Source organism: Vitis riparia, chromosome 12 (assembly GCF_004353265.1).
Source record: "Vitis riparia cultivar Riparia Gloire de Montpellier isolate 1030 chromosome 12, EGFV_Vit.rip_1.0, whole genome shotgun sequence".
Classification (NCBI taxonomy): Eukaryota; Viridiplantae; Streptophyta; class Magnoliopsida; order Vitales; family Vitaceae; genus Vitis; species Vitis riparia.
In genome coordinates this window covers 2,811,015-2,871,962 of record NC_048442.1, presented here as the reverse complement: position 1 = coordinate 2,871,962, position 60,948 = coordinate 2,811,015, and the positions used below count along the sequence as shown (strand labels likewise).

At 35.1% G+C, this 60,948-nt stretch overlaps 2 protein-coding genes across 3 annotated transcripts; both read right to left on the bottom strand.

The window, feature by feature from the left end:
- Nucleotides 1-2,031: 2,031 nt before the first annotated feature.
- Nucleotides 2,032-3,422, bottom strand: LOC117927267. Its single transcript, XM_034846724.1, has 2 exons — nt 3,326-3,422; nt 2,032-3,059 (listed from the first exon to the last, which is right to left on the bottom strand). The coding sequence occupies exons 1-2, from the start codon at nt 3,333-3,335 to the stop codon at nt 2,707-2,709; spliced, it is 363 nt and encodes a 120-aa protein (XP_034702615.1). The 5' UTR covers nt 3,336-3,422; the 3' UTR covers nt 2,032-2,706.
- Nucleotides 3,423-22,439: 19,017 nt separating this feature from the next.
- On the bottom strand, nt 22,440-23,561 carry LOC117927172. 2 transcript variants are annotated; one of them, XM_034846604.1, is made up of 2 exons: nt 23,476-23,561; nt 22,440-22,908 (listed from the first exon to the last, which is right to left on the bottom strand). In XM_034846604.1, exons 1-2 carry the CDS (start codon nt 23,519-23,521, stop codon nt 22,718-22,720), a joined length of 237 nt encoding a protein of 78 aa, XP_034702495.1. In that variant the 5' UTR covers nt 23,522-23,561; the 3' UTR covers nt 22,440-22,717. The 2 variants fall into 2 exon arrangements, with proteins under 2 accessions (XP_034702495.1, XP_034702494.1); XM_034846603.1 differs by having other exon boundaries at nt 22,440-22,911; nt 23,476-23,536.
- Between the last annotated feature and the right edge of the window lie 37,387 nt (nt 23,562-60,948).

Here is a 60,948-nt window from a genome sequence, read left to right as displayed (position 1 = left end):
CACAAGTATCAAAGTCAGTAAAATCTAGAGTACTAAGTAGCCCATCATTTACCAACCTTTTGATTCTATCTATGTAGATATGACCTAATCTCCGGTGCCACAATGTAGAGGAATCCTCATTTACAACACATCTCTTAATGCCAGTTTGGACATGTAATGGATTATAAGTGGTATCATTTTGTAAGAATATGCGATAAAGACCATAAGACAAAATACCATTCCCAACACAATCAGATTTATAAGTCAAACTGAAAGATATTTATGAAAAATGAAAGGAATATCCAAATGGTATAAGTCTAGAAACTGAAATCAAGTTTCATGATAAACTTGGCACATAAAAGGTCCTTTGCAACTCCAAAACAAAACCACCATCTAAATTTAAATAACATGTCCCTATTGCTTCCACATGCGAGCCCATCTTGTTTCCGGATAAGGTGAATTGCTCACTTCTCATTGACTTCATTAGGTTTTGCATACCCTGCAAGGAATTTGAAATGTGGATTGTAGATCTAGAATCAATCCAACATGTATTGGTTTTTACATTAACCATATTAGATTCATAACAAAAAAATGAGGTAGGGTTACCTTTCTTCTCAAGCCATTTCTGGAATTTCAGAATTTTCTTCTTCATGTATCATTTCTTTTTACAGAAGAAACAATTTTCGTCTTTCTTAACGTTAGATTTGGGAGGAATTTTTTGTTTCCCTTTCTGACTGGATTGAGATTTTCCTTTCTTTTGCGTCACCAGCATGGCATTTTCTCTTTGTTCCATCAATAACCTTCCTTCCTCTTGAACACACATGGTTATCAATTCATTGATAGATCGCTTATCCTTATGTGTGTTGTTAGAGATTTTGAAAGGTCCATACTGAGGCGGAAGAGTGTTAAGGATAAAGTACACTAAGAAGGATTCAAACATTTCTACCTCGAGCTTCTTTAATTGAGCCACTATGTCCCTCATTTCCATGATATGTTTGCATACACCTCTTATACCGGTGAGCTTCAAGGACGTGAACTTCATAATTAGGGTACTTGCCAAAGCTTTATCTGAAGGGACGAATTGCTCGTCAATAGCCTTCAGCAATTCACGGACATTCTCATGTTGCTCGATTAAACCATGTATACCAACACTAATTTTTGTCTTAATGTACATCACGCTGAGGCGATTAGATTTCTCCCAGCGTTCGTACAATAGAATTTCATCAAGTGTGCTGGTATTAGTGATCTTATGTGGTTCATCTTTCCTTATGGCATAGTCTATGTCCATGCATCCTAATTGAAGAAGAATTCTCTCATTCTATATCTTAAAGTTATCTCTCCTGAGTTCGGGAACCTCACAATGAATATTAGATATGCTAGGTAAAACTGCACAAAAAGATTACAAGCTTATTAATATTTGAAGCTTTAAATAAATTCATGTTTTACCAATTTAAAACATGCTTAAAAATTGAATCTAATTTTATTAAAATTTTTTTGTGGGCTAAATTTTTAATTAAATAAGATTCACTATCTTAATGATAGATTTTATCAAACTATTTTTACTGAATTTATAAATTTTGTTATGAATATAGTTTGATATTTTCTATCTATAAGCTTTATGATAAACCATTAAATTAATTATTCCTAACTCCTATGGGTAAATTAGGAAAAATTAATTTTAACATTTTATCCTAATTAATTATATAAACACAATGAAATCCCCGTGGGGTAAAATCATCATATTTATATAATTAATTACAATTAATGTCCATAATGTGATCCTTATTTACTTAATATATAATTTTATATAATTAAGGATGTTGTGACTATTCCTTAATTATTTAAAATTATATGGTTCACTAGACATTAAAACTATATGATACAACTTTAATAAATCAATCACAAATTTAGGCAACAATTCATGCATTTAAAGCTACAAATTTACACATACATACAAACATATAAATTAGAATAAAATAATTTAAGTTGCATGTATAAAAAACACATAATAATTTAAAAGGTTTTAGATTGTGATTGGGTGCCTAAGTCCATATAAAAACACAATCAGTTCCAAGCCCAATCAAAAAATAATTCAAATCGGGCCATAAGGGCTTAAATTGGCCCAATTTTCACATTTATTCCATGACCCAACATTTAATGCCTTTTATTTTTGCAAAATGGGCCATTGCCCATGCATCGAAACCTAATGGGCCCAATAGCCACTTATATAAAGGCCCAAAACCTTAGTGGAACCCAATCTCTCTCTATGTTCTTCACCATTTTAATATCACTTGCAGCCGAAACCCAAGATCCTATTTTTCCGCCACCCCGTGGACTGCTTCAACACCGGCGGCGACGTGCTCGCCGTCACCCACGTGGAATTCACCATCATCGGCTGTAGTCCAAGCTATGGAGCCTCACGGGTGCTTCCATGCGCGACGCCATCACCAACCAGGAAGAGCCTCATGCAGTGCTTTCCAGCCCCCTGCAACACGAGTAGCCAACCTCTATACACTCCGGCCAGATCATCATGGTTGGCCACGACGACATCAACGGCCACCACAAAAGGGACGAGGTGGTTCCGTCGGAGTGCAGCCCCCGACTCTTCATCCCCGACTAACGCCAGGCTTCACTGGCAGTCCGCCCACGAGCCCAATCTCGGAACATCTGCATACATAAACCCAACGAAAACAAAGAGGCAAATGCCATAATCTCCGCCCCGTGTTACTATAGACAACGTACAACGCTGAATACGCTATTGGGAAAACGTATCAAAGACTTTATACATTGTAGGCAACGTGTCATTGAAGCCTTTGGCGTGGCGTGTATGCTGGCATCGCAGCCAGCGCGAAGAGCATCGGCTATAGCGGGACGCTTCCTACATCGACAACGCCATGTTGGCATTTTCTTCACCGGCGTCAAAGGTGGACTTCGGGTGGGGAAGATCGACTCTGGGTTCATACCATTTTCCATGGGGTGAGGATGCTGGGTACGTGATGCCAATGCCGAATCTGGCAAGAGATGACGACTAGGTGGTAGATGCAGTGCATGACTACCTAGAAATGGCAGTAACCAAGGAGCTGAACCATTCCACCCAATTTCTAGTTAATAGTCTCCACCATAGTAATTGCACCACGCAACACGTTAACTCAATATTTAGTTCAGTATGACTGACTGTTGTCTGTTATTTATTTGGTCAGCAAGTAAGGTATTTAATTTATACAGTGATTTAAGAGATCAGAAATACCAAAGCAGAGGTAAGATTTGAGTTGCTCTGATACCAAATGTAAGAAATTTACATGCAATATGAATCAAATTTGAAAAAGACTTAGGATCATTTTCTTACCTCCAACCATTGTTTCTAAATTGTATACTCACTAGTTGTTGCAGATCTTGTGTTTTCCAAACTCTGACATCTTTTCGTTAGATGGTGTATTACAGAAGAAAAATAGTAGAGAGAGAGGCGAGTTTGGGACCAAGACTAATATATATCAACTGTGGCTTCCATCAAACCACGTTGTATTTGATTTGCCACCACTATGAGCAGTTTGTGGGACATGCTCCTTAACTGTAGGGAAGTGAGATCTGGGTGGAGGACATGGTCAAAGTGTTGGACCACTTCAAAGGATGTGAACATGTGTGTGAACGTGTATCAGATAACAACCTTGTCATTCATATATAGTTTTTTACAATTCTGAAAAGAGAGTGAAATCTTTCTCAACATTTTTGGAACACATAAACTAGTAATTTTCATCATCACTGGGCATGGAAGCTACACCACACATGCACATATATCAGCCTAGTCTAGATAATCAATTTGATTTTGGATTGTAGTGCTCTTCAGATCCGTTTACAAGATGAAGGGTGCACGGCTCGTCGGGAGCCAGACAACAGCTGCAAGTAGCATTAAGCTTCTCTTCCCTACAGAAAACGCAAGTCATATAATTGACAGGTAAGCAGTAAAGAGGGTAGACTTCGGTACCAAAGCTTTTCGTAGTCTATCCCAGCAAAACCATACCTGCTGATCATGAACCAATATCTAGGATCAACACATACTATATGCCACATTTCAATCACCTAAAACCCCAAGATCATATGTATCGAATACGAATTTAAGATAGATACTTTCTAATAAGAAATGTTAATGTTATATGAGTGTCACATGCACCATGGCTCTTCCTTGTTAACGAAGAAGATGAATGCTAAGTATATGAAGTACCGTAAACAAGGAGAAGAAGCAACGAAGAGAATTTCATGTTGCCAACTGCGTTTGCTATGGCTTGGAGGGAATGGAGTGGTATATTTATAGAGACATGCCATGCACCATGCACATGGGGCATTTTTCGTCAAAATTCAAATTCAAATTCAAATAACAGAAGAATAATATTAAAGAGGATGCAAGAGAAGTCAGTCATAGTTATGGTACTTTTACTCAAAAATCAGGTTGCTAGCCAAGCATCAACAGGTTCTGAAAGTTATTGATGGAAATCAAGGACCAAAATAAAGGTACTGCTCATGGTTAATTTGTGGTATTATGTAGCTTTATTTTATTGATAGTTCACTTTTACTATTGGGACTAGCTTGGTCATTTGAGGGACTTGACTTCAAGGGAAACTCATACCAAACGAAGAATGCAACGAGGCAAGTTTATTGGCATTGAAATGAGATTATCCCTTTTAAGTATTTGTATTTCTTGAAATCTACTGTATTGGTGAAGAATTGAGATGGCAACATGACGGGTTTGGGACGGATCATCCCCATCCCAACCCCGTCCCATTTATTTAAATCAATTCTCATCCCTATTAATAAAAAAATTTAAACGAGGTTGGGCAGCCACGGGTATGGGGATTCACCTTAATTTTTTTAAATTTCAATTTTTTTACTTTTAAAATATTAAATTTTATTAAAAATAAACACAATTTATAACTACCCCATTAACATACCTAGTGAAAAAGTTGTACTATGTCGATACGAGAAACAAAGGAAAAAAAGAAGGCTTTGACAAAGTGACTTAAAGTTAAACTCACATTAAGTGATGTGATTTTCTATGATAGTTTGGTTTGAAATGAATGAGGAAATTGATTAATCATACATAGCCCAATTTCTCCATAACCCAATTTCATGGTATAGCCATTTTACTGTCATCACATATTAAAGTTCGTACAATGTGCAAACTTTAAGGTTGGCTACTAAACTTTCTAATATTTACTCTTCCTACTAGGCTCATTTTGGATAAATAGGGTTTATTTAATTAACATCTTTTAAGCCTAATTAAAACATAATAACACATCTGTTCTTTTGCATGTACTTGGATAATCTTAAAAAAGCTAGCCAACTATCACTACCTTGAAAAGTTATCACCACTTTGATAATTTATGTCTTTCAATCAAGGTTAACAAATATTGAGAGCCATTAGTTGTCACCTTCCATAAAAGTCAACACTTATCTCCTTAAGTTTTGTCAAATCCTTAACATGAACCTATTGGTTACTATTGGTGTCGTTCCCAACTGGAGTCAGGTCCGTCTAGCTGCACTGGAGTTAGGCGGACTTCTTCCCTTGTTCACGCTTCTTGAGGAGTCCGTCCAACTTCACTCGAGTCAGATGAACTTCTTCCCTACACAAAAGGATGTCCAGACGAGTGGTTCAGACATGCCCCTCCGAAACTTAAGTCAGACAAGGATAACTCTAACTATTTTTGTGGGAAAGAATGAGAGTATGCGCGTGCGTACCTTGTTTGTGCTTTTTGAGGGGTTTATATAGAGTTGATGACACCGTTCTTTATCTTGTATTGATGATTGCGCGGACTATCAAGTTGTTATTGTGGCTCAGACTGTTGAACAATCATATCAAGTAAGGATGACTGATTGGTGCCATCTGCTGACTATTGTGCTGAAATCTAAGGACCATGTAGCTCAAATGTCAGGTGGTTAGTCCGACGCTCAGACATTAGTCGTCTAGGCTGACGCATGTCAGAAATCTTGAGGACTTCACTGGATGGATTTGCTCGTCTGATAGGTCCAGTCGGCTCGGTCCGTCAATTTCGTCTAGCATTGTGGAAGAAGGAAAGCTTCATACTTCATGTGCTAGACAAAGCTCATCTTGGTCCAAACGAAGGGATCCCAGATGGGTTGTAAGTTTGCCCTGGATGACCAAAGGGTCTTGAGTGGAAGGACATGTGGAGGGAAGCCCCCCACAGTTACCACCTTAATTTTTTTTTTTTTTTTTTTGTCCCATTTTGAAGATCCAATCGATAGGGTAATAAAATGGGGTATTTTTGGTGCAATACGGAAACATAAGCCTTTTGGTTTATTCTCGAGAATCCTTTCATGAAAATGCTTGTTTCTCTCTAGACAAAGAAAAAGGTAAAACACTTCCGTTTTCATATCTATTTTATTTATTTATTCATCTATTGGTGCAATAAATATAACTTCGACAAGTTAGGTTGGGTTGATGGCTAACTAAAACTCAACCCAAATTTAAAAATAATCAACCCGAGTTGAACCCTACTTAACCTCTAACTCGGGTTAATTAACTCAAGCCCAATCAACCTTATTTTTCTAGCTTGGGTTGTATTCAAGTTAATTAGGTTAGGTTCAATTTAGTTGAATTAACTTGGATTTGTCAAGTTGATTGTGTTGTATGATTCAAAATCCATTAATAATATTTTAATTTTTTTTCTATACACTTATATCAAAATTTAAATAATAAATGGGATAAAATTTCAAGATAATAATAAAATTGTTATTTATTATTTGAGAATACAATATTTTCAATTTGAGAATACAAAACTTGTTATTTACATCAATACTATTTTGCAAGGCTACAACTTGGTGGAGGAGTTGGGTTAGGTTGATAGCTAAGTAGAACACAACTCAAATTAAGAAACAATCAACCTAAGTCAAAACCAACTCAACCTCTAACTCAAGGTAATTAACTCAAGCCCAACCAACCTCATTTTTCTAGCTCAGGTTGTATTCAAGTTAATTAGGTTAGGTTTGGTTTGGTTGGATTAACTCGGGTTTGTCAAGTTGATCACCTTGTATGATTCAAAATCCATCCATAATATTTTAAAATTTTTCTATATATTTATACCAAAATTTAAATAATAATTGCGATAAAATTTCAAGATAATAATAAAATTATAAAAATTAATTTATGTCTTTCTATAAATTAAAAAAAAGTAATATATAATTACAATTTGATATTTTCACTAAAATATGTATAAAAAATTATTTATTTGATAATATTATATGTTATAAATATTATAAAATTATTAAATCAGGTTCTAGTTAGACTTGGGTCTTTAAACTTTGGTGTGAGTCCAATTCAAAATTAATTCAGGTTGTTACAACTTAACCCAAGCATAACTCAATCATTAAAAATGATTTCCAAAACTTGTCCAAATCTTGGGTTAGATTGAGCTAATTCGTCCAAGTTGTAGCCCTATTATTTTGTCATAAAACTTCTATTAATTTTTATTTTTATGAAGGATCTCATCACTAGGCAATTCTCGCTCTGGTAACCATATGAAGACTTCCCTTGCTAATTGGTATGATCATCTTGAATATCTATCATCAAAAGTACTAAAATTTCTAGTATTTTAGTATTATCTACTGATTAATAATTCTTTGTTTTCCTTTTTCAATTCTTGTCTATGTAATAAGAGTCATTAGCTTCCCTTTGGTATCTCCACTCTTAAAAGTCATGGTCCTTTGGACCTTCTTCATACTGATGTGTGGGGACTATCTCCTGTTGTTCCAATGAATGGATTTTCTTATAATTTCATTTTTGTGGACTACTTTACAAAATATACTTGACTATTTCCTATGTCAAAAAAATTAATTAGAGGTGTTTCCCATTTTCTCAAAGTTCAAAATTATGATGGAAAAATATTTCAAAACTCCATTACCACAATCTATTTTGATGGTGAAGGTGAGTATCATGGACTTAAATCTTTTGTTGAGTCTCATGGAATTCAACATCTTTTTTCACCCCAACACACTTCGCAATATGTTGCCTCTCCTAAACATCAACATAGACATGTTGAAACCAGACTCACTTTATTACACAAAGCTTCCCTTCCCTTTTCTTTTTGGTCCCATGCATTCCAAGTTGTTGTTTACTTAATCAATCAAATATCCACTCCTATTCCTTACAAATCACCCTTTGAGTTGCTCTTCCAAACCACCCCTAATTATTCAAAATTGTTAGTGTTTGATTGTTTGTGCTATCCTTGGTTACATCGTTATGCTTACCACAAACTTGAACAAGAAATAAATAATCCATAAATGAGAAATATTCCTTATTTGTTTTTTGAAATTTGAACATATTAATATTTTATTTATATATAATTAATTATTTCATTAATTTTAAAATGTAGTAACACATAATTATTGAAACTTTGATTAATCAATTAATTTTGTGTACTACTTATTAATTATAATTCATGAAGGAATAAATATACATAAAGGAAAATGAATTTAAACTTACTACATTTTTCATCCTTGCATTTATTATTATAAAAAAATTTAACTTAATTTTCATAAATTGTACAATATCAATGAAAATAACATATTAGCAAAAAAAATTGATTGTATAATAAAGACAATTGATACTCTCTTCATGTCTGTCTTTAGAATGAGTTTGGTATACGAGATTAGGAATAAACATAAATTCGATAAAAAATGAAGAAGAACCACAACACCACTTGAAAGAGTATCATCAAAACCTTAGTAGAAGAGCTGAACTTTGGTTTCTATGATAATGAATTTTTTTTATTTATATCGCTATTTCTAAAAGCAATCCAAATATAGTAGTAAATGAGAAATGAAAGAAAAATTCTCATTTTCATGATCTATTTTAGGATCGATCCAAAACATGACCTTAGTAGCTATACTTGGTAATAATAATGTCATTTATTTCACCCCTTTGAATAAATTTGTTCATAAATTAATTAAGAATAGACAAATGAACAATCCTATAAAGACTTTAATTTGTTATTAAAATAATATATTATGCAAAATAATAAATATTTTGAATATGATCGTGAATACGGATGCATAAATGTAATATATTAGAAATAATATTAAAACAACATCAATGCACGTGTTTGTCTAGATCCATTAATAAGAATTTAAAAGATTATCAATGAGTTGGTCAAGATTTTTAAACTACGATTAACACGTGATATACTTGATTGATGGATAAAAATATACAACATGGGAATGTCAATAATTAAACAAAAGAACGTAAACATAAAAGTAAAAGTAAATCCCATGTTTAAATTTAATTTATTATTGAATTTGCCTAACATTTATATTTCAATAACGTTTTAGTATCTTAAATTCAAGTGTATTATTTGAGTTGTAAACTTATTTTTCGAGCTATATAAGTAAAGGGTGTTTTAGAGAAAATTACTTACAAATAATTAATCCAGTCCAAGCATGGGTTGTAAGTCCAATCCAAGCATGACCAACGTGGTATTGCTTCTATCATTTGTGGTGACTCTCTCACATATCCCAATTCTCTTCGCAGATTCCCTACAAGACTACAGAGAGCAGGGGATTGTGGATTGGTTTAATCCGAAAGTTACAGTCCAAATTAAGAACAGCATGGATGGAAGAGAGCATATTACTTTTCATTGCAAATCCATTGACAAAAATCTTGGAACGCATACTTTAGGCCCTGGCCAATTTTTTGAGTGGAAATTTAGACCTTCTATCTTTGGGGCTGCTACACGGTTCTTTTGTAATATTAGATGGCGACGATACTCAGTGGATTTTGACGCATGGGTTTCTTCGTCGGAGTCGTCGCCTTGCAAAATGTGTCTCTGGGATGTAACCAAAGATTTGATTATTGGGCCAGATCGTTACGTCCACTGGAAATAAAATTGAAGTAGTTGTACTGCTATCAACTACGTACCTGTAATAACCAACCACACAACTGGTTGATTGGCCAGGCATTTTCATCACATCAGTATCATGGTTTTTTCTCATTATTATAGAATTAATTAAGCTATGTTTGATTCCCGAAATATTTGAAAAAATATGTGAGAAAAAGAAGATAGAGACGAAAATTGAAAAGAAGAGAAAAGCTAAGAAAAATAAAAAAATACATCAAAAGTCAATAAATTATTTTTATATCATCTTCAAATTTATTTCATTTATTTTCACCTATTACATAAATATTAAATAATTTTAAAATGTATACATTTTTTTTTTTTTACAAATTTAATTATATATATATATATTTTTTCTATTTTCTATAACGAAACCAATCGTGAAAAATTATTTTCCTTATCTTTTTTTTTTCTTTAATACTTTCAATGAGCCAAACATAGTGTTACCATTATTGAAAGAGACTATTTTACTAGAGTTTTAGAAATTAATATGATAAGATATCCACTGAGGTGAATACGAATCTTGATTTTACAAGTTTAGAACACGGGGTTTATGTCTTGATCTAGGAATTTGATATATTGTGGGTTTGGAAGCATTAGAGTGTTGGATCATGTTTGTTTGGATAGAAATATTGCTTATTTGATTCTCATTTTATGGTTATATGGTGGTTCATGTTGACAATGATTTTTAAAAATAGTTCTTAAAAATATTTCTTTAAAAAAAAGAAAAGAAAAATTCCTCCTTAGGAAATCCTTTTTGTTCCTCTATGAAGTTACTTTTATAAAACCATCTCAATATATCATATTAGAGTTGGTTGAGCCTAATTTGGGTTCTTACTATGTTAAATAACTTGGGGTTCACTTATTGTGGATTGAAAGGTATTACCAAATTCTCCTTAAGTAGCAACATTATAGGATATAATGCCCATCCACTTTCCAAAAATTTATATATGAAATTATCAAACATAAAATCTAATATTTTCCTTTAAAGAAGAATAGAAGAAGAAACCTAGGGAAATCAAAGAGAAATGATTTTATTTAGATTTTTCCTTTTTCCAAAAATTTATATATGAATATATCAAACATAAAATCTAATATTTTTCCTTAAAGAAGAAGAAGAAGAAAAAAAAAAGAAGAAAAAGAAAAGGAAACCCAACAGAAATGAAGAGAAATGATTTTTTTTTTTTAGATTTTTCCTCTTTTTTTTTTTTTTTCAAATATGAATAAACATAAATATCCTTATTTGCATTAGGATGTGACCAAAATGTCCTTGGTTGCCACCAAAATTGTAAACATTTAAGTTATGTCCACCAAAATACCAAATATTCTTGAGTTGGGGAAAGATGAAGAAATTATGCTTCAGTTTTGTTTTTATGAAAATCAAGTCGTAAACATCTTTACAAAGTTAATCAAGGTGAAAATTGTTCAAGTTGAAGGAGATGATATGCTGAAATTTGAAGACCTTGGTTAAGGGAGAGGGTGTAGGACTCCTAATTAAACCAAGATCATGTTTCTTTAGTATATTATAATTATTTCACTAATATTAGGAGTTTGATTGTTATTATAATTAGGTTTTTTTTCGTGTGGACAAATTGTTCATGTGCTAGAAAGTTTTTTTTTTCTTTCCTCTTGTTGCTCACATCATAAAATTAAGGGTTATTTGATAAAAAGTAACATTGAAAATGCAAATTCGAAAGAATCACCATCTTTTAAAAACCTCTTTTGGACAAAATTAGTCTTCAATAATTTCTTAATGACTATCTCATATCAAACATTTTTGGTTAAAAAGTGGGGGTAAAAATGTCAAAAAGGTTATATTTGCAATTTTTAATACACGAAAGTTACTTTTTCAAATGTGGATATGTGTTATCTCACCCCTTTTAATAAAATGTTAATTTCTAAAATTAAATATTTAGTTAACTTAAAAAAATGTTGTATAATATATTGATATATATCAAGATATTTTAAAATGAGGATATACTAGAATAAGAAATATATAATCATTAAATAAGAAACATTCCTCATTTGTTTTTTGAAATTTTAGCGTACTAATTTTTCATTTATATCTAATTAATTACTTCATTAATTCTAAAATTTAGTAACACATAATTGCTAAACTTTGATTAATCAATTAATTTTGTGTACTACTTGTTAATTGTAATTCATGTAGGAATAAATATACATCAAGGCAAAAGCATTTAAACTTCATTTTTTGTCCTGACAATTATTATTATAAAAAAATTTAACTTTTTATAAATTGAAAAATATCAATAAAAATAGCATAATGGCAACAAATCAATGTGTATCATAGAGGCACTAAATATTGCCATCATGTCAATCTTTAGGATGAGTTTGGTACATGGGAATATGAATGAACTTAAATTGGATAAAAATGAATAAGAATTATAGAGGCACCAAATATTGCCATCATGTCAATCTTTAAGACAAGTTTGGTACCTAGGAATAGGAATGAACTTAAATTAGATAAAAATGAAGAAGAATCATAATACCACATGAAAGAGTATCATCACCCTTTAGCAAAAGCATGGGACTTCAGTTTCTATAATAATAAATTTTTTATTTGTTTAGTAAATGAAAAATAAAATGAAATTCACATTTTCACTATCTATTTTAGGATCCAAAACATGACCTTAGTAGTTACACTTGGTGAATGAACAATCCTATAAATGAGTTTATACATCACCTGACTTCTCTTGTGAACTATATATAAAGACTTTGATATTAAAATAATATATTACGTTAAATAATAAATATTATGAATATGATCATGAATATGGATGCATAAAATGTAATATATTAAAAATAATATTAAAGTAGAAAAAGCACTTAAATAATTTACGTGTTTATCTTGATCCATCAATAAGAATTTAAAAGACTATCAATGAATTGGTTAAGATCTTTAAACCGCTACGATCACACTTGATACATGCACCCATAATGTGTGAATGTCAATAATTAAATGAACGAACATAAAAGTAAACCCCATGTTAAATTTGTGATTGCATTTGCTTCACATTAATCCTTGAATAACGTTTTAGTATCATAAATTTAAGTTACCATATGAGGTGTAAAGTTATTCTTTGAGTTATAAGTAAGGCTTCATTTGTAAGTAAAAAGTGTTGTAGAGAAAAATTACATAGAAACAATTAATCGAATCCAAACATGGTTGGTAAATCCAATCCAAGCATGACCAACGTGGTATTGCTTGTATCATTTGTGATGACTCTATCACATATTCCAATCCTTTTCGCAGACTCTCCACAAGGCTACCAAGAGCAAGGGTTCCTTAAGGGGTTGCTCGATTGGATTATTCCAATACAAATTGTCCAAATTAGAAACAACGTGGGTCGAGGAGAACATATTACCATTCATTGCAAATCCGAAGACGATGATCTTGGGACTCATGTTCTAAGCTTTGGCCAATCTTTTCAGTGGAAATTTAGAAAATCTTATTGGAATACACGATTCTTTTGTTCTGTTATGTGGCGCGAACACTACCTGGATTTTAATGCTTTTGTAGTTAATGAAATAGAGAAGGGTAAACGGAAAACTTCATTTTGCAGTACTACGTGTGTTTGGCTTGTAATGCGTCCATTCATTAAAAGTCCAGAAGGTAAACGTTTGCATTGGAAATAAAGTGAAAGTTGTTACTACTATATACTAGTTGAAAGTTTGTATGTAATAACCAACCACATAATTGGTCAATTCCCGAGGCATTTTCCTTTCATTGATATGTTTGGTTCATGAATGATACATGGTACTACCTTGCTTAAATTCATACCATTCTATCTATCATAGTATATCACATGCACTTTTTTCATTGTTATAAAATTAATTAATTGAAGTTTGTATGTAACAACCAACCACGCAACTGGTCGATTTGTGAGACATTTTTCTCGCATCAATATGTTTGGTTTGGGAATGATACATGGTGGTACCTTGCTTAAATTCATATCGTTCTATCTATGATAATATATCGCATGCACTTTTTCATTGTTAAAAATTAATTAATGAAAGTTTGCATGTAATAACCAACCATGCAACCGGTCAATTTGGGTGGCATTTTCCTTGTATCAATATGTTTGGTTCAGGAGTGATACATGGTGTTACCTTGCTTAAATTCATGCCATTTTGTCTATCATAATATATCACATGTGCTTTTATCATTGTTAAAAATTAATTAATGAAAGTTTACATGTAATAACCAACCACGCAATTGGTCGATTTGCTAGGCATTTTCCTCGCATCAATATGTTTGGTTTGTGAGTGATACATGTTGCTACATTACTTAAATTCATACCACTTTGTCTATTATAGTACATCACATTTTCATTGTTATATAATTAATTAATTAATTAATTAATTAATGTATGGAATTAAAAAATTATATATATGTATATGGTGGTACGATTATCGAAAGAGACTATTTTATGAAAGTTTTAGAAATTGAAGTGATAAGGTATCAAGTGAAGTGAAGACGGATCTTGACTTTAAAGATGATAGGTGTTTAAATAAAATTGTATTAATATTTCATTAGAGTCTTTGCACGGTAGTAATTCATGTTATTCAAAATACCAAGTATGCTTTTGGATACTTATCCTATTTTCTATTTTTAAAATAAAAAAATAGTGATAACTTTTATATAAGATCCAAGAACTGTTAGAGACTGACATTGAAAAAATAATGGTTTTAAAAACTAATTAAAAGAATTGAAGTATCAAAAGAATTTTCATACCTCAAAATTTTAAAGTGATTTTTAAAGACATAAAATAAATTGATATATATATATATATATTGTATAAAATGTTCTAATTTAATAATTTTTTTAAAAAAAAAGAAATGTATCCAAACAAACACTAAATATATAGTTTTTTTTTAGCTAATTAACAACATTGCTAAACTCTTCTCTAACTCTATATCAAATTAAATGCTTACAACCCATAGTTTATGTTTTTGATCTAGATACTAGATATATTGCAGATTTGGAAGCATTACAAATATTGGATCATGCTTTGTTGGATAGAAATATTGCTTATTTAATTCTCATTTTATAGTTATATGGTGGTTCTCGTTAACAAGAATTTAAAATATAGTTCTTTAAAATAGTTTTTAGAAACAAAATCCTATTTTAGAATTCAAATACAAATTTTTTCAAATTATTCTTTATATTTTCAATTATTTCACACAATATTACAAAAATCCAATTGAAATAACTTAACTTCTTTTTAAGAAATAATCTTTATATTTTCACCACAATGTGGGAACATAAAAATCATGAGGTCAGAGACCTCTAATCCTAAATCCTCGAAAGTACAACACACAATTTTACTTTTTGTTTCCCACATTCTAATACACCACACCTTGTGATTTTGTTAAAAATAAGTGCTTAGCAAGTCGAAACCTCATGAAAAATGGCTAGGACTCAGACTAAGACTCTCACCAAGTACTATAATTGTAGTCGCTTTGCTTGGGGGCAACTTCTTTTTGTACTCTAGCATCACTGCTCATTTTAAGCTTCCACAACACCAATGCTTCTTCATGTGCACTTACAAGATTATGCGGTTGGTGATGGTACAAACCCAATAGGTAAAGAATTGATGAATTTTTCTTTATTTGTAGATTGTAATCCATTAAGTTATGATAAAGTTACTCAAGACAATTGTTGGCTTAAAGTTATGAATGCAGAAATTCATGCAATTGTGAAAAATAATACATGGGAGCTTACTAATTAATCTCTTTAATTTTAACAAGCCAATTGGTGCCAAATGGGTGTATAAAACCAATCATAAGCCAAATGGAGAAGTTGATTGTTTCAAAGCAAGATTGGTGGCAAACAATTACAAGCAAATGGAGAAGTTGATCGCTTCAAAGCAAGATTGATGATAAAAGGTTACAAGCAAAAACCAAGTATTGATTATTTCAAAGTATTTATACTTGTTGCTAGAATTAACACTGTTTGCATACTTATCTCTCTTGCAACACAAAACAATTAGAAAAATTTTCAAATTGATATAAAATTTGAAAAATCTAAGGGAGGTAGTGTAGGAGTCCTAATTAAACCAAGATCGTATTTCCTTAGTATATGGGAATTCTTTTATTAACATTGGGAGTTTGATTGTTATTATAATTTGGTTTCTAATAATTATTTGTTTTCTTTTCCATAGTTTTTTTTCCTTTTTGTGTGGAAAAATTGTTCTTGTCTCATAAAGGTTTTTTGTTGTTTTTGTTATTGTTGTTGCTCACACGATAAAATTAAAGGTTATTAGATTGAAAGTCACATTGAAAATCCATATTCGAAAGAATAACCTCCATCTTTTAAAAACCTCTTTTAGACAAAACTAGTCTTCAATAATTTTTTAATCACAATCTCATATCAAGCACTTTTTGGATTAAAAAAAAAAACAGGGTAAAAATGTCAAATTTAGGCTATATGTATAATTTTTAATACATGAAAGCTATTTTCACAAATATAGGTGTTATCTCATCCCTTTTAATAAAATACTAATTTCTAAAATTAAATGAGAAATGTATAAATAAGGATATACTAGAATAAGAAAAAAGCAATAAAAAAATGTGAAACATTCCTCACTTGTTTTCTTATGAGATTTTAGCATATTAATTTTTCATTTATATTTAATTAATTACCTCATTAATTATAAAATTTAGTAACATGCAATTGCTAAAATTTAATTTGATTAATCAATAAATTTTGTATAGTACCACTGTCAACGGTAATTCATGTAGCAACGAATTGATGTGTATCATAAAGGCACCAAATGCTCTCATCATGCCAATCTTTAAGGTAAGTTTGGTACACGAGAATAGGAATGAACATAAATTTGATAAAAGTGAAGATGAATCACACAATGATTAAATGAATGGACATAAACCCGTGTTTTAATTTATTATTGGATTTGCTTCACACTAATCCTTAACTAACGGTTAAGGATTATACATCACCCATTGCTAAATGGTTATATTGTCAATCCTCTTTGCAAGTACTGAATTGTAAAGATTTTCATATTAAAATAATATATTATGCAAAATAATAAATATCACAAATATGATCATGAATATGGATGCATAAAATGTAATATATTAGAAATAATATTAATGTAGAAAAAGCACTTAAACAATATCAATGTGTTTACCTTGATCCATCAATAAGAAATTAAAAGGCTATCAATGAGTTGGTCAAGACCTTTTAAACCACTATGACTCATACTCGATGGATAAAAATATACAATATAGGAACATTAGTAATTAAATGAATGAATGTAGACGTAAAAGTACAAGTAAAAGTAAACCCCATGTTTTAATTTAGGGTTATTTGATTAAAAACCCAATTTGAAAATCTAGCCCTCCATAATTTTTTGACCACATTTGGACTAAAATGCCCACATTCTTTTTTTTTTTTTTTTTGTAAAAAATAACTATTTCTTTTAAAACCTACATGTAAATACTTGAAACTATCAAGGGTATTTATGTTAAACATGGATTACTCTTCAATAAAAAGCATAGAATAGGCTAAAATCACAAATACATGGATTATTCCATGCCTTTCAACCAATTAATTCTTTATTTTATTATTACATTTGCTTCACATTAATCCTTAAATAATATTTTAGTGTCATAAATTCAAGTGAAGTATATGAGTTGTAAACTTATTCATGGTGTTAAAGTAAAGGCTTTATATGTAAAGGGGTATTGTAGACAAAATTACATAGAAATAATCAATCAAATCCACACACATATGGGTGGTAAATCCAATCCAAGCATGAACAAGGTGGTATTGCTTGTATCATTTGTGGTGATTCTATCACATATTCCAATCCTTTTTGTAGACTCTCCACAAGGCTACAAAGAGCAAGGATTGATTTCGTGGATAGACAACCATAGTTTTTCAAATTTTACTGGCCGAGTTCAAAACGACTTGGGTGGAAGATAGCAGATTTTGTTGAATGCAGATCCTATGATGATGAACTTTTGAAACAAATTCTATGGTCTAGCCAATATTTTGAGATTAAATTTAGATAAATGTTTTTTTTACCTTGTCTATCTGTGTACAGTACTCCTATATATATATAAATATATAGGAAAATAATCTTTTTTGGTCAATCTCTTTTGTTTTTGTTTAGTTCCCTTTGTGTAAAAAATTCTTTCTATTTCTACATTTGTTTCTTCCTCACTTTCCCTTTTTTCTTCAGTTTTTGAGGTTTCTTTTAGTTTCTTAATAAAAATAGGTGATAGTAGTCTAACCAAATAGTAGATATAGGTAATAAATAAGGAAATACTAAAGAATATATATAATGTTACAATTATCGAAAAGACACTATTTTATAAGAGTTTTAGAAATTAAAATGACAAGACATTAAGTGAAGTGAGGCGAATCTTGATTTTAAAGATAATAGGTATTTAAATAAAATTACATTAATGTTTAGTGTTTAACCTTATTCAAAGTATTGAGTATGCTTTTGGATACATATCCTATTTTCTATTTATAAAATTAGAAAATCGTGGTAACTTTTATATTAGATATATTGGAGACTTACATTAAAAAAAATAACGGTGTCAAAAACTAACTAAAAGAATTAAGATATCAAAAGGTTTTTGATACTTCAAATTTTAAAATTTCTAAAAGTGATATTTAAAGACATAAGATAAATCAGTTTTTTTTTTTTTTTTTTTGGTACAAAATGTATCCAAATAGATACTAAATATATGGTTTCTTTGAGTTAACAACATTGGTAAACCATTCTCTAAATCTATATCAAATTAATGTTTAGAACCTAGAGTTTATGTTTTGGATCTAGGAACTTGATATATCATATATTTGGAAGCATCATGAATATCGAATGATGCTTTTTTGGATAGAAATATTGCTTATTTGATTCTCATTTTGTGGTTATATGGTAGTTCTCATTGACAATAATTTTTTTAAAATAGTTCTTAAAAATAGTTTTTTAGGTTGAGAATTCAAGTACAAATAAAAACAAAATTCAAAGTATTCTTTATATTTTCAAATATTTTACTTAATACCAAAAAAACAATTGAAATCACTCATCTTTGTTTAATAAATAATCTATGTATTTTCATAATAAACTCTAAAAACAACTATTTCCTATTAGAAACCCAAGTGGTTTAGAGCTACCTTAGTTGAACCACTGAATTTTTCATCCATATCTTAAGAATTTTTGTACTAAGCTATCTTTGTCCAAATGAGATCAAAATTATATGGTTAGATTCATTAGGGAGTCTAATATTACATAAAAATAATGTAGAGTATGATATTCTTCAAAAAAATATTCAAAAATTTGAGAAGCACAATTAGTCCAAATTGTCTCTATGAACCTTTCACCTATGTTTCCCAATATGTCTAGAATTTTCTCATGAGGAAAACATGATCCAAACCCAACTTCACATTCTTGGGAAATTCATTTTTTTTCTTTTCCATAAAGCTAACTCCATAAACCCAATTCAATATATTATGTTAGAGTTGGTTAATTAACCCTAATTTGGGTCCTTCCAATATTGAACAACTTGGGGTTCACCCATTGTGAGTTGAAAGGTATCACCCAATTCCCCTTGAGTATTCCCCTTGAGTAGCAACATCATAGGATATAATTAATCCTCCTACACTTCCCAAAAATATCAAACTTGAACTTTAATATTTTCCTTCACTTTTTTGGCAAAAAAGGTCCAAGAAGTAAGGAAAAATGGTTTAAAATGCTAATAATTTTCACATGTGCAAAAACCTAATTTCTAACAACACTTTTTAAAAGAAGAGGTGAAAGATGAAAAGAAAGTAGAAAAAGGAAAAATATCAAACAACATTGTTTACCTTTAATGTCTCTTTTAGTTAGGGATGTAAATCTCTACTCCATGTTTGTATCCAACTTCTACACGATTTTTTGTAAACAAATTTTTGAAGAAGAATGAAGAAGAAGAAGGAACCCTAGGGAAAAGAAGAGAAATGACCTTCTTTAGATTTTTTTCCCATTTTCTAGCTCTTTTTCAAATATGAATTGACATAAGTATCCTTATTTGCATGAAGATGTAACCAAAACATCCTTGGTTGCCACCAAAATTTCAAGCATACTCCCTTATATCTTGTAGTGCCCAATTCTTTGTCTCTAAGTATGACATGTGACAACCCTTAAGTATGACATGTGGAACTTATAATATATCCTCAAATTAATTATACTTAAACTAATAGTCTAATTAATATTTTTTTTAAATTTATTTTTTTGTCTCAAGGTAATTGCTCGAGTCTTGACCTATAATTCACTACATGCAAACCCCTTATGATATGGTGTTCATAATCTAACAAGATAGTGCTATCACCTATCAAAATTTCCTCTCTTCCTTGAGTTATAGATCTACCATTATTTGATCAATTGACGTACTCTAGCTTTGAGGAGCTTATGTCAAATCTCTATTAAGGAAATGCTATGGTCATAGTCTTTTATATCATGTTTTTTGGATCACTCCAAAGACACATTATCTCAGTATCATGATATATCATGGTGAATTTATTGAAAAATTTGTTGTCACCAACTTCCATCTACAATGACTCAATTCATAGGGATATATGACTACTTTAGAGTCTCATCCATAGGCCAAAACCTCCTATTGACTTTAGCACATGCTTAATATCCTCTCAAGGTTAAGAGTTTATAGAATATAGTAGTTTGGTGAATTGTTAAAATTGATAGCCTTGCATCATAAGTCACTTTAACCATACACACTAGTACGCTCACCATGGGAAACTCATCTAGATAGTCAAGACAAATCATCTCTCCAATTTGTAAGGAGTGTATTATTATCTCTACTGGATTGCCTAAATCTACTAATCGAATATGAATAACTCATTAACTTACAAGAAACCCATAACTTGTATATTTTGTACAACTTCTAATACACTTAAGTCATGCATTATATAAAAGATATCAATATGCATGTATACTCAGATAAACAATTAATGCAAATAGGATATTAAAGGGAATAATACACATAAATAAATAAATTTATTGATGAATCTAAAATAGTTACATCATGTCATGCTTTCCAAGACTCTGTTCTCAATCATGCTCACCTTATTGATACTAAGACTATTGATACTCTTAAGGTTAATGTTTAGTATTTTTCTTCTAATGGCAACTCCTTGTCAGACCCTACTTTATATCATACTATTGTTGATAGCTTGGTCTATTTTACCATTACATATATGAACATTACCTATGTTGTTCACATTGTTAGTCAGTTTGTTACTTCTCCTATTACAATTCATTGGGTTATTCTTCTTTGTATTTTATGATGTCTTTGAAGCAGTGTATTTCAAAGTATTTAATTTCTGTCCACTTCCTCTTTAGAGCTACGTGACTATTCTGATGCTAATTTGGCTAATGATCCTAAAGTTCGCAAGTCTACCATTGGATTTTATATATTTTTATGGGATTCTCTCATTTCTTGGAAGAGTAAGAAACAAACTATCATATCTCGATCTTCCATAAAAGCTGAGTATTATGCTATGACATCTACCACTAGTGAAAGAGTTTTGTTACATTGGTTACTTATTGATATGGGTGTTTCTCTTTATTATCCCACTCCAATGTATTGCAACAATAAGAGTGCTATTCAAATTGCTCACAACTCCATCTTTCATGAAAGGACCAAACATATTGAGATTGGTTATCACCTCACTCACCATTATCTTTAGTATACCACTCTCACTTTGCCTTTTGTTCCTTCTTCCTTGTAGATTCTAGATTTATTTACCAAGTCACACCTACTTCCGCGTATTTAGTTTTTAGTTGACAAACTCTCGATGCTTCTTGCAATCGCGTCATGGGTTTGTAGGGGGATGTTGGAGTTATTTATTTATTTATTATATTAACATTATTTTCTTTCTTTTTAGGAGTAAGGGTGAGTTTCTCTTTTTATTTTTTTATTTTCTTCCATTTGGTATATTTAAACTCTATTTGTGTTGTACCTATTTTTAAGAGAGTTCATAATAAGAATCCATATATATTCTTTTCTGAATCATTTTGGATTTCATGAAAGCAACATAACCAATATATTTTGATATATAAAATCATATTATGTAGGCAGATAGATAAACAAATATATACTTTTTATTAATATTGATTATGAGTGTATGTTAAAATTTATTGGACATCACCCCTTCAAAACAATTGAAAATCTGAGAGGATGAGAGTAGAGTTCTATATGTTAGGAGATGAGTGAAAATTTATGGTTCATTGTTGAGAATTTTTTTATCAAAATGTTTGTTTCTCTTATAAACAAAGAAAAAAGAAAGAAAGAAAGAAAGAAAGAAAGAAAGATATAGAGAACACTTGTGTTTTCATACCTATATTTATTTATGGCTTTAAAAAAGAAAAAAAAAAGTTGTTTGACTTGCATCATTTAAGAGAGAACACAGAACTTGTTATTCACAATTGTACTATATGAAAAGATTATGATATTTTTCCAAGACAATTTCAGCATCATACTTGTCCTAAGGCTTTGTATGATCCAATAGAAGAAATTTTCTCAAAGTCTTGAGTTCCAATTGATAGAGAACAATTTGTGACTACTCAGTTTTCTACAGCTAATATCACAAAAAACCGGCCTCAACCAAACTTTTCTTCATGAAAACAACCCAAAGCTGCAGATAGATTTGATGCTGTTTGTGACGAGGAATCACTCCATTTATTCGACATTTTTGAAACAGAGCAACTAGCTTTCATCATAGTTGATCACGGAAATACCACACATACATATTTATAGATCATAATCTAGATGATTAATTCTGAGTTTCAGTCGCATTGCACTTCAGATCCATCTACAAGATGAAGGGTGCACTGCTTTGGAGCCAGGCAGCAGTTGCATGGAGCCGTGAGCTTCTCTTCGCCTGATGAAACACAAGTCATATAATCCACATCCAAGCAGTAAAGCGGGCAAGCTTTGGCGCCAAAGCTTTTGGAAGTCTCCCCCAGCAGAACTACACCTGCTGATGCATCATGAATCAGCATATGTGATCAAAATCGATTATGCCATGGTACAAATCCAAAACCCTAAACCCTAAAACAGGTTGAATAAGAAGAATTAGTAATTCTATGAGGTACATAATCCTACATCTCAAATTTTATTAAAGCTTAACTTGTAGGATTTGGGCTCAATATACATACCCACACATGGAGATATTGGGGGGAAAGATACCAAATAATGGCAAAAGGGGAGAGGAGAAAACAAACAGGGAAAACAAATATACAAATTGCGGTGGCTAAAACCCATGACCTCCCACCAAACCAAATTCTAATATCATATTAAACAACCAATTTTCTTGAAAGTTTAAGGTTGTACGATTTGGGCTCAATATGTATATCATGTTTTGAAACAATACCATGCTGCAAAACCCGAAATCCCAAATCTTAAACCCCGAACCCGGTTGAATAAGATGAATTAGTAACTCAATAAGGTACATAATCCAGCATCACAACACTCATATCAACGATATTAAATGTTTTAATATAGTAGAAACAAATTAAGGAAGGTTATTAGGAGTACTACGTACCGCAAACAAGGAGAAGAACAAACACCGAGAATTTCATGTTGCCCATCGTATATGTTTACAAGGAACTGGGGAGATGGGGTTGATATATATAGAAGTATATGATGTGATCAAAAGCCGAAATTTAAAACAGAAATGTGAAAAGGGGGTGGTGCATGGCGCTTGTGAAGCTGAACTTAGTCAAATTTCTGGCCGGGTATCATAATCAGTAGGCTGCGAAAGTCATGTATTTGAGTGAATGGTCAAAAGTGAAATCGTTAGAATGGATTCAGTCAAGGTCATAGTTTGTGGCTAGTTTATCAGTAATGATAAAGATTGACCAATCAACCCAATAAAAAGATAGTGAGAAGCTTGAACTAGAAGGGAAAAAACATGCCAAAATGGAGACGTCAACCATGGGCTTCCCTTCCCTCAACCTTTTCCTAGTTGTTCAAGTTTAATTTCTTCACAAAAGCATGGATTGTTTATTGGCCACGGAAAAGTCCAAAGAAATATGTAGTTGTGGGTTCATATTGATTTTAATTTGGTCAGCATTAGATATTTCATTATTTGTACAACTAGCACTTTCCGAAAAATATGGTATAGCGGTTCCCAATTAGTCAAGTCAACAGCATCATTTTTTTTTTCTTCCACCCAATGACAAATCACTATTTAAATTGTATAGTCTATTAAAGGTCATTCATTAAATGAGACTTTTTTTAGTTGCTAACCAAAGGATTAGAAAATATTAAGAGCATGATATGCATATTAAACCTATAAGTTTAAACTTTTAGAAAAAATTGTAGTTCAACACGATATCAGAGTTTAGTTTGGTAGAAGGTTTCTCTACATTTTACATCCAAATTCTTCCTTCGTTGAATATGAATCCAAATTTTATCTATCTCTCTCCATGTGAGAGAGTGCCCTCATGGAAGGTATGTGGAAAGTTAAAAGAAAAAAAAAAATAAAGAGATTCTTAGTCATGCATATCTAATCATTGATTAAAAATGAATGATTAAAAAGAAAGACATTGATTGTATGTAGCTTGAGTCAAAGTCATAGTTGTTAGCACTAGCAAGCTTTATTTATAATATTTTATTATTATTGAGATTAGGCCTATCAATTTTTTTAGAGACGACAAATGATTGGATAAGTCAAAGAAGCAAATTTTTTAGATAAGTTCTTTATTAATCTAAAATTCAACAATCAAGATTTGCATTACACGTTTCATATTAATTTTCCAACTCACGATTCTTAATAAATGTACAATAGATATTAACAATTTGATCTCCTACTTTTTTTAGTGGAAGTATTCTCAATTAATTAAGTTAATTGCATAGTTTGTTTTCACATATCCAAAGTCAAAGTCAAAGTCATTATTTCAATGATATATAGTCAACTAATTAGATGTGATTCAACATATGTGTGTTCCATTTTTCTTTTTCTTTCTTACGATGATCAAAGACAATTTGACTATTTATGTCAGAGTCTAAGAAGCAAAGATAACAAATGGAGTTGCGTGTCTTCTTGACTTATGATTAAGATGAAAAGAAAGGATTGTGTATCAATTTGTTTACAACATCAACATTAAGTTCTTTTTTTAAAATACCAAAAATATAAAAGCGAAAGCCATGGATCATACCTCCAACCATAATATTTAGATTCACTAAAAATGTTTTAATAATAATAATAATAATAATAATAGAATAAGAATCCACAATCTGCAATATATATCACGTGGGACAATTTTCAATAGTCTATCCAAGGCCTATTATCCATGTAAAGATGGATAAAACCATAAACTCTCTTATAGACTAAAGACCTAGTATTTGCATTTTTTTTTTTTTTTTTTACTTTATAATATCTTCTTCCCATCAAAGATGATAAAAAAGGAGTTGGATGGGCAGTTATCTCTTCCTCTAGCATGCCCACAATATCATGGAAAATAATTGTTAGTGAGGAATCATTAAAATTTAAATTCTTTGATAATGGAGTCACACAAGTATTTTGATTTAAGTTCTTTTCTTTCTAAGAGGTGGAATAGAATAACTCGATTGAAGTATAATGATCATACGTCTATAATGCATTGTATGTCCTATAATAGGTCTCATTCTTCTACCCTTTCTCGAGAGTCGATGATTATTCATAGCTATTACCTTGACACCAAAGAAGAGTTTGATCCAATGCTTTATTTTTGTCTTAGCTGAACTTGACTTGATATTAAAAGTATATTGATTTTTCCCCAATAACCAAATACTTGTTTGTAAATATTGCATATTTAATTTCATTCATAAATCCATGCATGCCTAACATTCTCCCACTTGATCCATATATCATAATAAAAATTAATACATAATAAAAAAAAATTCTCTTAGATTAATACATGTAGTTGGTGGGGATGAACCTTCATTTAAGCTTGATAACATTTATTATTAAAATGTAATAAAGATCAATATATTAATGTAAGATTAATATATTCTCCCTCTAGCTTCATTTTCTACTCTATCCTATTCCAAATTAGGTTTAATAATAGATGTTGGTTCATTTTCTATTTAACACCTTAGGTAGTGACCAACCAAATTCAATGTCATTTCAAACTCTTTTGTTTTGTATTTTGAGAAAATATTGCATTCGTACTTTCAATGATTCAGATTCAAGGATTGAAAATGATATATATATATATTTTTTTTTAGTAAAAACCTATTCTAATACCAACTAGGGATGAATCTCAATGATAATTAACTACACATAGAGGGGGATGAATAGGTTTTTTTAAACAAATTCAAGAGATCCTCCAACACATAATATATTTCCTTAGAAATTCTGATTTGTCCCCATTGCAGTCATGCCATTTGATTATGGCTCAGATGGGTGTTATCAACAAAATTTATAAAACCTAAATCACCTCACACTAGGGTATCATAGCTAACATAGTATAGTGGCTTTAGGATCGTCCATAGGGATGGGTTTTCATTGCACAGTTGACTTAAATGAAGGAAATAAAATGGTGTTTTTTCTTATGAAAATTAACTTTTAAAGAAAATGGAATTGTGGTTGCTAAGATTAAATTTAAGTTAAGCAAAAACAATAAGTGAAATTAACTACAAAGAAAAGGTCTCTTGGAGCTTTAGGTCACTAGGATCGAGTTCCTTAGGCAAATGGGGAGATTCCTGATCTTCTCATCATGTTGGGGATAATAACATAAAGGATGGTTATCTCCCGAACCGGTTTTATATTTAGCAATTAAGATTTGATCCAAAGGGTTCATGAAAAATGGTAATTGCTTCCCATTAATGGCTTCAAACACTAAAAACCCTCACCTTGAACCACCTTCCAATGGCTCGTAAATGATAACTAATAGACATCCATGGATCTAGCAATAAGCATCCATAGAATCCGAAAAGCTTACCAAGTATTGGCCATTCAAGGTGATTTTAAGGGACTTAAGGCTAAACCTTGAAATAAAAACCATTGATGGTTAACAACTACTGTCATTTAAAGCAAGGATAACTCCCACCTTTGCATTCAGGTCCTTCACCTAACTTCCATCACTCCAAGAAACGTAAAACCTAGCCACTCATCCCCTGAGAAATCATCCTCAGAGGTTGTTTGGCTAGAAAGAAAAGTGAAGACAAAATGAGAATGAAAGGCAAAGCAAAAGCTCTGTATATTTCTTACTATGGGAATTTTACAAGTGTTTAATGAAAAACATCCATACATCTCCTTCTGTCTCTCTCCTTATATAAATGCTGCCTAAAAGATATATAAAAAGATATATAAGAAAATATCTAGGTTGGTTACAAGGAGAAACTAGGAAATTACACAAAATATCTGAAGATAAAAATCTAACGGAGTCGGTGCACAGGAAGATTTCACATGCCGTGTGAAATTTGGCATGGTGTGCGTCCTTTGGCTGTCTCAAGTGGTTTCGCATGGCGTGCGAAAATGCTAGTTGTTGGATTTTTTCCTTTGGTTTTCTTCCTTGCATCTCTGATCGGCTTGGCAAAGGGCTATGAAGTGCTCCAAAGCTTGGATTCTTCATGTATTTGAGCTTTAACTTGCATTGCCATGGATTTCACAAAATTCTCTCTCATTCTTGGCTTGTTTCAATGATAAAAAACACCAAAACTTGCCAAAAACTTATTAGTAACCCTTGCTAGGTTCCTTAATGTGCCAATTGAGTTAAAAGGTATTAACTACTACTCAAAAGTATTTAAAACAGTTAATTTCAAGCTATAAAAGAGTACTTTTTGAGTAGTAATCACTCCCCCCAATCGACATATTGCTAGTCCCTTAGCAATTAAGGAGAGATAAAGAAGAATAGACAATAAAATAATTTATAAAATCATGCTAATCACTCCAAAAAATTCTCAAGTGGCATGATATGGATAATACTCTCTCATGGAACATCAAAAAGGCAAAACCCAACCTTCAACAAGAGTCATCAAATATCTTGCTTAATGACAATTTATAAAGAGTAGACATTATGCAAATTTAAGCATCAAAAGAATTTCCACTTCCAAAGGTTCAATCCTTATTTTTCCACAAAAATCTAAGTGTTAAGCTTATTAGTTTCCGATTATAGTATGTCGGACTATTCTCTTCCCCCAACCTAGATCTTTCTCAAACTTTAGCAAACTGACCAACCTCCAATAGGCTAAGAACACACCTCTTTTATTTCACAATTTTTTTCATTATAGGAGTGCAATGCTAAAGGTATTGTTTTCTAAAGTGCCCATGTAATGGGGATCCATCGATGACTCCCAACCAATCAAGGTTTTAAGGCATCAAGCTTTAAGGATCTTTCGACCACTAACTCCTCAGATTTCACCCCAGACTTTTGAGATTGAAATTCAATACCCAAGCACCTACAATATGTTAAACTCCACCTATTCACCATTGTAACGAGCATTGAGGTCGGTGACTCCCAACCAATCAAGGTTTAGGGCATCGGGTTTTAAAGACTTTCGCCGTATACCCCTCGAACCTTGCTCGGATTTCAAGGCAAGCGAAACACTTTGTTCTTTCTCCATTTTTTTTTGAAGGCTCATTAGCCTTTTATAATGTGTCCCAACACTATTAAAACGAGGTCAAAGGTACCAAGTCAAAATTTTCCTAAGTTCAAGGAGTGAGATAGTTTTTCATCTTATAACTGGAACCTAATGTGCACAGTGTGTGATAAGATTAAAGTGGAAGAAATAAGGTTGAATTCCATAGGAGTTTCAATAATTCATCAACTTCAATAAGCATAATACAAACTTTAAGATTCAAGTAAAAAGACAAGAACTCAATTCCTCCCATTTCATTTTGATTTTTCCTTAATAAACATGGAAAGTAGAGTGAAAAATTTTAAAATTAAGCAAAAAGTAACTAAATTAAAAAATTAACCTAGCATTATTTTAGCAAAAAGTAACAAAATTAACAAATTAACCTAGCATTATTTAACAAAACTTTCTTCCTCGACTCTCCCCCCAACCGAGATCAGCATTGCCCTCAATGTTTCAAGAGCAATTGAAAATAAAGGGAGGAAGTGGTACCTCCTGAGTGAAATGGAGTCTGAGTCGTAAAGGAGAAACCACATGAGTAAAAAAAACAAAAGGGTAATAAGTAGAGGAAAAAGAAAAAAATGCCAAGTAATATGAGATATAAAAAATAATGTCTATATTTTAATTTGAGAAAGTACAATATGAGATATGATCAGGTAATACATCCAATCACATAATATAAAGCATCAAAACAAGGACAAATCTCCACTAATATAATATGGAAATACAATAAGATAAAGAGATGTCCTATGATCAAGTAGTGGGAGCCTCAGGTGGAAATAATGCATCCTCCGGCGTAGTTGTGACTGTGGGAGGCTCATCCTGAGGTGGTGGAAGTCGGACCTCTATTGGTGTAGTGTCCTCAGCTGGAGCTTTAGGCGCTGAAGATGCGGGAAGGTCAAGCTGAGGTGGAGGCAAAAATCCTAGGTGCTGCTAAATCTGGCGAAGAATAGTAGTCTGCTTGTTCTGATGGGCATGCATCTTAGCCATCTGCTGGAAGAGAGCAGAATGGGTGGTGGTGAGTGCCTGAAAGGTATTGATTACTACTCAAAAACCACATATTTTAGATACTAACTTTCATGTGTTTTACACCTTTTGAGTAGTAATTATGCCTAATTTGCCCAAGTAATACATTACTACCCTTGCAAGTGATACTAATGGTTTTTGTTGAGTTTTGGAGATATTTTAAGGTGATTTTTGAAGCATGGAGTGACAAATGGAAAATGAATGGAGGAGGGTACATAATGTGGTCATGAGGAAGAGGAAATGCACTTGAACCAAGCTTTGAAGCTTAATTGAAGGTGGTGGAGATGGATTAAACATGAAGAAATGAGAGAAGTTGTAAAGAGGAGCCGGAATAGCATAATTGTCGGTTTCGCATGACCATGCGAAATTTTCGCACAGTCATGCGAAACGCTCCAGAAGAACGAAAAGGAAGCTGTTGCATTCTCCACTTCGCACCATCATGCGAGATTGCTAGGGCTCGTGCGAAAATTCATTTCCTCCAGCTTCCTTGATGAAGAAGCATCCGGAAGACCTCTAGAATGTTGCCAAGTGTCATTTTTACCTTGGCCTATAAATAGAAACGGGATTAACTCATTGAAGGACTTTTTTGATACATTTTCTAATTGTATAACTTTTCATACTTCTTCTCTCTATATAATTCTCCATTTTCCTTCAGTTTCTCTTATTTTCTCGGTAGCCAAACATGTCTTGTGAGATCAAATCTCCAAGCATGAGTGGCTAAATCTCGTTTTTCTCGGAGGAGGGAGGATCTAGAGGCAAGATCTATGGTGAATTAGAGAATTGAGCCTGAATTGTAAAGGTAATTAGATCCAATTGATTGATTAATTGAAATTTGGGGATTTTTCTCTTCAAATTGTCTTGAATGATTACTACAATGCAAGCTAGGTAGATTCATCAAATTCTTAATGCTAGATTTGATGAAATTGAATAGTTGCATTGTGTGAATCATTGGAAGATAGTTTAAGATGAATTGAATTTATGATTCAAATTGATCTCTTGGATTAGATTACCTAATTTTAAGAGAAATTAGATCTAGATCTAAAGCTAAATCAAAAATCGGTTTAGATGAAAATTTAGGTTTTCAATCTAACTTGATGAGAATTAGATCTCAACACCTATTCACCATGGAAATTGCTCTCTAGAAAATCCTAACTCCGAGAATCTCACATCTTATAAATTTTCTTCTCTTTTACGCTTCATTTTCAATTCAATTTGAATACATTGCTATCTTGAGATTTTATCATGCAATTTCAAGTAAATTCCATTTGATCACCATCATTTCTCATCATCTCGTTCAAGCCTTAATTACCGAGAATAATCCATCCTTGTGGACGATACCTAAATACCACTATACTACGGTAGTTTGTACTAAAACCATTTTTGATCGGGTACAAATTGCTATAGAATAGTGAATTAGGTTATAAATTTTGTTTTGATCCAATAAATGACAAAATCCGAGCGATAAAAAATGGCGCCGTTGCCGGGGATGGTGCCAAGGTGATTGAGGCATTTTCTTTGGTGAGGATTTACCCTTGTGATCCACATCACAAGATTGGTGAAGTTATTTTTACCAATTCTCCACTTTCATCTTATTTTTCTTCCAGATTTCATTTTTTTTTTTTTCTCTTTTGTTTTTTTTGTGTTTTGGTTTTCTTTTGTTGCTGTGTAGGTGAACCCTTGTATGCTCCATTGGGAACGAAATTCTAAGGGAGGTTGGAAAGAACTAATTCATCTACTCAAGTGCTGAATATTGGAATTGCTACAAATACAATGGAACCTCAAGGTGAAGATCAATTAAGTCAACATGGTCCAAATGAAGAAAATTTCCATTTGTATCGATCTATGAGGGACCATATGCATCCACCGAGAATGAGTGCACCATCATGCATTGTTCCTCCTAGTGAGCAAATGATCATCCGTCCTTATTTGGTACCACTTCTTCCTCAATTCCATGGAATGGAGAATGAGAATCCTTACACTCACATAAAGGATTTTGAAGAAGTATGTCATACTTTTCAAGAAGGGGCTGCATCAATTGATCTTATGAGGCTTAAATTGTTTCCTTTCACTCTCAAGGACAAGGCAAAAGTGTGGCTGAATTCTTTGAGACCGCGAAGTGTCGCTCATGGCCTGAACTACAAGCTGAATTTTTGAAGAAGTTTTTTCCAGCTCATCGTACTAGTGGACTGAAGAGACAAATTTCCAATTTTGTGGCCATGGAGAATGAAAAATTTTATGCTTGTTGGGAGAGATATATGGAGGCTGTCAATGCTTGTCCTCATCATGGTTTTGACACTTGGATGTTGGTAAGCTACTTTTATGAAGGTATGTCACCGGCTATGAAACAATTGCTAGAAACCATGTGTGGAGGAACTTTATGAGCAAGAGTCCTGATGAAGCTATGGATTTTCTAAACTATGTGGCTGAAATATCTAGATCATGGGATGAACCTCATGGAAAAGACTCCAGCAAAGTCAAGCCCCAAAACAATGCTAAAGGGGGAATGTACACTTTGAATGAAGATGTAGATGTGCAAGTAAAAATGACAACTCTATCAAGGAGATTGGAAGAACTTGAAGCAAGAGGAGCTAATGAAATCAAAGTGGTTAATGATGTTCCAATGCAAATTGCTCAATGCTCCATATGTCAATCCGGTGAACATCTAGTGAGCGAATGCCCCACCATACCAGCTGTTAGAGAAATGTTTATGGAGCAAGCTAATGTTGTTGGATTTGTTAAACACTCCAACAATTCTCCATTTCAAACACTTATAATCCGGGGTGGAGGAATCATCCAAATCTATCTTGGAAGAGTGGACAAGGACAATTTTCTTCTAACATGCAAACTTCTCAACCTCAAGCTTCACCGGTAGAACAAGCTATAGTGAATTTGAGTAAAGTGATGGGTGACTTCATTGGAGATCAAAAGAGTATCAATACTCAATTAAATCAAAGGATGGATCATGTGGAGACATCTTTCAATCAGAAATTTGATAGCTTGCAAACCAATCTCACACAAAAATTTGATAATATGCAGCTTGCTATTTCCAAACTCACAAGTATGCATACGGTGCAAGAAAAAGGAAAATTCCCTTCACAACCCCAACAAAATCCAAGGGGAGTTCATGAAATTGGAGAAAAAAATGAAAATTTGGCTAAGGTAGATGAAGTGAAGGCAATCATTACCTTAAGAGGTGGAAAACAAGTTGATCAACCTATGCCAAAACCAAAAGAGAATAAAGGAGGGGAACAAGAAGAGAATGTGAAAGAACAAGAAAAAGAGAAAGAGGTGAATGAAGATGATGGACCAAAGCAAGATGAGGTTGTCAATGAAGAGGTTAAGAAGAAAGATAAGCTCTTATCTCCACCTTTTCCAAAAGCTCTTCAATCAAGGAAGGTGGTAAATAATGCAACCGAGATTTTTGAAGTTCTCAAGCAAGTCAAAGTTAACATACCACTCCTAGACATGATCAAGCAAGTTCCTCCCTATGCCAAGTTCCTCAAAGATTTATGTACAATGAAGAGGGGGCTGAACATCAACAAGAAAGCTTTCTTAACTGAACAAGTTAGTGCAATCATCCAATGTAAGACTCCAATCAAATATAAAGATCCAGGGTGTCCTACCATTTCGGTGAATATTGGAGATACATATGTAGAGAAAGCTCTTCTTGACTTGGGTGCAAGTGTAAATCTTCTTCCCTATTCGGTGTACAAGCAATTGGGGCTAGGGGAACTCAAGCCTACTTCTATCACATTATCTTTGGCAGATAGGTCAATTAAAATTCCAAGAGGAATGATTGAAGACGTATTGGTTCAAGTGGATAAATTTTACTATCCGGTTGATTTTATTGTCCTTGATACGGAGCCAATAGCAAGAGAACCTAATCATGTTCCAATCATTCTTGGAAGACCTTTCTTAGCCACAAAAATGCATTAATAAATTGCCGAAATGGGGTAATGCAGCTCACTTTTGGAATATGACTCTTGAGCTGAATATTTTTCATCTATGCAAGAGACATCCAAATCAAGATGAGGATGAACAAGAAGAAGCTTGCTTGATTGATACTCTTATAGAAGAACATGTGGAAAGAATAAGGGAGGAAGAGATGGAGAAGGCTTATGAAGAATTTGAAGAAATTGAGCAAGAAGAAAAAATTGAGAAGCTAATGAAATTACCTCCATTAATCATCCAATGCAATGGAAAGCAAAAGAAAAGCCTTTATCTCTAACCAATGATGAAGAAGAAAAGAAGGAAGGATCACCTAAGCTCGATCTCAAGCCCTTGCCAAGTGATTTAAAATATGCATACCTTGAGGAAGATAAGTTTCCAGTGGTGATCTCTTCAAAATTATCATGCCAACAAGAAGCTAGCTTGTTGGAAGTTCTAAGAAAATGCAAAGAAGCTATTGGTTGGTCCATTTCTGATCTTAAGGGGATAAGTCCTTTGGTATGCACTCACCACATTTATTTGGAGGAAAATGCTAAGCCAATTCGTCAACCTCAAAGGCGATTGAATCCTCACATGCAAGAGGTTGTTCGAAATGAGGTACTTAAGCTGTTACAAGCTGGAATTATCTACTCTATTTCGGATAGCACTTGGGTGAGTCCTACTCAAGTTGTACCTAAAAAGTCGGGAGTGACCGTGGTACAAAATGAAAAGGGAGAATCTATTCCTACAAGATTGACCACGGGATGGAGAGTGTGTATTAACTATCGAAAGCTGAATGCTGTCACAAGAAAGGATCATTTTCCTCTTCCATTCATGGACCAAGTATTGGAGAGGGTCTCAGGACATCCTTATTATTGTTTTCTTGATGGTTACTCTGGTTATTTTCAGATTGAGATTGCCTTGGAAGATCAAGAGAAGACAACATTCACTTGCCCTTTTGGTACCTATGCATATAGGAGAATGCCATTTGGTTTATGCAATGCTCCCGCAACTTTTCAAAGATGCATGCTAAGTATCTTTAGTGACATGGTGGAGAGAATCATGGAAGTTTTCATGGATGACCTTACCATCTATGGTGAGGATTTTGGAGATTGCCTCTCAAATTTGGAAACAATACTTCAAAGGTGCATTGAGAAAAATTTAGTGCTAAATTGGGAGAAATGCCACTTTATGGTAGAAAAAGGCATTGTCTTAGGTCATGTTATCTCAAGGAAATGGATCGAAGTGGATAAAGCAAAGATAGAGATAATTGTGAATCTACCACCACCAACAAATGTTAAAGAAGTTAGACAATTCCTTGGTCATGCAGGTTTTTATAGACGTTTCATCAAGGATTTCTCTAAGTTAGCAAGACCTATGTGTGCCTTACTTGCTAAGGATGCCAAATTCAAATGGGATCAAAATTGTCAACATTGCTTTGAAGAGTTGAAGAGACTATTGACCACTGCACCTATTGTGAGAAGACCAAATTGGGACCTGCCTTTTGAAGTTATGTGTGATGCAAGTGATCAAGCAATGGGAGCAATTCTAGGGCAAAGAGATGAGGGGAAACCTTATGTTATCTACTATGCAAGTAAAACTCTTAATGAGGCACAAAAGAACTACACCACCACTGAAAAAGAGTTGCTTGCGGTTGTCTTTGCATTAGACAAGTTTAGAGCATATCTTGTTGGAGCTCCTATAGTGATCTTCACCGACCATTCAGCTTTGAAATATTTAGTCAACAAGAAAGACTCTAAAGCAAGGCTAATTCCTTGGATTTTACTTCTTCAAGAATTCAATCTTGAAATAAAGGATAAGAAAGGTGTAGAGAATGTGGTAGCTGACCACCTATCCCGAATTTCTGTGGAACACATTCCGGAAAGCCCCCCCATCAATGAAGAATTTCCTGATGATGCTCTTTTGAAAGTAGACACCAATCCATGGTATGCTCATATTGCAAATTATCTAGTCACTAGAGAACTACCTAAGGAATGGACTATTCAAGAGAAAAGATTTTTCTTATCCAAGGTGCATGCATACTATTGGGAGGAACCATTTTTGTACAAGTATTGTGCTGATCAACTCATTAGGAAGTGTGTACCGGAAGAAGAACAACAAGGAATTCTTATGCAATGCCATGCTTATGCTTGTGGAGGCCATTTCTCCACTCAAAAGACAGCTTTGAAGGTTCTCCAATCAGGTTTTTATTGGCCTACTGTATTTAAAGATGCACATGAAGTTTGTAAGTCTTGTGACAAGTGTCAAAGGCTTGGAAAATTGACAAAGAGACACATGATGCCACTTAATCCTATATTGGTAGTGGAATTATTTGATATATGGGGGATTGATTTCATGGGACCGTTTCCACTCTCTTTTGGATACTCCTATATCCTGGTAGCAGTTGACTATGTGTCAAAATGGGTGGAAGCAATAGCTTGTAAGCATAATGATCACAAAGTGGTTGTTAAATTTCTCAAGGAAAATATATTCACAAGGTTTGGGGTGCCAAAGGCCATTATTAGTGATGGAGGTACTCACTTTTGCAACAAGATATTCAGTAACCTTCTCGCTAAATATGGAGTGAAACACAAAGTAGCCACACCTTACCATCCACAAACAAGCGGACAAGTGGAGTTAGCTAACCGTGAGATCAAGAACATCCTGATGAAAGTGGTGAATGCAAATCGCAAGGATTGGGCACTAAGACTTCAAGATGCACTTTGGGCTTACCGAACTGCCTACAAAACAATTCTTGGAATGTCACCATATAGGTTGGTTTTTGGTAAGGCATGTCATCTACCAGTGGAAATGGAGTATAAAGCATGGTGGGCCATAAAGAAATTGAATTTTGATATGCAAAGAGTTGGGTTGAAGAGATTCCTAGATTTGAATGAGTTAGAAGAAATGAGGAACGAAGCCTACATGAATTCAAAAATTTCTAAGGACAAACTCAAAAGATGGCATGATCAAATTGTCCTTAGAAAAGAGTTTCAAGAGGGACAAAAGGTGCTCCTATATGATTCAAAATTGCACATCTTTCCGGGAAAGCTCAAATCTCGATGGAATGGCCCATACTTGGTTCATAAAGCGTATTCGAATGGGGTAGTCGAAATTACTAATCCAAAGAATGGATGTATCTTCAAAGTTAATGGACATCGGCTTAAACCATATATGGAACCTATGGTGCAAGAGAAGGAGGAGTTGTACCTTCTTGACCCGTCCATAAATTGAGCATTCCAGGTTTGGTGGGCTTAGTCTTCTAAAAGACTAACTAGCCCAATGATCTTGCAAATCTTTTTCTTTGATTTTTTGTTTTGTTTTGCTTGTGTGTTTTTATTTTTATTTTTTTTAGTTTTTTTTAGTCATTATAAATGATCCCTTTTTAATCATATCAGTTGTGTTTTGAAGGATTTTCCGGATGGATGGAATGCATAAGGCAAAGGGAGAAGGAGTTTTAATGGCCCAACACTAGTGTGCATATTCATGCCAAAAACAGGGGAGTCTTCATGCCAAAAACAGGGGAGTCTTCATGCCAAAACAGAGGAGTTTCCATAGCTTTGGAAATGTGCAAAACGAGTCTCTGTCCCAGTTCGCATGATCATGCGGAATTTTCGCATGACTGTGCGAAACTGATAAGGGTGGTGCAAAATTTTTTAACCCTCTGGACCATTTCGCATAACTATGCGAACATTTCGCATGACCATGCGAAATCCAACTTAAGCACTGCAGCAAAATGAACCCTCTGGACCACTTCGCACACTTATGCGAAAATTTTGCATATCCCGATGGGAAATCAAAACCATTTTTGATCGCTCGGATTTTGTCGTTTATTGGATCAAAACAAAATTTATAACCTAATTCACTATTCTATAGCAATTTGTACCCGATCAAAAATGGTTTTAGTACAAACTACCGTAGTATAGTGGTATTTAGGTATCGTCCACAAGGATGGATTATTCTCGGTAATTAAGGCTTGAACGAGATGATGAGAAATGATGGTGATCAAATGGAATTTACTTGAAATTGCATGATAAAATCTCAAGATAGCAATGTATTCAAATTGAATTGAAAATGAAGCGTAAAAGAGAAGAAAAATTATAAGATGTGAGATTCTCGGAGTTAGGATTTTCTAGAGAGCAATTTCCATGGTGAATAGGTGTTGAGATCTAATTCTCATCAAGTTAGATTGAAAACCTAAATTTTCATCTAAACCGATTTTTGATTTAGCTTTAGATCTAGATCTAATTTCTCTTAAAATTAGGTAATCTAATCCAAGAGATCAATTTGAATCATAAATTCAATTCATCTTAAACTATCTTCCAATGATTCACACAATGCAACTATTCAATTTCATCAAATCTAGCATTAAGAATTTGATGAATCTACCTAGCTTGCATTGTAGTAATCATTCAAGACAATTTGAAGAGAAAAATCCCCAAATTTCAATTAATCAATCAATTGGATCTAATTACCTTTACAATTCAGGCTCAATTCTCTAATTCACCATAGATCTTGCCTCTAGATCCTCCCTCCTCCGAGAAAAACGAGATTTAGCCACTCATGCTTGGAGATTTGATCTCACAAGACATGTTTGGCTACCGAGAAAATAAGAGAAACTGAAGGAAAATGGAGAATTATATAGAGAGAAGAAGTATGAAAAGTTATACAATTAGAAAAATGTATCAAAAAGTCCTTCAATGAGTTAATCCCGTTTCTATTTATAGGCCAAGGTAAAAATGACACTTGGCAACATTCTAGAGGTCTTCCGGATGCTTCTTCATCAAGGAAGCTGGAGGAAATGAATTTTCGCACGAGCCCTAGCAATCTCGCATGATGGTGCGAAGTGGAGAATGCAACAGCTTCCTTTTCGTTCTTCTGGAGCGTTTCGCATGACTGTGCGAAAATTTCGCATGGTCATGCGAAATTACTTCCTCAAAATTTCCTCTTATGCTGCAGCCACCTCCCTTCTGTCTCATTTCGCATGACTGTGCGAAAATTTCGCATGGTCATGCGAAACCGACAATTATGCTATTCCGGCTCCTCTTTACAACTTCTCTCATTTCTTCATGTTTAATCCATCTCCACCACCTTCAATTAAGCTTCAAAGCTTGGTTCAAGTGCATTTCCTCTTCCTCATGACCACATTATGTACCCTCCTCCATTCATTTTCCATTTGTCACTCCATGCTTCAAAAATCACCTTAAAATATCTCCAAAACTCAACAAAAACCATTAGTATCACTTGCAAGGGTAGTAATGTATTACTTGGGCAAATTAGGCATAATTACTACTCAAAAGGTGTAAAACACATGAAAGTTAGTATCTAAAATATGTGGTTTTTGAGTAGTAATCATTCCCCCCAACCAACACATTGCTAGTCCCTTAGCAATGGTATAACAAAAAGAAAAAGAATATTACTCAAAAGAAAATCTTAAACTCATTTGGACAATGTGTTTGAAAATCCCATAGCACAAATGGTCAAAAATAAAACACACCTCACCATCCATAGGTGTCATCAAAATCTCAAGATTTTGAATCATATAGGAGCACCTTTTGTCCCTCTTGAAACTCTTTTCTAAGGACAATTTGATCATGCCATCTTTTGAGTTTGTCCTTAGAAATTTTTGAATTCATGTAGGCTTCGTTCCTCATTTCTTCTAACTCATTCAAATCTAGGAATCTCTTCAACCCAACTCTTTGCATATCAAAATTCAATTTCTTTATGGCCCACCATGCTTTATACTCCATTTCCACTGGTAGATGACATGCCTTACCAAAAACCAACCTATATGGTGACATTCCAAGAATTGTTTTGTAGGCAGTTCGGTAAGCCCAAAGTGCATCTTGAAGTCTTAGTGCCCAATCCTTGCGATTTGCATTCACCACTTTCATCAGGATGTTCTTGATCTCACGGTTAGCTAACTCCACTTGTCCGCTTGTTTGTGGATGGTAAGGTGTGGCTACTTTGTGTTTCACTCCATATTTAGCGAGAAGGTTACTGAATATCTTGTTGCAAAAGTGAGTACCTCCATCACTAATAATGGCCTTTGGCACCCCAAACCTTGTGAATATATTTTCCTTGAGAAATTTAACAACCACTTTGTGATCATTATGCTTACAAGCTATTGCTTCCACCCATTTTGACACATAGTCAACTGCTACCAGGATATAGGAGTATCCAAAAGAGAGTGGAAACGGTCCCATGAAATCAATCCCCCATATATCAAATAATTCCACTACCAATATAGGATTAAGTGGCATCATGTGTCTCTTTGTCAATTTTCCAAGCCTTTGACACTTGTCACAAGACTTACAAACTTCATGTGCATCTTTAAATACAGTAGGCCAATAAAAACCTGATTGGAGAACCTTCAAAGCTGTCTTTTGAGTGGAGAAATGGCCTCCACAAGCATAAGCATGGCATTGCATAAGAATTCCTTGTTGTTCTTCTTCCGGTACACACTTCCTAATGAGTTGATCAGCACAATACTTGTACAAAAATGGTTCCTCCCAATAGTATGCATGCACCTTGGATAAGAAAAATCTTTTCTCTTGAATAGTCCATTCCTTAGGTAGTTCTCTAGTGACTAGATAATTTGCAATATGAGCATACCATGGATTGGTGTCTACTTTCAAAAGAGCATCATCAGGAAATTCTTCATTGATGGGGGGGCTTTCCGGAATGTGTTCCACAGAAATTCGGGATAGGTGGTCAGCTACCACATTCTCTACACCTTTCTTATCCTTTATTTCAAGATTGAATTCTTGAAGAAGTAAAATCCAAGGAATTAGCCTTGCTTTAGAGTCTTTCTTGTTGACTAAATATTTCAAAGCTGAATGGTCGGTGAAGATCACTATAGGAGCTCCAACAAGATATGCTCTAAACTTGTCTAATGCAAAGACAACCGCAAGCAACTCTTTTTCAGTGGTGGTGTAGTTATTTTGTGCCTCATTAAGAGTTTTACTTGCATAGTAGATAACATAAGGTTTCCCCTCATCTCTTTGCCCTAGAATTGCTCCCATTGCTTGATCACTTGCATCACACATAACTTCAAAAGGCAGGTCCCAATTTGGTCTTCTCATAATAGGTGCAGTGGTCAATAGTCTCTTCAACTCTTCAAAGCAATGTTGACAATTTTGATCCCATTTGAATTTGGCATCCTTAGCAAGTAAGGCACACATAGGTCTTGCTAACTTAGAGAAATCCTTGATGAAACGTCTATAAAAACCTGCATGACCAAGGAATTGTCTAACTTCTTTAACATTTGTTGGTGGTGGTAGATTCACAATTATCTCTATCTTTGCTTTATCCACTTCGATCCATTTCCTTGAGATAACATGACCTAAGACAATGCCTTTTTCTACCATAAAGTGGCATTTCTCCCAATTTAGCACTAAATTTTTCTCAATGCACCTTTGAAGTATTGTTTCCAAATTTGAGAGGCAATCTCCAAAATCCTCACCATAGATGGTAAGGTCATCCATGAAAACTTCCATGATTCTCTCCACCATGTCACTAAAGATACTTAGCATGCATCTTTGAAAAGTTGCGGGAGCATTGCATAAACCAAATGGCATTCTCCTATATGCATAGGTACCAAAAGGGCAAGTGAATGTTGTCTTCTCTTGATCTTCCAAGGCAATCTCAATCTGAAAATAACCAGAGTAACCATCAAGAAAACAATAATAAGGATGTCCCGAGACCCTCTCCAATACTTGGTCCATGAATGGAAGAGGAAAATGATCATTTCTTGTGACAGCATTCAGTTTTCGATAGTCAATACACACTCTCCATCCCGTGGTCAATCTTGTAGGAATAGATTCTCCCTTTTCATTTTGTACCACGGTCACTCCGGACTTTTTAGGTACAACTTGAGTAGGACTCACCCAAGTGCTATCCGAAATAGAGTAGATAATTCCAGCTTGTAACAGCTTAAGTACCTCATTTCGAACAACCTCTTGCATGTGAGGATTCAATCGCCTTTGAGGTTGACGAATTGGCTTAGCATTTTCCTCCAAATAAATGTGGTGAGTGCATACCAAAGGACTTATCCCCTTAAGGTCAGAAATGGACCAACCAATAGCTTCTTTGCATTTTCTTAGAACTTCCAACAAGCTAGCTTCTTGTTGGCATGATAATTTTGAAGAGATCACCACTGGAAACTTATCTTCCTCAAGGTATGCATATTTTAAATCACTTGGCAAGGGCTTGAGATCGAGCTTAGGTGATCCTTCCTTCTTTTCTTCTTCATCATTGGTTAGAGATAAAGGCTTTTCTTTTGCTTTCCATTGCATTGGATGATTAATGGAGGTAATTTCATTAGCTTCTTCAATTTTTTCTTCTTGCTCAATTTCTTCAAATTCTTCATAAGCCTTCTCCATCTCTTCCTCCCTTATTCTTTCCACATGTTCTTCTATAAGAGTATCAATCAAGCAAGCTTCTTCTTGTTCATCCTCATCTTGATTTGGATGTCTCTTGCATAGATGAAAAATATTCAGCTCAAGAGTCATATTTCCAAAAGTGAGCTGCATTACCCCATTTCGGCAATTTATTAATGCATTTGTTGTGGCTAAGAAAGGTCTTCCAAGAATGATTGGAACATGATTAGGTTCTCTTGCTATTGGCTCCGTATCAAGGACAATAAAATCAACCGGATAGTAAAATTTATCCACTTGAACCAATACGTCTTCAATCATTCCTCTTGGAATTTTAATTGACCTATCTGCCAAAGATAATGTGATAGAAGTAGGCTTGAGTTCCCCTAGCCCCAATTGCTTGTACACCGAATAGGGAAGAAGATTTACACTTGCACCCAAGTCAAGAAGAGCTTTCTCTACATATGTATCTCCAATATTCACCGAAATGGTAGGACACCCTGGATCTTTATATTTGATTGGAGTCTTACATTGGATGATTGCACTAACTTGTTCAGTTAAGAAAGCTTTCTTGTTGATGTTCAGCCCCCTCTTCATTGTACATAAATCTTTGAGGAACTTGGCATAGGGAGGAACTTGCTTGATCATGTCTAGGAGTGGTATGTTAACTTTGACTTGCTTGAGAACTTCAAAAATCTCGGTTGCATTATTTACCACCTTCCTTGATTGAAGAGCTTTTGGAAAAGGTGGAGATAAGAGCTTATCTTTCTTCTTAACCTCTTCATTGACAACCTCATCTTGCTTTGGTCCATCATCTTCATTCACCTCTTTCTCTTTTTCTTGTTCTTTCACATTCTCTTCTTGTTCCCCTCCTTTATTCTCTTTTGGTTTTGGCATAGGTTGATCAACTTGTTTTCCACCTCTTAAGGTAATGATTGCCTTCACTTCATCTACCTTAGCCAAATTTTCATTTTTTTCTCCAATTTCATGAACTCCCCTTGGATTTTGTTGGGGTTGTGAAGGGAATTTTCCTTTTTCTTGCACCGTATGCATACTTGTGAGTTTGGAAATAGCAAGCTGCATATTATCAAATTTTTGTGTGAGATTGGTTTGCAAGCTATCAAATTTCTGATTGAAAGATGTCTCCACATGATCCATCCTTTGATTTAATTGAGTATTGATACTCTTTTGATCTCCAATGAAGTCACCCATCACTTTACTCAAATTCACTATAGCTTGTTCTACCGGTGAAGCTTGAGGTTGAGAAGTTTGCATGTTAGAAGAAAATTGTCCTTGTCCACTCTTCCAAGATAGATTTGGATGATTCCTCCACCCCGGATTATAAGTGTTTGAGAATGGAGAATTGTTGGAGTGTTTAACAAATCCAACAACATTAGCTTGCTCCATAAACATTTCTCTAACAGCTGGTATGGTGGGGCATTCGCTCACTAGATGTTCACCGGATTGACATATGGAGCATTGAGCAATTTGCATTGGAACATCATTAACCACTTTGATTTCATTAGCTCCTCTTGCTTCAAGTTCTTCCAATCTCCTTGATAGAGTTGCCATTTTTACTTGCACATCTACATCTTCATTCAAAGTGTACATTCCCCCTTTAGCATTGTTTTGGGGCTTGACTTTGCTGGAGTCTTTTCCATGAGGTTCATCCCATGATCTAGATATTTCAGCCACATAGTTTAGAAAATCCATAGCTTCATCAGGACTCTTGCTCATAAAGTCTCCTCCACACATGGTTTCTAGCAATTGTTTCATAGCCGGTGACATACCTTCATAAAAGTAGCTTACCAACATCCAAGTGTCAAAACCATGATGAGGACAAGCATTGACAGCCTCCATATATCTCTCCCAACAAGCATAAAATTTTTCATTCTCCATGGCCACAAAATTGGAAATTTGTCTCTTCAGTCCACTAGTACGATGAGCTGGAAAAAACTTCTTCAAAAATTCAGCTTGTAGTTCAGGCCATGAGCGGACACTTCGCGGTCTCAAAGAATTCAGCCACACTTTTGCCTTGTCCTTGAGAGTGAAAGGAAACAATTTAAGCCTCATAAGATCAATTGATGCAGCCCCTTCTTGAAAAGTATGACATACTTCTTCAAAATCCTTTATGTGAGTGTAAGGATTCTCATTCTCCATTCCATGGAATTGAGGAAGAAGTGGTACCAAATAAGGACGGATGATCATTTGCTCACTAGGAGGAACAATGCATGATGGTGCACTCATTCTCGGTGGATGCATATGGTCCCTCATAGATCGATACAAATGGAAATTTTCTTCATTTGGACCATGTTGACTTAATTGATCTTCACCTTGAGGTTCCATTGTATTTGTAGCAATTCCAATATTCAGCACTTGAGTAGATGAATTAGTTCTTTCCAACCTCCCCTTAGAATTTCGTTCCCAATGGAGCATACAAGGGTTCACCTACACAGCAACAAAAGAAAACCAAAACACAAAAAAAACAAAAGAGAAAAAAAAAAAAAAAATGAAATCTGGAAGAAAAATAAGATGAAAGTGGAGAATTGGTAAAAAGAACTTCACCAATCTTGTGATGTGGATCACAAGGGTTAATCCTCACCAAAGAAAATGCCTCAATCACCTTGGCACCATCCCCGGCAACGGCGCCATTTTTGATCAAAACGAAAATCCTTAGACATTGAGGAGGAATTTGTGGTGATGAATGATGGAAATGGTGAAGACACCGATCCCGAATCACCTCCGGGATTTTCCCTCTCTAAACCTCCCATTTCTGGACATCGAAATCCGAGGAACGCCGCAAGATCTTCAATGGATAAAGGAAAATCAAAGATGGTTGCTACTCCTGGAAAATTACCGGTGAAGAGAACACGAAGCGTCAGAGCTCGAACTCGTTCAAATTTTCCGACATCTCCTGCTACTCCTTCAGAGCAACATGCTGTAGTTCAGTCCACTGTTGCTAAAGCCCCTGCTCCTACTCCGGTTACAAAATCTGCACCTCCACCAAGCCGACCACCTCAGTTCCACTTCACGAAAGCACCGAAGAAGAAATTAGCCACTGGTGCAAGGGAGGACTGCTCAGATAGAAAATTTCATGAAGAATGTTACTATGATTTCAAGGCTTTTGCTGCATCCTCTCTTACTAAATTCTCCACGGAGCTTTGTTGTCGATATTTTTTGGAGCCATTCATGGTGCCTAGACCATTCTTCTATCCTCGCATAATTCGGGAATGTTACCGCACCATGACCAGCAGAGGAGTATATCCAGCTTCAGTGATTTATTTCGAAATTGATGGGAGACAAGGTATGCTGAATTCTGAAATGGTAGCAAGAGCTTTGGATATTCCTTTCACACCTCCAAATCCAGCCGAGTTTCAACCTATTACTCGAATTGAGGCTGCTGAGATGGTCCGGATTGTCTCTCAAAATCAATCCATCAACACACATGCAGTGCTGAGGAGAGAAATAGACTCAAAATTTTGGTTCTTGGATCATGTCCTACGCTCCAATGTCTATCCTTGCCAACATGCAATGCAAAGGCGAGAACAAATTCTAGAGGCATTATTCAGAATTATTAGTGGACAATGGTGGACACCTGCTGATTTATTCATGGCTGCCCTGTTTTACTTTGAAGATAAGGTACATCTAAAGCAATTGCAAAGAGCCAAGAAATATCCATTATTCTTCCCGCGCATGTTGGGCACCATATTGGAGTACTATGGCTTCCCTACTGAACCTGATAAAGAAAAGAAGCATCATTGTAGGGAAGTCTATACTGTTTTCAGATGGCAAGGTAGTGTGACCAAAACCGAGTCCACTCTCACAAGTGCCTCATTGACCACTGATAATGAACATCATTATGTGCCTTCTCCGAATCTGATCCTTGAAGATTTTGGTGATGGAGAAGATACACCCCCAAGATCACCAGCTGCCACCACACCAGGAGCTACTTCTACTCCCCAAAATCCGGATTCAGCTGCACATATTTTGGCTAGTCTTTCCTCTACCCCAAACATAGGTCCATCAGCTTCTGATGGCTATGTCCATATATCAGCTGAAGCATTCAATCAACTCTTAGCTTGCTTGGATATGATTCAAGAAAATCAAGCAAACATCCAGCTCACTCAGAGGCAACTTGTCCAAAGAGTTGATGAACTTACCATGGCTGTCCAGCAATGGAATTCTTCTTCTAAGAAGCCAGCTAGTGTTCATGATGCTCCTCCTCTGTCCGTCCCACCTACACAAGAGACAAATTCCACAACAAGGGAGTCCACAGTACCCACCACCATTTTGACACCTTCCGAGATCACCCCCTCCCATCCATCTCATGCTTGAGGATAGGGAGTGCCCTCACTTTTCTCCTTGACTCCAATTTTTTTTTGGTGTTCATTTTTTTTTTTCCTCCTTTCCTAGCACACTTATACTTCTATATTGTTTTGTCACAGTTATAGAAGCTGGAAAACAATGCTTTGCAGGTACTTTTCCCTTCCTTGCTTTACATTTTTTTGGTAAACATTGAGGACAATGTTTAGTTTGGTTGGGGGGAGGATAGGAAAGGAAGGACTTTTGCTAGCATGTTGATTCTTTTGGTTTAATTTTGTTTTTGAGAAGATCATAACACTTATGATTGATAAATAAGCATACCTAGCTTGAAAGAAGTTGATTTGGAATATCAGCTCATTTGCTTGATCTTAGAAAACTTGTTATGTGGATTGAGTTGATTTGACTTTGAAGTTTTCATCTTCCCAAGTTTTTTTTTCTAATTGAGTCTTGACACACACTATGCACTCTAGACCCCTGATATAAGATGAAAAACTAATCTAACCCTAAGACTTGGACCCAATTGTCTTAGCAAGTTGAATCACTTTTAAATTGAGTTGAGACACCTTAAGAAGAGGCCAATGTGCCCAACCCTTCTAAAAAAAAAAAAAAAAAAAAAAAAATTTGATTGAATAAAAAGGTTGAGTTATGCTTTCCTTGAAACCTGAGCAAGGTCCAAGGGGTATATGGCCCAAAGGTCTTTAAAACCTGGTGCCCTAAGCCATTATGGTTGGGAGTCACCGACCTCAATGCTCGCTACATGGGTGAATAGGTGGAGTATGAGCTCGATTGTGGGTGCTAAGGTATTGGATCCTAAATTGTGGAGTCCGGGGTGAAGTCTGAGGAGTTAGTGGCTGAATCAGTCCTATAAACTTGGTGCCCTATGCCTTATGGTTGGGAGTCATCGATGAATCCCCGCTACATGGACCGTATACTTGGAGATACCTTTAGCATTGCATCCTACAATTAGACCTTTGAAAATAAATAAAGATAGGTGCGTTCTTGACCTATGAGAGAGTGGTTTTTGTTGCTTAAGATAAATTAGGCATGGTTAGGGGGAGGAATAGTTTTGAATAATATATTAGGGGGCTAGTTTAATTTCACTCAAGACTTGTTTGGAAATATCATTTTGGGGAGTTGGAAATGGATATATCTTTGACACTTTAATTTGCATGATGTCTTTTCTATTAGAGATAGTAAATGAGCTTGAGATTTTGATGACACCTATGGATGGTGAGGTGTGTTTTATTTTTGACCATTTGTGCTATGGGATTTTCAAACACATTGTCCAAATGAGTTTAAGATTTTCTTTTTGAGTAATATTCTTTTTCTTTTTGTTATACCATTGCTAAGGGACTAGCAATGTGTTGGTTGGGGGGAATGATTACTACTCAAAAACCACATATTTTAGATACTAACTTTCATGTGTTTTACACCTTTTGAGTAGTAATTATGCCTAATTTGCCCAAGTAATACATTACTACCCTTGCAAGTGATACTAATGGTTTTTGTTGAGTTTTGGAGATATTTTAAGGTGATTTTTGAAGCATGGAGTGACAAATGGAAAATGAATGGAGGAGGGTACATAATGTGGTCATGAGGAAGAGGAAATGCACTTGAACCAAGCTTTGAAGCTTAATTGAAGGTGGTGGAGATGGATTAAACATGAAGAAATGAGAGAAGTTGTAAAGAGGAGCCGGAATAGCATAATTGTCGGTTTCGCATGACCATGCGAAATTTTCGCACAGTCATGCGAAATGAGACAGAAGGGAGGTGGCTGCAGCATAAGAGGAAATTTTGAGGAAGTAATTTCGCATGACCATGCGAAATTTTCGCACAGTCATGCGAAATTTTCGCACAGTCATGCGAAATTTTCGCACAGTCATGCGAAACGCTCCAGAAGAACGAAAAGGAAGCTGTTGCATTCTCCACTTCGCACCATCATGCGAGATTGCTAGGGCTCGTGCGAAAATTCATTTCCTCCAGCTTCCTTGATGAAGAAGCATCCGGAAGACCTCTAGAATGTTGCCAAGTGTCATTTTTACCTTGGCCTATAAATAGAAACGGGATTAACTCATTGAAGGACTTTTTTGATACATTTTTCTAATTGTATAACTTTTCATACTTCTTCTCTCTATATAATTCTCCATTTTCCTTCAGTTTCTCTTATTTTCTCGGTAGCCAAACATGTCTTGTGAGATCAAATCTCCAAGCATGAGTGGCTAAATCTCGTTTTTCTCGGAGGAGGGAGGATCTAGAGGCAAGATCTATGGTGAATTAGAGAATTGAGCCTGAATTGTAAAGGTAATTAGATCCAATTGATTGATTAATTGAAATTTGGGGATTTTTCTCTTCAAATTGTCTTGAATGATTACTACAATGCAAGCTAGGTAGATTCATCAAATTCTTAATGCTAGATTTGATGAAATTGAATAGTTGCATTGTGTGAATCATTGGAAGATAGTTTAAGATGAATTGAATTTATGATTCAAATTGATCTCTTGGATTAGATTACCTAATTTTAAGAGAAATTAGATCTAGATCTAAAGCTAAATCAAAAATCGGTTTAGATGAAAATTTAGGTTTTCAATCTAACTTGATGAGAATTAGATCTCAACACCTATTCACCATGGAAATTGCTCTCTAGAAAATCCTAACTCCGAGAATCTCACATCTTATAAATTTTCTTCTCTTTTACGCTTCATTTTCAATTCAATTTGAATACATTGCTATCTTGAGATTTTATCATGCAATTTCAAGTAAATTCCATTTGATCACCATCATTTCTCATCATCTCGTTCAAGCCTTAATTACCGAGAATAATCCATCCTTGTGGACGATACCTAAATACCACTATACTACGGTAGTTTGTACTAAAACCATTTTTGATCGGGTACAAATTGCTATAGAATAGTGAATTAGGTTATAAATTTTGTTTTGATCCAATAAACGACAAAATCCGAGCGATCAGGTATGCACAAGGGCATGGAACTTTGAAGCAGATATGGTAATGGAAGACTCAGATGTAGTCGACACAATTGGTGGAACAATAGGAGTCGTAGGTAGAGCAGTAGAAGTAGCCTCAGGTGTGGGCACTAGTGGTGCCGTCTCTGCTAGAAGTTCGCCATTCTCTGACTATGGGGGCACTGGGGGTGCTACCAAGGGAGGGGCTTCAGGAGGTGCAGAATAGCCAACCAACTAATTCCATTTGTCGAGAGTGAATCACTCTCGACAAATGCGGCGGTGCTTGAGCCAAGGCTCAGTAGGAAAGCCCAAATACTCCAAGATATGGCACAACAACCTCGAAAATAGTAGTGGAATGGTGTTGGCCCTTTAGAGCTTATTCCTATGGACCTTCTCCTCAAAGTGGATGAGGAAGGCCATGATCAAGTGGTGCGGGCCAAAGTAGAAACCCTCGGATATACAAAATAACACGTCCAAAATAGCTCATCTCATATGTACTGAATGTTGTAAGGGAAAGAGGTTGGAGCGTAGCACCACGTCTACTAGGAGCATCCCAAGTGGAAGCTCCTTCCGTAGAAGGATCGAATCGGTAAAGGTCTCACTGGATAAAATATGGGTCATGTCTCTGAGATACTGGAGACCACTGTCGAAAAGCGAATGGATCCTTTGGCTCATAAGGAATCTGTAGAGCCTCTGCAACATGTCTGGCCTCGAGGATACCATGACATCCATCTATGGTGAAGTAAATCACAATAGGACTCCGGACGCCACGAGTAGTCATAGACTGGTAAAAGTCTAGTGCTACTCTGGGATAGAAGAACTCATGAGGAGTCATAAGGTGCTCAAGGTGGTACCTCTTGAGTAGGTCGTATGAGTTTTGGAGCTCAGGCTGTTGTCGCATGGCCTCCTAATCAAAATATAGCTCCGAGTGAAAAGGTCTCGCTCTGCAATCTGAGTTGCCCTCAATGGGCGGTGTTGTGACCATAGGGCGTCTGATAATAGACTCTGGTGATAGGTTAGTAGGAACCTCAGAATCTGCAGGAGGCTTAAAAGCTCTAGATGACTCACTTGGACTTGAAGTCCTGACTCTCTTGGCCGGAGGGCATCGTACTGAACTCTCAAGGCGCGAAGTAGTCGCTCCTAGTGTAGTAAGTGGTCTCCTCATCTCGTACCTGCGCTGATGAGCAGGTGAGGAAGGTCTAGTGGCCTCTCCATCTTCGGAATGTGGAATCCGTGGGGCCTCCGCAGCTTGAGATAGGGAATGACTAGGTACCTAAGCCGAGGAGGCTCTCTATCTCGTAGTGCGTCTCGATGAAAGGGTCGGAGGGGCTCCTTTGGTCTGCGCTATCTTGGAAATGAAAGGCGAGCCTCAGGTCCGTGCTCTAAGGGGGCGCGAGTACGTCTCTTCGAAGTGAGATGTGCACGGGGCTTGGTATCGAATGGAGAGAGACGAGGTTACAAGGTGGCAGAGAAAAGTAAGGGATTCGCAAGGTGTGGAATGTTTGCGAAATGAGGATTTTAGGGCTCGAGGGGGTTTAAAAAAAGATAGGCAGACGACTTTTCATTTTCGCAGGCGTCTCTTGGTTTTGGCGTGCGAATTACTTCGCAGACCCCTTAGGGTTTCGTATAGTGTGTGAAACAGTGCTGGGTGTGCGAAATTTTTCGCAGGGTGTGCGAATTGATTTCGCAGGGGTTGGCTTATTTTCGTTGGGTGTACAAATTTGGTTCAAAGGGTGTGCGAAATTTTGCACCCCATGCGAAATGATTCCTTGATTTCATATGCCCTGCAAAAATTTCGCAAGGTGTGCGAAGTGTTTTGATTGTTCCTCTGTTTGAAATCCCATTTGCAATCGATCACTAAAAGCCTATGTTAAATCAAACCAAAATAAAATTAAAACAAAAAAAATCAAAAACAAAACAAGTAATAATACAAGAAAACTCTTAAATCAGAAATAAAATTAAAAAAATTATGGACTCGATTAGTCTTTAAAAAAACTAAGTCCATCAAAAATCTGGTCTTGTCAAGCTTGATGTGGATCAAGTAGGATGAATTCCTCCTTGTCGCGAGAAAAAGACTCTACAAAGGGCTTGAGGGGGTGGTCATTCACTTTGAAACTCCCGATGCTGTTGGAGTTGAGTAGTTCCACTACTCCATTTGAATGCACTTGGTGAATGGTAAATGGACCTATCCACCTTGATTTCAAATTGCCCAAAAAAATGTGGAGCTTAGAGTCATAAAGCAAGACTCTTTGTCCCTTTCGAAAATCCTTACGGGAAATCAACTGATCATGCCACCTCTTCAATTTCTCTTTTGCAATTTTTGAATTGATGTAGGCATCGTTTCTCAATTCCTCCATCTCATTGAGGTCTAGGAACCTTTTCAACTCAACTCTGCTCAAATCCATGTTGAGTTTCTTGATTGCCCACCAAGCTTTATATTTCAATTCCACAGGGAGATGACATGCTTTGTCATAGACTAGGCGATAAAGAGACATCCTGAGAATGGTCTTGTAAGTTGTTCTATATGCCCATAGTGAATCAAGGAGCTTGGCTGACCAATCGTTTCTGTTTGTGTTCACCACCTTCATCAATATGTTTTTAATCTCCCTGTTTGCTAACTCAACTTGCCCACTAGTTTGAGGGTGGTAAGGTGTAGCTACCTTATGCTTCACCCCATACTTGGCTAAGAGAGTTTCAAAAGGCTTGTTGCAAAAATGAGTACCTCAATCACTAATTATGGCTTTAAGCACCTTAAATCTTGAGAAGATGTTCTCCTTAAGAAACTTGAGAACCACTCTGTGGTCATTGTGCTTACATGGGACTGCCTCAACCCACTTAGAAACATAATCTACTCCTACCAAGATGTAAGAGTAGCCAAAAGACATGGGAAAAGGTCTCATGAAGTTAATGCCCCAAACATAAAAAAGATCGACTATCAAAATGGGGTTAAAAGGCATCATGTTCCTACGTGTCAACTTTCCAAGCCTCTGGCATCGATCACAGCTCTTGCACATGGTGTGGGCATCTTTGAAAAGTGATGGTCAACAGAAACCCGATTGCAACACCCTTATGGCTATCTTCTGAGAAGCAAAGTGGCCTCCATATGCATTTTCATGGTAATGATTGAGGATCCCCTGTTGCTCTTCTTTAGGAACTCACTTCCTTATTATCTGATCCGCACAATACTTGAATAGAAATGGCTCTTCCCAATAGTAGGCATGGATTTTTGCAAAGAAGTGCTTTTTATTTTGTGTTTTCCACTCACTCGGAACTTCTCCTGTGACCAGGTAGTTCGCAATGTGCGCGTACCAAGGGGCAATTTCCACCAACATAAGAGACTCCTTTGGAAAATCATCATTAATGGGCAAACCATGGGAATTATGTGCGATAGTTAGCCTTGATAGGTGGTTTACTACCACATTCTCCACTCATTTCTTGTCTTTGATCTAGAGATTGAACTCTTGAAGCAAGAGAATCCATCTAATCAGCCTTGCTTTAGCATCTTGCTTAGTCAACAGATACTTCAAAGCAGAGTGATAAGTGAAACCATGATGAAGGACCCCACCAAGTAAGCACGAAACTTATCAAAGGCAAAAACTACAGCTAACAATTCTTTCTTGGTAGTTGTGTAGTTTCTTTGCGCCTCATTCAATGTCTTGCTTGCGTAGTAGATCACATAGGGTTTTCCATCTTCTTTTTACCTAAGAACAGCTCCTATAGCAAAGTCATTGACATCACACATTACCTTAAAGGGCAATTTCCAGTTAGGAGCCCTCACTATTGGTGCAGTTGTCAGAAATAGCTTCAATTCTTCAAAACTCCTTTAGCATCTATCATCCCATATGAATTTAGCATCCTTCACTAATAGTTCACAAAGAGGTCTTGCAAGCTTAGAGAAATCCTTGATAAACCTCCTATAGAACCCGGCATGGCCAAGGAATTGTCTTACTCCTTTGACATTTGTTGGGGATGGCAACTTAACAATGAGTTCAACCTTTGCTTTGTCAACTTCAATGTCTTGCTTGGAGATGATATGCCCAAGGACAATCCCTTGGTGTACCATGAAATGACACTTCTCCCAATTAACCACTAAGTTTTTCTCAATGCATCGGTTCAAAATAGCTTCTAAGTTGACCAAGCATTCATCAAATGTACTTCCATATATGGTGATATCATCCATAAAGACTTCCATAATACGCTCCACCATATCACTAAAAATGCTTAACATGCATCTTTGGAAAGTTGCGAGTGTATTGCATAAGCCGAAAGACATTCTCTTGTATGCATAGGTTCCAAATGGGCACATGAAAGTGGTCTTCTCCTAGTCTTCAACATCAATTTCTATCTGAAAGTACCTGGAGTAGCCATCCAAGAAACAATAGAAAGGATGCCTAGAGACCCTCTCAAGGACCTGATCAATAAAGGGCAATGGAAAATGGTCTTTCCTTGTTACCGCATTCAATCTCCTATAATCGATACACACTCTCCAACCTGTAGTGAGGCATGTAGAGACATCTTCTCCCTTATCATTTTTCACCACCGTGATCCTAGACTTTTTTTGGCACAACTGGAGTAGGATTCACCCATGGGTTATCTGATAAGAGGTAAATAATATCGGCCTGAAGCAACTTAAGAACTTCAGCTTGCACCACTTTTTGCATGTGAGGGTTCAACCTTCTCTGAGGTTGACGAATTGGCTTAGCTTCATCCTCCATGTAAATATGATGGGTGCAGACTAAATGGTTGATCCCTTCAAATCAGAAATTTGCCACCCTATTGCCTTCTTATATCTTCTAAGGACTTCAAGTAAACAATCCTCCTGATGAATGGTAAGAGCTGAAGATATAACAACAGGGCACTTCTTGTCTTCTTCCAAGTATGCGTACTTCAACTCCATGAGTAGTGGCTTAAGAATAAGCTTTGGGGGCTCCTCCTTAACAGGTCTTTGTGTCTCTTCCTCATTGAATAAGGGTAGAATTTCTTCTCTCCTCCTCCATGGGAGCAGGGTAGCAAGAAAATCTGAGGGTTCAAGTAACCCTTCATCAAGATCCCCAAAACTTTCAACCAAATCCTCCAACATTCTCTGATCACAATGCTTCTCCACAAAAGTGTCAATCATGCACACTTCCTCTGGGCCTTCTTCTTCCTCCGGATGGATATGCTTCTTATACAAATAGAAGATGTTGAGCTCTAATGTTATGTTGCCAAACGTGAGTTGCATGACTTCATTCCTACAATTGATGATTGCATTTGATGTAGCTAGGAATAGTCTTCCAAGTATGCTAGGAACATAATTAGTTCATTTGACAACCGAATCCGTAGCAAGAACAACAAAATCCACTGGATAGTATAATTTGTCAACTTGAACCAGGACATCTTCGATCATCCCTCTTGGAATCTTCATTGATCTATCTGCCAGAGATAGAGTGTTGGATGTTGGCTTCAACTCTCCAAGTCCCAATTGCTTGTAGATAGAGTAGGATAGCAAATTCACACTTGCTCCCAAGTCCAACAAAGCTTTTTCCACACAAGTCCTCCAATACTCACTGAGATGGTAGGGCAACCTGGATCTTTGTACTTCACTAGAGACTTACACTGTATGATGGCACTCACTTGCTCAGTTAAGAAGGCTTTCTTGTTCACATTCAACCCTCTCTTTACAGTGCATAAGTCCTTTAGGAATTTTGCATATGTCGGCACTTGTTTGATCATGTCTAGTAAATGGATATTGACCTTCACTTGCCTCAACACTGCAAAAATTTCTGATGCATTATTAGTTCCATTTTTGCCATGCAAAGCTTGGGGGAAAGGTGGAGGCATGTGTTTCTTCATCATATCTTCCTTTCACTATCCTCTCAGGTTCTTCATCCACACTAAAATCATGGTCATCTTTCTTTGTACTTTTCCCTTTTTTCTTTCCTTTATTTTCCTCACCCTTTTCTTTTTCTGCTACACTCTCTTCATCATGCTTTAACTTGGATGTGGGTTGATCAACCTCTTTACCACTCCTCAAGGTGATAATTGCTTTGACTTCCCTTACCTTTGAAGATTCACCCTCTTGAGCCTCCACTTCATGGATACCCTTGGGATTTTGATGAGGTTGAGAAGGAAACTTTATTTTCTCTTGCACTGTGTTGAGGTTAGTAAGCGTTGAGATTGCGTATTGGACATTTTCTATCTTATGAGACAGATCATTTTGCATTCCATCCATCATTTTGTTCAATGTACTCTCCACACTGTCAATTCTTTGATTCAGTTGAGCATTGATGGACTTCTGATCTCCCAAAAAGTCTCCCACAACCTTGCTAAGGTTCACAATAGCTTGTTCAAGATTCGAGGCTTGCTGAGGTGCTTGAGCAGGTTGTGTGTATTGAGGTGGCTTTGGTTTCCAAGAGAAATTTGGATGGTTCCTCCAATTCGAATTGTAGGTGTTGCCATATGAAGCATTGTTATTGGGTTTGAATTGACCAATAACATTGGCTTGATCACCAAACATCTCTCTCACTGCTGGAATTTTAGGACACTCCTCCACCAAATGCTCATAAGATTGACAAATGGAACAAGGCATAGCTTGCACTGGTGTTTCAGAAATGGCTTGCACTTCTTGTACCTTCTTCATTTCTAGCTCTTCCAATCTCCTTGTCATAGCTGCAACCTTTACCTTCATGTCAATGCCTTCATTCAAAACATACATCTCACCCTTAGCATTAGGTTGAGACTTCATTTTTCCCACATCTCTAGCATTTGGTTCATCCCATCCTCTTGACACTTCAACAACATAATTCAAAAAGTCCATGGCTTCCTCCGGATTCTTACTCATGAAGTCTCCTCCACACATAGTTTCTAGGAGTTGCTTCATTGAAGAAGACATACCATCGTAAAAATAGCTCACTAAGAGCCATGTGTCAAAGCCATGGTGAGGACAAGCATTAATAGCTTCCATGTACCTTTCCCAACACTCATAGAATTTCTCATTCTCTTTAGCTGAGAAGTTCAAAATTTGCTCTTTCAAACCATTAGTCCTATGAGTAGGGAAGAACTTCTTGAGAAACTCGGCTTGTAAATTAGTCCAAGTTCGGATACTCCTTGGCCTTAAAGAATTAAGCTAAATCTTGGTTTTATCCTTCAAAGTGAAAGGAAATAGCTTGAGCCTCATCAAGTCAATTGAAGCTTCTCCTTCCTGGAATGTATTACAAACCTCCTCGAATTCCTTAATATAAGAGTAGGGATTCTCACTTTCCATCCCATGGAAAGTAGGTAGGAGTGGCATAATGTGAGGTTGGATTACTAGCTGCACAGTGGGAGGCACTATGCATGATGGTGCACTCATACGAGGTGGATGCATGCGGTCCCTCATGGATCAGTATGCGTTGAAATTATCATTTTGACCATGTTGTCTATTCTGGTCTTCAGGTGGAACATCCATGATGTTCAAGCACACTTCCAACTCAGTTTCTCGAGGAGTTTCAATCTTCACAAGTCTTCCCTCAATATCTCTTATCCAATAGGGCATGCACAACTAGATATCACTGAAACAATAACAAAGAAAACAAAAGAAATACAATACTAGGAAAAAGTTAAGGTTAGCTAAAAACTAAATTAAAAATAAGCTAAAATATAGACAAAGAAAAAGAATTAGTAAAAATAAAAATCACCAAACTTGTGATGAAGATCACAAGTATTCACCAAAAGTCATATCAATGTACTTTGGCACCATCCCCAGCAACGACGCCATTTGATTCATCCCCATTGCAGTCATGCCATTTGATTATGGCTCAAACGGGTGTTATCAACAAAACTTATAAAACCTAAATCACCTCACACTAAGGTAGCATAGCTAACATAGTATAGTGGCTCTAGGATCGTCCACAGAGATGGGTTTTCATCGCACAGTTGACTTAAATGAAGAAAATAAAATGGTGTTTTTTCTTATGAAAATTAACTTTTAAAGAAAATGGAATTGTGGTTGCTAAGATTAATTTTAAGTTAAGCAAAAACAATAAGTGAAATTAACTACAAAGAAAAAGTCTCTTGGAGCTTTAGGTCACTAGGATTGAGTTCCTTAGGCAAATGGGGAGATTCCTGATCTTCTCCTCACGTTGGGGATAATAACATAAAGGATGGTTATCTCCCGAACCGGTTTTATATTTAGCAATTAAGATTTGGTCCAAAGGGTTCATGAAAAATGGTAATTGCCTCCCATTAATGGCTTCAAACACTAAAGACCCTCACCTTGAACCACCTTCTAATGGCTCGTAAATGATAACTAATAGACATCCATGGATCTAGCAATAAGCATCCATAGAATCCAAAAAGCTTACCAAGTATTGGCCATTCAAGGTGATTTTAAGGAATTTAAGGCTAAACCTTGAAATAAAAACCATTGATGGTTAACAACTACTGTCATTTAAAGCAAGGATAACTCCCACCTTTGCATTCAGGTCCTTCACCTAACTTCCATCACTCCAAGAAACGTAAAACCTAGCCACTCATCCCCTGAGAAATCATCCTTAGAGGTTGTTTGACTAGAAAGAAAAGTGAAGACAAAATGAGAAGGAAAGACAGAGCAAAAGCTCTATATAATTCTTACTACGGGAATTTTACAAGTGTTTAATGAAAAACATCCATACATCTCCTTTTGTCTCTCTCCTTATATAAATTCTACCTAAAAGATATATAAAAAGATATATAAGAAAATATCTAGGTTGGTGACAAGGAGAAACTAGGAAATTACACAAAATATCTGAAGATAAAAATCTAATGGAGTCGGTACATAGGAAGATTTCGCATACCATGCGAAATTTGGCATGGTGTGCGAAATCCTTTGGCTGCCTCAAGGGTTTCGCATGGTGTGCGAAATTTCGCACAACAATGCGAAAATGCTAGTTGTTGGATTTCTTCCTCTAGTTTTCTTCCTTGCATCTCTGATTGGCTTGGAAAAGGGTTATGAAGTGCTCCAAAGCTTGGATTCTTCATGTATTTGAGCTTTAACTAGCATTGCCATGGATTTCACAGAATTCTCCCTCATTCTTGGCTTGTTTCAATGATAAAAAAACTACCAAAAACACCAAAACTTGCCAAAAACTTATTAGTAACCCTTGCTAGGTTCCTTAATGTGCCAATTGAGTTAAGAGGTATTAACTACTACTCAAACGTATTTAAAACAGTTAGTTTCAAGCTATAAAAGAGTACTTTTTGAGTAGTAATCAAATTCACATAATTTATATTCTTTTCTTCCAACAACTTTTAAACAAAGAATAAAAATCATATGTAAATATGAGTATACCAACACTCTCCCAATAATTAATAAATGCAATTCACATGCAAATGAATCAATACTCGCCAACCAAAATTCATAAGAACAATTAACTCCTTAAAAGACATTTCCAATTACTACTTGATATTATAATCACATTAAATGGAGAATTATTGAAGACTTCCAAGGAATAATTGAATACATTTTTGCTCTTTTTTTCATCCATCCAATATGTATGCCCAAGCATGAAATTGAGATTAATAAATGAAAATAAACAAATAAGAAGAATGAAAGAGAGACAATAAAACCCAATTTTAACATGGAAAATCTCCTAAGAGATCAAAAACCACTAACCTACCCATGATCAAAAGCTTCTACTATAAAGAAAAACCAATTGTATAAAGATTAACCTAGGTCAAGTCCACCAATATCCTTCATGGACTACTTGACCAATACCTTCTCACTTTAGCCATATGCCTTTTTCTTCCAAAGTATACTTGGAATCCACACTAAGCTTGATCTTGGTATCTTTTTGAAGCCTAATCAAGAAGAAATGGGTTTTGACCCAAACCAAACAAATAAGCACATCATAGATGAATGAATGATATGAATCAACTTATTTTTAAAGAAAATCAAATTGAAAAAACAATTTGAAAATCAAGGTGAAGAGGATTTTCTCGAAAACCAAGCACTACTGGTTTGAATTAAACTAAGAGAGCTCAAAAGGAGTGAAAAAATAGTTGTTGGTGTTTTCTACCCTAAAATAGAAACATTTAGGTTAAATATGAAATAGAAAATATTGATCCAATGGCTTAAAAAAGATCCAATAGCAAACAGATTGACCTTGCAAAAATCTGGATCAATCTAAGAACATGGCACATAAACACTCAGTAAAAAAAAACTACTACCCAAGCCTCCTCATTAGAAAAATAATTCAAGAAAAAAACAAGTAATTTTAAAACTCAATTGATTCACATCTATCTACACCCTCAACTACAATGCCTGGCCTTTAAGCATTTTTAACACCTTGATCTTCATTAGGTAGTTCAAAAAAGGACTTAGAAAACCAAAGTTAGGAGACACTTAGGAATTTTTATTCAAAATCGTCCACTTATCTAAAAACACTCACAAATATAATGTTTTAAGTTTAGATAGGTACTAGTATATATGTTTCAATTAAAATTGTAATTGGCTTAATGGCCAAAAGGCCACTCCATGCACATGAAAGACCCATGTTTGAGCCTTGGCCTTCCTTGCGTGTCATTCACCTAGTAATATAAGAACTAGACTGACAACGAAATGTCCCACTAATAATTATAACCTATGCAATTCAAAATTCAAATGGCTTTAATTGAGGCAATTGTTTGATAATTATCAAACCAACTCCAGCCATATAGCTATATTTTTAGGAATAATTTTCAATATTTTGAATTAATAACCATTATCCTTATCTTAACAAATTCCAATTTTTAGCAAGCTCTTTAATCACTCTTTCTGTCACCATAATCTAAAAAAATTACCATAATTAGAACTCAACATAGGTAACCCTCTTTCCATAGATAATTCTATCATCAACTCGATTACTTTTCTTTAAATTTCTAAGGAAATTCTATTTTTCTTTTCAATTTCTACTAATATGGTAACCCACTTAACTAATACCACCCAAACTTCCTATCCCACCATACTACTATTGGCTTCCTTAAACCTAATTTTTAGAAATAGAAACTTAACCTCATTAGTCTATTATGAAATTGCATCTTTTTTTCTTTGAGAAAAAAACATTTCTTCAATTTCACAAATGAATAATATTAATATTCTACCAAAGAGAACTTGTGTGAACAACCACCTAGTATCCTCACAAAGGAGGAAAGAAAAATCACTCATTTCTCCATCAATTTTGTGCTCTTAAGAAACTATATCATGTCTTAATTTCTTCAACATCATCCCCACAACACAAAAAAATCTATTATCTCTTAATAGCAAATGCACAACTTGCATTTATATGCCCATAATTGGGCTTAAAGAGTCTTAACCCTCATGGAATGGACAAAAGGTCTTGCCTAACATCTTTATCACCGCACTCACCCCAAACCTTGGTCTTAGCTCTCCTTCTCTTTCCTTTTTTTCTTCTTTCTTTTTCATTAGGAAAGTTGTGATTTAGGTTTCCCATCCCAACATAATAGCATTTTCAAAACCCAACAATGAGAAATATGACAATCAACTTTTAATATGAAAAGTTTTATCATTTTTGTGCACTCTAAGTCGACTCCATCTTCTATGCCCAAATTGCCCCTCCGTTTCTCCAGCTCAGCATCCTCATCAGCATCCCAACCTTCATATCACCCTCTGTCATATTGAAGCTTTCTCTCATTTTTCTTCACTCCCGAAAACCCAAAATCTCTCATTTTAGTTCAAAAACCCAAATCCAAAACTCCAAGACGATGTCAAAATACACCTTTTGGCTTGTCTAGAGCCATGGGAGTCCAAGAGAATCCGAAAAAAAAACAAAATACAGCTCGAGTAGAGAGAGTGGGTACCTAAAAACCAAAACCCTAACCTCCAAATGTGTCCTAGACTTCCA

Bases quoted from the DNA above. Each gene is read 5' to 3' on its own strand.
- LOC117927172 (XM_034846603.1), bottom strand. From the start codon at position 23,521: ATGGGCAACATGAAATTCTCGGTGTTTGTTCTTCTCCTTGTTTGCG. The intron at 22,912-23,475 runs GTACGTAGTACT...ATGATGCATCAG, and splicing joins TGTTCTTCTCCTTGTTTGCG to CAGGTGTAGTTCTGCTGGGG.